Source organism: Glycine max, chromosome 20 (assembly GCF_000004515.6).
Source record: "Glycine max cultivar Williams 82 chromosome 20, Glycine_max_v4.0, whole genome shotgun sequence".
NCBI lineage: Eukaryota > Viridiplantae > Streptophyta > Magnoliopsida > Fabales > Fabaceae > Glycine > Glycine max.
The window spans coordinates 7,209,353-7,281,441 of record NC_038256.2 but is presented as its reverse complement, the minus strand read 5'-3'; the positions used below and the strand labels follow the sequence as shown (position 1 = coordinate 7,281,441).

The window sequence follows — 72,089 nt, the reverse complement described above, 5'->3', positions numbered from 1 at the left end:
GTAGAGTCTTTAGGACTTAGCCTTAGCCATTGTACAAGTACCAGAGGCTTTGGTGGGGTAGAATTATCCCACTTTCGATCCAAAATAGTCATGGGCTGGATTATGGGTTTACCTTCAATTGCTAATGGCATGAGAGAGTTATCAGAGTGTAGTGGTCCAAAATGTGGTTTTAGTAGGGAACAATGCAAAACAGGGTGGATTTTGGATGATTCGGGGAAGGCCAATTTGTAAGCTATTGGTCCTATCTTCTAGGTGATTTTTTAAGGATCATAGTACCTCTTTCCTAATTTATGAAAGACTTGTCCCGAAACTAAAGATTGACGGTAAGGTCTCAACTTCACATAACCAAATCATTGTTGTTGAATGAAACATCATGGTGGTGCGCGTCAGAAACCTTCTTCATTAACTCTTGGGCTCGTTGAAGCTTTCGCTAGAGCAATTTGAAGGCTTCTTGCCTTGAACCCTGCATAAAATCCACCACCTCAACAGAACAGTACCCAAGTAGTTAGTGTGGTATTGAGGGTAGTGGTTTTCCATAAGTCACCTCATACGGGGTTAAATTAGTGGACAAGTGACTAGTGGTATTTTAACACCATTCTGCCAAACTGAGGAACTTTCCCTATTGCGAGGGCTGATTATGCACAAAAACTCACAGGTATTGCTCCAATATGCGATTTAGAACCTCGATTTGTTCGTCACTTTAGGGATGATATGTTGTGCTCATTCACAGCTAAGTGGCATTGATTTTAAAGAGCTCTTGCCAAAAACGGCTCATGAAAACTGGGTCTCTGTCGAAAATCAAGCTTTTTGGAAATCCATGTAGTTTACACACCATGTCGATAAAGAGCTTAGCAACTCTATGAGTTGTGAAATGAGTAAGAAGCATACCAAAATGAGCATCCTTCGAAAAGTGTACACTACAAGAAAAATGACATATACCTACGGAGGTTTTTGCCTACACACATAAATTAGTGTAGGTAAAAGTCAAAAAATACTTATACCTACACTTATTTGTCATAGGTAAAACTAAAAAATTTGTACTTACTATTATTTAGTGTAGGTAAAACTCAAAATAACTTCTACTTACAAATGCTTAGTATTGGTAAAATTTAAAAAAACTTATACCTACGATTACTTGGTGTTGGTAAAATCCTATAAAACTTGTACCTACAGTCCATTGGTGTAGATAAAATTTAAAAAGTTTCTACCTATTTCACCTTTTTGAATGGCAACCCAAACCGATCAATAAAAATAAAAGGAAGTTACATAACATTGATTCATAAAGAGAAGGAAAGATAAGGTAAGAATAAAAATTTTCATTTCATCCTTATCCCCTCGTGTCTAGAAAAAATAAAAAATAAAAAATCTATTGAGGCACTAAGAAGATCCATCCCTCAAATTTTCATAGCCAAGTTCCCAGCCTCATGTTCCATCGCCTTCACTTCACATTCTCAACACACACAGTATATTCCCAATCTTCTTCTTCTTCAACAACACGCATATCCATTCTTTCATTCTCTCTCTCATGGCTTCTTCTTCCATTTCCGCACTAACGCTCACCTTTCTGACGCAGAAGCTTGCCGTTCCGTTCCCCGCACAACGGACGCCCTTGCTCCTCTCGTTCCCATCGTAACCCCCCTAACGCTGCCTCGCCTCTTCCTCCTCCGACGACCGCAGTGCCGGCGCCAAACGCAGCGGCTAGGACTCCATGCTGCACCAGTTCTCCGAGGTCGCCAACCGAGTCGATTCCTACTGGAAGTCCCTCGGGAACGCTGCCGCTGACGATCGCGTCCACGTTGGCGGTGGCGACGAGGATTGGGATTAGGATTGCTGGCGCCGACATTTCGAGGAAATCGACGAGCAAGAGCGCCTCTTTTCGATTTTCAAATTACACGGATTTCAATTTGCGTCTTCTCGCGTGCTTTTACCGAAGTTTTTGTGTAAGTCATTATTCTGAATCGATGTCATTGCGTTTCTTTATTCGTCGAAAAAAGAATTCAATTTATTAGTGTTTCTGAGGAGTTTTCATATGTGGAAACAACGACAACGTTCAAAGCATACAGTTGGAGTATTTCGAAACTATTGCATGTTATACTTATGTTGGAGAAGGAAAGTTACCTAATGATCCTAAAGACCTTCCATCAGCTGAAGAGGTTGATCTCCTATCACCTATATATAATTTCATTGATAATTACCTAAGAGTATATTTCATTATTTCTATCATGTTTGTGATATCAGGCATTATCTGATCCTTACTTCACTGGCTTGGCGAACATGACTGTGAACCATCCACTCAACCCATTTCAAAACTTGAGTTTGAATTTGAGAGAAGGAAATTGACCAAAGATAATGTAAGAGAGTTGATTTATGGCAGCATTCAGAACCTATTTTAAAAAAATTTAAATTGATTATGGTAAAAAGTGATTTTGGCATGCTAAGAAGTAAGTAACTATGTTTAATGTTTAATGTTAATAATGTTTAACTTGGTGATCGAAAGGTAATTTAGGACGTGTTTAAGCTTTAGAAAAAGTTCTTTCATGGAATAGCTTTGCATTTTTCTGTTAAAATCTTTTTTTTAATTGATTCAGGTAGAGCATTTTCTGGGAATTAAGAGGAAAGCTGAACCATCAAGCTCAGATGCCCCAAAAAAGCCTAAATCATAATTCCTTGGTCTACTAATTGTAAGGATTTTAAGCTAATATCCCTGCAAGCTTAGAAGTTTAGCCCAATAGTGTTCATCTATTCTGTTGCCGACTGCAGATAATTTGCAGCAGAATGCGGGAAAATTGGATTTCCTAGGAAGATGTATTTCAGTGGTTATATTTTTTCTGACCATTCAATGCGGTCCAGAATGCGGGATTCCTTTTGTACAATAAGAGTTGTTTTTCAATATATTACATAAAATTTTGAATCTTCATTAACTTGCTACTCCTAGAACTTATTTAGCATGTTCTTCAATATGCATGAGTTTATCGGGTATTTCTGTATTTCATGTTGCAATTTTTTTATAGTGTTTTGACTTAGTGCAATTTATTTTGATTTAAAGAGATAAACGAGTTGGTAACTAAACTGTAAAAGTAGAGATGCAGGATCGTGTTCAGGAGAAATAATCCCTACATCATGACTAGTGTACCATGTGAGATTATAAACAGAATGACAAATGGTAAAACATGGTGACTGGTGAGACATTATTTGTAGATCAACATTTGCGGAGTTATAATAATTGTATTGTTGATGTTTTACTTTGTCAATAATATTGACATTGATTTCTAATTGGCCAAGCTTCTTGGGTAGCAACTTTTTATGGTTAAAATATCTATCGCTTGCATGATATTCTTGATTTATTTTATGTTCACAAAGACAAAAATGGATTGTGCTCTTAGAATGAGTTTATGGATTAATCAATCTCAAAAAAACTAGCTTCTAGGATTGGCTTAGTTTTATAAGGATTATATTAACTTTATTTCTAGTTGAGATCTTAATATACTACCTCCTTTCTTATGTATAAGATTATTTTGCTCAATTGTTTGTCCTTTTTTTTATAAGATTCTTTTCTAAAAGTCTGATGCATTAATTATTTTTATCTTATAATATCCTTAATTAACTGAGAAATTGATTGAGAGAAATGCTTCAACAGCTGAAGAGTTGATTCAGTTACCAAATGGAAAAATCTCTTTTGGTGAGTCCTTGAGCTCTAGTTATAGTTTCTAAATTTTTAGCTTGAGCTTTTTTATTATGTTCATAACCAATTGAATCTGATGATGATTTTGAAACAAAGATTGTAGAAGAAGCAAACTTATCATCCAGATCTTTTTCTAGAAGAGTTAGTGATGATAAAGCTAACAGAAGTGGAAGGAAGGGTATGGTTCTTCCTTTTCAACCTCTATCTCTCACATTTGATGAGATCAAATATTCTTTAGACATGCCACAGGTACTTTACACATTTTTTTAAAAAATGTAATCTTTCTATTTGTATGGTATTGATTATATTTAAAATATATTTGAGTGTTTATTTGATTGTAGGAAATGAAAAAGCAAGGAGTTTTTGAGGAACATCGAGAACTTTTGAAGGGTGTTAGTGGTGTCTTTAGACCAAGAGTACTAACAGCTCTGATGGGTGTAAGTGGTGCCGGTAAGACTACATTAATGGATGTTACTTTTGAAGTTGGCAAGGGAGCAAATATATGCTGGTCCATTAGGCCACCACTATTCTGATCTGATTCTGTACTATGAGGCGAATTTAGTGTAAACAAGATTAACACATATAACATATGATGCTTCTGTAGCATTGGGAATTTAGCATATTCACTATAGTGCATGATTGATGTAGGCTATTCAAGGAGTTCCTAAGATCAAAGAAGGTTATAATCCTGCAACCTGGATGTTGGAAGTTACATCAGCAGGCATAGAAGCATCTCTTAAGGTCAACTTCACCAATGTGTACAGAAACTCAGAACTATACCGGTTAGACTCCTTACTTAATCCAACAAATATTGGTACAGATGTTATTTTGTTTCTTTTTTTTCTTTAGATATTTCAAACCAAAGGCTATTGAGTTCATTTTGTTTACTTTTTTTTCCTTTTCAGTTTTCACTTTTAATTTACAAAACTGCCACCTTGCTGTTTTCAAATATGTATGTTTGTGTGAGTCTGTGCATGCCAAGTTGCCTTTTTGCAATTGGAATTATTGGTGGCGAAAATAGAGAAGAATGAAATGAGTGAATCTTGGGGTGTTGCTCACATTATTTGTTGAACTAATAAATATCTTCTAATAATAAAGAGCGAAGCATTCATTGATATTGGGGAAAATATACTTAAAGAAATCATTCATTTAATTATACATATTTTTTTCAATTTAAATCGGTTTAATTTTTTGCCGAACTAAATTTAAGCTAAATTAAAACTAGTGTCAAACTAAACTATGTTTTATGACTAGACACTTTTAAAATAATTATTTAGAGATGTTGTCAAACCTGTATCCTTCTTTGGAAATTTGGAATTATTTGAATGTTAGGATTTTCAAGTAATTAACATGCATGTATTCGAATCTCATATTTTCTATGTTAACTAATAAATGTTTGAATTGTAAATTAAGATTTAAAAGTAAAACCTCCAATGAGAGCTAAACGTCAAAGTAATAAGCATTTGTCTAAAATATAGTATACAGTTTGAATCAATACGAAAGGTAGAATTCTAAAATATGCGTCATCGTTTTAAAACAACTGAAACTTCGATAGGAGACTAGTGGGTCGGGCTGGCTACAATCCGCTTGTGTTTTTTTTTAGTTGGACGAAAGAAAAACAAAACCAAACATCAGAAATTACAATAAGCTTGTATTGCAATCTTGTTCTGTTTGTTAAAATTGGTGTCTAATTTTTATATTTAATTAGTTTTGTTGCTCTAATGATTTTTTTTTCCAATTAAACTAGTGGAGAGACAAGCACATGTCTGTCCACATTTTTATTTTTTATTATATATTAAAAATTTATATTTACAAAAAGATGTGAAAATGAGGAGGATATGACAGACTAAATAGAAAAATGATAGAACGAAATTAAAATAGTTTATATGAGTTAATAAATAAGTAAATATTTGTAATAATCAATATAAAGAATACTAGCAGGCATAAATTAAGAAAATAAAAATAATTTATTTCGTATTCTAGCCTAATCCATTACAATGTGGACCAATTAAAATACGGATCACTTGTAACAAATCTTAAACAGCATGAGCTGACCCGTTTACCAATTATATTCTCACCTTATGCTTATTATGTAGTTACAATTAAATGATTTTATGTTCTTGTTCTCTTTCCCTAAAAAAAATGTTATTGTTATCTTTATTCCACTCAAATTTTCTAGCAAATATGGTTGCAGGAGCCTACAAGTTGCAGTGCCATTTTATTTGAAAATTGTCAAATAATATAATGCCAAATCAAACACGATTCAATGTATATATGTCTGTCATTCCAATTTTGGGAAGAAAATCCATTGTTACTAATCAATTATATTATCGTGTATGGATACAATGTACAGAACAAAAAAATTGTCGGAGCAAGTGCGGTTTTTTCACTTATATATTTCTTTTATTTTGTTCTATAGATATATATAACTGATGATGGAAAACAACTATTTCATTCTTTTATGATATTTGCTTGCTGAGTAGAGCTAATTACTATTTCTTTCTTTATGTTTGTTTTTTCTCTCTCCTGGTATTTTTTTAGGTACCTTTGTTAGTGTTGTGAAGCATCTATAATTGCTATCTTCAATGTCTCCTATTTTAGTCACATTCTTTTCCATTTCAAATCTGAAATCTTTCTTATTAAAATATTCAAGTTCAGTTTCAATTTGTTTATATAATTAGCAAATACTTTTTTAAAATAAAAAGTTATCAACTTTACATTTTTCATAATCTAAATATTTTAACTTCACTAAAATATTAGGCACTTAAGTCCAACCTATTATGCTCTATTGATGCTGGTCTATTGGCTGATATATATGTTGGCTGGAACCAAAGTAAAAGTAAGTTGTAGAGATTATCAGTGTTACAGTTGATTACAAATCAGGTCCGATTCCTTTTGAGAGGTTTTTGACAACTTGACATGTAATTTTTATCCCGAATGTAAATATCCACAAAACAGAATTTTTATATTTATGTAGAACTATTTTTCATAAAATTCTTGTAAAATGCTAAATGATATTGCATAATAAATGGTAAAAAAAATTTCTGAATTGGCATGTTTAACTATATTGAGTTGCCCAAAGATATATATATTTTACCAAGGCAATTTAGTTTGTTAAAGAAGGGATAATACATGACATTCTGGTTTGAATTTTACAATGTTGAGTCTTTTAATGACTGCTTGTATGAGGCTAAAAGAATTATGTATGACATTGTTTTGAATTAACTATGGCAAACTTAATTCAATATTTTCTCTTGTTTGGTACATTACATCATATGCACTAACATCTTGAATTTTCTTGTTCTGCTGCTTGTGTAGACAACTATTTATTTTGATTATGTCATTCTCCCTAGCAGTTGAGGCACTTCATGCATTCATACAAGATGAATCAGAGCACAAGTAAGTTTGTACACACAATAACTGTTGTCTGTCAGCATGTTATTACTTACAAATTACAATTAAGTATTTTACATATCCAGCAACAAAGAGATAGACAATGATTTTTATAGTAACAATTGAAATTTGTGTCTAATTTTTGTGGATTAGCTGAGTTCCATTTGATGCTTGCAAAGGTGATTGCTATTGGTGTCTTTAGTAATATGGTGTTATCCAATTGGCAAACCTCATGAGTAGTAGAAGCAGCAGTCAAGAGGGAAAGAACCATGGCATATGCCTTCTTTCATCAGGTAGGTTAATCTTAATCATGAGTAGTAGTCACATTACCATGTTTCACTTTGGTTCTAATTAAAATCATATGAATATCTTATGAAAAATAGTGGAGGGCCTGCAATAGCTAAGGCCTAGGTAATTATGAACTACTTGGCAAAGCTAGTTGGAGTTGGAGCTAGAAGGATCGTTGGGTTGCTGCACTGCCCACATTCAATTATGTATGTTCTAAGCTCTCTCTAAGATCTAAACATTTGCCTACAATTGAAGATGATAGATACATATTAAAGACTTTTACCTACAGTTAGGAGATGTAAGTAGAAGTTAATGACTTTTACCTACACAATATACATAGTAGGTAAAAACCTATAGTGACAGACAATTAGCCGTCATTATACACCCCCTCAAAGTTGACGGAAGAAACGTCCGTAGGACAAAGTCTATCATACATTTACCTACGGATTTTTTATTTATAGTGACAGTTTTTGTCTGTAGGTATAGGTCATTTTTCTTGTTGAGATTTTTCATTGAAAGGGTGTCAATTTTTTTGTTAAGATTTAAAATAAATTCAATAATGTAGTTGGATAAAATATTTGAATGGAAAACTTTATTATCTAGAGTGGTTTTACACTTACTTGACTTAATTAGAATTATCTCACGCATATTGATCATTTTAAAAAAATCAACATTATATGTTAAAGTTATATCTGAATGTTGTAATTTGTTACATTTTAAATGTGTTGGGTTAGTTCTTATGAAGAAACTTTTTGTCACCATGATAATAAATTCATCAAATATAAAATCTTATTTATAAAGATCAAGTCCAATCTTAGTATTGGGTTTTTTGGTTGCGTGAGAGAAAATTGAAAAAAATATTTAAATGAAAGTAAAGGAAAAGAAAAATAGAATCCATACTTATTTTTTTCTTGAATGTAATTTAACATATAATGTTGACATAAAGGTAGTGGCTTGTTGGTATAAAGGTAGGCCTGTGATAGAGTCCAGGGCCATGTCTTCCCAAGGACAAGTGGGAGGAGGGATAGGCTGAAGCAAACCCTGTGGTTTATGTGGCATGTACTTCGTGTATTGGCAATCAGAGCAAGATTTGACAAACAATTGAACATCTTTTCTCATGTCTGGCCATGTGAAGCTCTGTTGAAGGCGACTCAATGTTTTGATGAACCCAGTATGATCGCCCAAAGGGGATTTGTGGAATTCCTCGAGCAAAAGGGGAATGAATGAATCCCCTTGTTCAGCCAAATGTGCCCCTTGTGAAGTAGCAACTCATCGTTGAAGGTGAATCCAGAATGATCTAAAGTGTAGTCACAAACAGCCTTGAACAATGTGACATACTTTGGAGTAACCATTAATTCACTTTTGAGGTCATCGAGGAACTGAAAGTGAGGCACAGATAATATCTAGGAGGCCTTTGCGACTTGTTCATTCTGGCGGGACAGAGCGTTAGCCGCTATGTTGCTTTGCTCTGACTTATACTTGATAGTATAGTCGTAGACTAGAAGCTTTGCGAGATAGTAATGTTGTCCTGGCATCTGAATGGACTGAGTCATCAGTTCTCGAAGACTTTTATGATCTGTAAGAATCACGAAAGGGTGGCCAAGAAGGTATTTTTGCCATTATTTTACTGCCGAAGTAATTGCATGCAACTCACGGATATAGGTCAAGGATCGTAACAATTTAGGGCATAATTGTTTGCTGAAATAGGCAATTGGATGTCCCTATTGTGACAAGACAATGCCCATTCCACTGCCGAAAGTGTTAGTTTCGAGGAAGAAGGGGTTGTTGAAATTTGGTAATGCTAGAACTGGAGCACTAGTCATGGAGGCTTTCATGGCATCAAAAGCTACTTAAGCCTCATCGGACAACTGGAATTGGTCCTTGCAAAGAAGACGAGTCAGAGGTGCCTCCAATTATGCGTAGTGGCGAATGAATCGCCTGTAAAATCCTGTGAGACCAAGGAACCTGTGAAGGGATTTGAGAGAAGATGGTTTTGGCCATTCAAGCATTGCTTGTATCTTCCCAGGCTCTGGCTCGACACCCTTAGTCGAGACGATATGTCCCAAGTAATCAATGTGCTACTGTCCAAAGGCATACTTCGACAACTTGACAAAGAATTGTTCATGGCGGAGTGTGCGAAGAACAGACTCCAAATGTAGAAGGTGCTCTTCAAAATTCCGACTGTAAACCAAGATGTCATCAAAGAAGACAAGAACGAACTTAAGGACAAAGGGCCGGAACAAGTCATTCATCGTTGCCTGAAACATTGATGGCGCGTTACATAAACCAAACAGCATAACGCTGTATTCATAGTGGTCGTTATGAGTGCGAAAAGCAGTTTTTGGGATGTCCATTGGCGACATTCTAATTTGGTGAAATCCCTGGGCAAGGTCCAACCTCGAGAACCATTGAGCATTATGCAAATCATCCAGGAGTTCATCAATAGTTGGAAGAGGAAACCTGTCCTTGACTGTGACGGTGTTGAGGGCTTTGTAATCCATGCAAAAACGCCATGTGCCATCTTTCTTTTAAACAAGCAAGACCAGAGAAGAGTATGGATTGCGACTTAGCCTGATGAGATGGCGACGAAGCATATCTTCTACCTGTAGCTCTATTTCGTGTTTTTGGAAATATGGATAGCGGTACAACTTAACATGGACAGGTTGAGAATTGGGTAGAAGATGAATCTAAAGGTTATGTAATTGTGTCGGGGGTAAGGATGTGGGCGGTTGGAAAATTGGCTGGTAAGTGTCTAGGAGCTTTTGGAGGGCCATGGGTAAAGGAATGTCTGGAGAAGAGGAAAGGGAGGGACTCTCGTGAAGTTGAAGGTGGAAGAAGGTTGTGACTTGTTCTGTTTGGAGCAAGTGTCAGATCTGGGCGTGGGTGGCCTCTACTAGGCCGGGTCCCTTTTGGCTGCTAAGACCGACTGGTTCATTTTGCCAACTGAAAAACATAGTAAGGACCGAATAATCTGTAGTGATTGGGCCCAATGTTTTGAGCCATTCTACCCCGAAAATGATATCTGCTCCCCCCAGTGCAATAACATAAAGATCCACAACGAATTGATGGCCTTGGATAATTATGGAAATTGCTTTGCACACCTGATTACAACAAAGCTTAGTGCCATTTCCTACCATTAAGCGTAACTGCTTAGTGGGCTGGGCCGCCAACTGAAGGAAACGGGATACACGATCCTAAATAAAATTGTGCGTACTCCCTCTGTCGACAAGGATGACAACTTCGTGACCCTAGACGGAAACTGTGACTCGCAGGATGGACGAGACGGAATGTCCGGCCATCGCATGTAGGCTCAACTGAGCAGAATGCAAGGCTGAGGGATCCTCTGACTGGAGTTCCGAGAGAACAGGGATTGTGGGGTTAGGTGGAATGGGTTCATCTGGGAAGGGTTTGTCAGGTGCGACGAGAAGAAAGAATTTGGCTCTAAACTTGTGATTGGGCCCGTAGCGATCATCACAGTTGTAACACAAGCCCTTTCCACGGCGGGTGGCCATTTCGGATGCAGTGAGCCTTTTAAAAGTGGTTTGTGGTGGCATGGAAGTAGAGGTGGAGGGGGTGGTACCAAAGTAATAGGAGGGGCGACAAAGGGGAAACTGGGGTGTCGAGGATGAGATGGCCGTTTGGCGTCATTGATTTTGTCTTCTTGTAGCTTTGCGAGTGCCACTACCTGAACTAGGGGCAAGGGTTGTAGCGCCTGGACCTCACGGTGGATGTATGGCATCAGTCCCAATACAAAACAGCTAAGGAGGAACGGAGAAGGCAAACTGAAAATACGATTTGCAAGGTTCTCGAACTCCGAGAGGTAAGAATTGACAAACCTGTGCTAGGTTAACTTGAAAAGGGCCCCTCGTGGATCGTTGTAGAATGATGGAGCAAATCGCATTTCCAGAGCATTGAGAAAATCAGCCCAAGTGGTGAGTTGGTTATTTCGATGCATCCATTGAAACCAACTTAAGGCGGCACCGTCGAGGTAGAAGGAAGCAATTTGTAAGCGTTCATCATCTGGGGTTGCATGATAGTCGAAAAATTGCAATATCTTGAAAATCCAAGACGTCATGTTGGTCCCATCGAAGCGAGGGATGTTGAGCTTCATCCTGAGGGTTGAAGGGGAGAGGGGACAGACAGGGGATCTGGATTCGAGGGTGTGAAGGCGGGAGAGAACATCGTCTAATTTGGAGTGGAGGGAGCTCTGTGTTTGGGTGAGGATAGTGATGGCTTCTTCTAATCGAGCGAGGGGTTACGAACGGGTATTTTCAGCCATGGGTGGAGGCAATTAAAAAGCACCAAAAATGTTAGGGAGCTGAGAAAAAGAAAAGCTTCCTATATTTGAGGCCAGGAAAGGTACCTCCAGAAAATAAGAAAGAAACAGAACAGGATTTTGGTAAATTTTCTGATGTCCATTTCTGCCATTTTCATTCATATATATAGGTGCATACTCGTAGACATATAACAGAAAATGCTAACAGACCCTATCCCTGCTTGACACCTATACCACTAGATATTCCACTAAAAACCAAAAGAAAGGATAAAGTGATTCCACTATAACAAAATGTATTATTTGTGCACTACTGCAATAGCCTAACATATAAGCCTAGTGGACATATTCCTCCAAATCTGTGGGATTCCTGCTAACACATTTGGGCCTCTTTTGCTGCATGCTATCACCTTTCCATCAAAATCAAACAACACAACAATTATTTGACTAGAGAAATAATTTACCATTGCTTTAGTATCTTCAAACTGTTTGGGCGGAAAAACTAAATGTCCAAACACAGGTTAGGGTTGAAGAATTTATTCCAATTCCTTGGGTTTGGAAGGCATTGCCTTTGCAGCAAAAAATAGAATTATCGCATACTGAGATTAAACAAGGGACAAGATGCATTGTAATAGAAGGATAAAGAAGAAAAAAATATAGACACATTTTTCTTTTTTCCTATTCAATTGCTCAAGAAAAAAAAAAGGAATCTCAGAAAGTTACAATCTCTTTTTTATGGTTAGCAAAGAAGCAGTTACATTTTTCTGATACTCTCCAATCAAATCCATAGCTACCATGATGAGCTCTCCCTTTTAGTTCATTGTTTCCTCCTGTTCTTCACCACTACTGAGCTATGTAATCTCATGATGTCTAGTGATCAAACCTATGTGACTGACAATAGTTCTCAAAGATTAGCATATCTCGTACCAAACAATTAGACTTGAGAGCCATAATTCTCTAAGATTAGCATATCTTGTACCAAATGAGTCTTTGAAGCCCCAATCACGTGTCACATATCTAATAAATTCTTGAGCGTAGTTCCAGCTTATACAAGTGCCAATGTTATTGGCTGCAATAGTAACAAAATTGAAGGTATTGAGATAGTGTAGTAGCTAGAATGTCGTCTAGTAAACTATAATAACATATAAGATAAAAAGACAAGCGAAACATTAGAAAGTAAGCTTCAAAATACTCAATAACTTAAAAAGCTTTATTAGAGACTCGAGCGTCACTATTAGAATAGAACGATTGTGACTTGTAGACATACCTAAGGGCCCATAGAAGGAGGTAAATCTGTATTAGAGACTGCTCCCAGTACAAATTCTATGGTATGTATGAGTTGATGTACAAAGACTTCACTGAACTCAAATTCCTCATGACCATGATGACTCCACTTGCAAACTCTCATATGTGCTTTGAAGTGGTGTATTGGATTTAACCCTGTGCCTCTGAAGTAGCATAAATATTTTAGAAGTTAAAACCAGAACAGAGATAAAACTCGCATGTAAACAAAGAAAACTTAAAAAATACAAAACTAAGCATACGACTTCATATTGGTTCTTCAAAATGAAAGGATTTTGGGAATAGCATTCAGGGCACAGAGACAACTGGCAGAAGCAAAAGCACAAGCTGGTAAAAACAGAACAAAGCATGTAAGTTTTATTCGTATAGAAATACACCATTAAGATTTACAAAGATGCCAAGGGAGTGCTAGAAGTTAACCAACCTTCAAATTTTTCTGACCAACAAAGAGTTGGTTCATTCGAGCTACTCCAAGAAGAATTGACATTTTCATTTTTCAAGTTCACTTTGAATACAAAATTTGATGAGAAAATAGGAAGGGCCGAGCTCTGTATAAGAAGAGGTACCCCTCTGTTAAGAATAGAAACACAGAAAACAAGTTAAAATTACATGTAAGTGATAAATTGAGAAAATACACAAGGAATTAAAAGATTAAAACAAGTCACAACTAATGAATTAGCAACTAGAAATTAAAATCAGTATTATTAACACAGCTGGATAAGACATAGCTACTATAATAATGTTACTTCTAAGTGTGGTGCCAAGAAACAAAACTAAGTTGCATTTAAATAATATAAACCTTTCCTAAGGCCACCAAAAAGTAATTCAAGTTATTGAAAGAAAAGCAAGTTGTATGTTTCAACATAATAAAAATGCCACAAAAAAATGCCAATCTTTGCCACTGCAGTACCATGAGAACCTCAAGGTTCACAATTTGTTGCATCATCCAGCACCTAAATTGTGAAAAATGGTCAAACAATAAAACAATACTAGTGGCTAATCCTAATGACTTTAAGTTTTGTGAATATATGAAATCTAGCAGTTGTCCTAATAGTGGATTTTCATTGAAATCCATCATTAGAATTTCTAATCGATAAAAATTGTAAGTCTCGTACTCTTACATTAGATTTTCATATTCAAAATAGCAGAATTTATTAGAAACAAAAAAAAAAAAAACAAAGTAGGAACTATAATATTTTCAATGAAATCTACGCAATCAACTACATATTGGCAACAATCAGTGTGTTACCTTAAGTTAAATTTTGGGAACCTTGAGCTCCTTGAGATTCACTTCTCTCTTTCTGTTCTCACAAAAGCAGTCATAATCATAAAAACAAGATGAATTAATATTCAAACAGAATATTGAAATAGATTTTGAATGACGATGATAATTGATCTTGAAGCAAGCAAAGAAGCAACCCATGGCTTAGGTAAACGATCTGAAGAAGAAGCATCGAAAGAACCTTATCACACACTTCAGCATATCTTGGAATTCAGAAACCCAAAAAATGTTTTTCTTCGTCCGATTCTCTTGTCTTTTTCCCCAATTCAATTTAGGATAAAAAAAAATCAAAAACAATGGTTTTTTTCCTTGAATGCACACTCCCTCCACTTTTTTTCCAAATGTACATTCTGCTTTTATTTTCAAAGTGCACTGGTTTTGTAATGTTAGTTGGACATCCGGTTGGCCACCCCGACTTTGGTCCGTGGCATTTTTTTTTTTAATTTAAAATATTATAAAATATAAATATTATATTATATAAAATTTTGTTTAATTAATTATAAATTACTTATTTATTAAATTAAATTTTATAATTTTTTTTTAGTTTTTTTAAAAAATATATAAAGATAAAGAAAAATAAAAAATTGGATAAAATTAGAGTATAATTTTTTAGTTAAGTTGTATGTAATTTTGTAGTTAAATTTATGTATTGTTGATATTTTTTTGTTATGTTCGTTAATTAAAAAATAAGAAAATTAGTTAGTAGTATTGAAACAAATTAAAAAATACAGTGAAAAATAATTTGTTATGTTCGTTAATTAAAAAATAAGAAAATTAGTTAATAGACATAAAATTTTAAAGTGTAATAACTGAGATGATAGTAAAAAATAATGAAATATATTAAAAAATACAACCAAAAGTTTCATTGTGCAGAATCATTTTCAATCGTTAGATTGTGCTAACACCTTTAGCACGTCCTCGTCATTTTTCAATTCTGTTATTTCATATTCAATTAAATTTTCTGAATACTTAGCATGACCTGGTTGTCGAAAGAACAATCGTCTAACCAATTGTGATTCATGAATTCTAGAAGGGGAACCCCTATAGGTGTAACTTGCTTGATTAAATGCTTGAGTTTGTCCATGCTACATCCCGAAGGAATACCAAATCTTATTGGATTTGTTTCAGTAAATGAGTAACCCAAAAACCCACCTTGACATGGTATGTTCCACTTCCCGTTGTAATATACATAATTGCATTATGAGTAGGAGTGATAGTTGATTGAAGCAGGTTGAGTATAGTATTTGGTGTTCTCTAATGATGGTACATGATAATTTTATAGGGCCAACACATGAGTATTGCTCATTGCACATTAACATTGTGTAAACATCATCATCATTTTTCAGTTGTAGAGATTGAAATAAATATTGTTGACCCGCATCTATGAATGGTTGTCGGTAGTAAATTTCATTCACTAATTGATCGTTGGTTGGTTAGTTGAAGGGTGTTGTGCATTCTACGCTTGAGTGTATCAAAAGAACAGTCATTAGGAACTCGCATTGGTGTTGGAGTGGGACTTTGAAAATAAACACCAATTTGGTTGTGAGTGATTGATCTATTTAGAAAAATGAAGGCTAATCTGGAGTTAGCAATGGTCTAGCGGTTTGTTTCTCCCAAAAATGACATAGTAATAAGATTGAATTTGGTTTATGAAGGTATGTTGTGTGAAATTGTGCGTTTGTATTCAGTGTGTTTTGTGTTATTTATAGTTGTATGAGCATTTTGCCACGTTGATGTGTATTAGATTCCAATGTTTCTTTTTTCCTAGTAACTGATGTAGCAGACGTCCATTATAATTTCAGAGTGAAAAAAGAGATTATGAGTTATCCATTTCATGTCAGTTATGCTAGTGAGACATTTAATTTTTTTAGAGACTAGTACAAATTGCAAAGTGTTGTCAATTTGAATAGTGGTTTTCCCATGTAACTAATGCAGCAGACGTCCATGATGATTTTCATAGTGAAAAAAGATATTATGAGTTGTCCATCTCATGTCAGTTTTGCTGGTGAGACATTTAATTTTTTATAGACTAGAGCAAATTACAGATTGTTGTCAATTTGGACTGTGATTTTTCTCATGTAATTAATGCAGGAGACATCCATGATGATTTTCAGAGTGAAAAAATAGATTATGAGTTGTCAATTTCATGTTACTTTTGTTGGTGAGACATTTAAATTTTAAAGACGTGCAAATTGCAGAGTGTTGTCAATTTGGAGTAGTAATTTGTCCCTTCTAATTAAGTCATTAAATGTCCATGATAATTTTGAGAGTGAAAAAAGAGATTATGAGTTGTCTATTTCATGTCAGTTTTGTCGGTGAGACATTTAATTTTCAGAAACAATGTAGTGTAAATTGCAAAGTGTTGTGAATTTTGACAGTTATGTTACCATATCACCTACTGTAGTAAAAGTGGGTAAACTGAAAATTGTTAATTTAAATTTCAAGAAAAAAATTATTTCAATACATAAAGTGATAACTGAACACGGACATAAGACACTACATGAAAACCTTAAAGCAGAAATAACTAAGACATGAATGATCCGTAGATTACCAATCCCGTTTGAATATTGTTTCGTGGGATGGAGACATGTTACTTCCTTCGGGCCTGGAAGAGGAGTCAGTATCACTATCATAGTTTTTGACCAAACAAGTCTTGTATTCATCTGATAAATCCTCAAGATTGGAGGTTGAGCCATGTTGGTTGGTTGGTGGGTTATTATTGTGATGGATTATGACAAATAACTCCACAAATGGTAGTGATGAGTTGTTGTAAAAAATGTTGAACATTTGTCGAGCATCAATATCATCTCGCAGAATAAAAGATGTGTACATAGAACATTGTCCTACTCAAATATGGGGCACCGAAAGTGGAGATGTTGGATATGTTGTTGTGGTCAATGTTTTTCCTATACCATTCCATGTACGCTGGTGTATGTGTCACTATTCCTTCAACCCATTGCCCAACTAAAACATCATTGCGTTTGTTTTTCCAGATATTAATCCACTCCGCATGGTATTCCATCCCGTCAATGTAATGATTGTCTCGCATGTCAATTTGGTGGAGTCGATCAAGATTCATGCGATCAACAAGGGTATCTTGCTGTAGTCCAAACTGTAGCTTGACCCAGTTTGTTTGATGTCATTCGACAATCGAGAAACAAATAATTACAGTACATGCAGACCAAATCTCCATGTCTCTATATGCACGTTTGGGTAGGTGTTCTTCAAATCCTCTATATGGGACCTAAGAAAACTGAAATATATGCCAACAATGCAACATTAGTAAATGTTAGTATGTACATATTGATTATCTCATTATACGATTTCATGACGAAAACATGGATGATTTTAGTGAGGATGAGGATCAAAAGTTCTTTGATCACATCAATCACCAAAGCGATGACCAAAGTGATGACCAAAGCGATGACGAGGGTGTTGGCAGACCAATGACACCTCCGTCACCTCCATTGCAATATCACCAAACTAGGTGTCCAATAGACTTGAACTTTGATCACCTACCACACTGCATTGATCGACATCATTTTGTTTAACAGCAACATAATATACAACCACCAACCAGTGCACTCGAGGTTGACATGACCTTCGATGAAAAAGCACAATGTAACATCTCATTTTTCGTAGACTAAATTAAAAAGGATTATTAATTATAAATAAAAAGATTTTTATAAAATGATAAGGTTTTTATAATTAAATAAATAAGGAGAACTAACTTTATTAATTAAAATAATGATTTTAGAGAAAATAAAAAGGATATTTTATTTATTCATTTGATATAGAATAAAATAGAGTTGGTTTTTATAAAATAATAAAAATAAATAAATAGAGTAAATAATAAGTTTTAAATACCCTAGGTATAAGTAGAGACGTGTTAGGTCAGTTTTAACACTGACGATGCCTCCTTTTCCCCTCATTTTCGTTTTTCCCCTTCTCCTCCCAAAATCCTCTCTTTTTTCCGTAGACCACCAAACCTGTCTCAGAAAAACGACAATCTCAGACTCATTCACCGTTGGATCATCGTGAAATTTAAGCACCAGCTTCGCAACCCAATTTCAATAATTCTCACCGTTGGGAATTTTAAAATCATGTCAGAACTGAGAGAAATACACTTCGCATCATAACCTTTTATTTTCTCGCAGAAACCCAAAACTGTCTTGGTAAAACTATGATTCCAGATTCGTTAACCGTGGGATTATCGTAAAATTTTAGTATGTGGTTGGTGATTAAATTTCTCATACCTTCACTGTTGGGATTTGCGAGATAATGTTTGTGGAGAGAGAAAAAAGAATCATACGAAGATATTACATATGGAGGCTTCAATCCCTTCTCTGTCTCTCTGACGTTTGGGAACTCTATCGGAGCAATCAGAGGTAAAACTGAAGGAATCTCAGGGAACCACTAGAGATGCCGCTATCGTTTTCGGAACACACGTGAGCCCGTTTAGAGGTGGTAAGGGATGAGTTATTCACAATTGGGATTAGTTAGGACATGTGTAGGGATCCTTAGAGTATCAATTGGAATGAGTTTTGGGTTGTTTCTGCAATTTTTATTTTATCCTTATAATTATAAGTGTGAATTATATATGTTTGATGAACCAGTTGATGTCCCAATGATAAATTACTATGAAATTGGTGTGTCCTTGTGTTGAATGTGAACCCTATAAATTGAACATTTGTCTAATTAGCGTGAATTAATGAAATTAAGTAACTAGAAATTTAGCGTAAGAAGGAGTGAGATATTGATTTTGTATTTTCTCCTTTTCACATTTTGTTTTAGGTTTTTTTTATAGTTTAAAATTAATATTATATTTGAAATTGACCAAAGATTTCTAGTAGACTGTGTGTTGTATTCTTAGATAATATATATGAATTCATGTATACTTATATATACGTGAAAGTGTTCATATAATTATTTAGAATTGGTACATTGAAAGCTTATTTGAAATTCATGACCCAATATGATGTATGTTGCTGGTTTTATATATATAGATTTAGTTATATATTTATTTATATTAATATTTTATGTAAATAATAATGTAGTGTTGTTATAGTGTGATTCCAAAAAATTGTGTACATTGAAAGCTTATTTGAAATTCATGACCCAATATGATGTATGTTGCTGATTTTATATATATAGATTTAGTTATATATTTATTTATATTAATATTTTATGTAAATAATAATGTAGTGTTGTTATAGTGTGATTCCAAAAAAATATTCAAGTGTTGGAGTTTGAGAATATTATGGTTAGATTTGAGGTACATGTGTATTAAGATATGTGTATTGAGTTGTGAGCTGTGAATTATACAATAACTCGACTAGTGTTGATACGCAGTGTTAAAGAAAAAGTGTAGGTTTCCTATTGAGAAACCAGTGTTAAATTGTAGCGCAATGTGTTAAACATGTTTGAAACACGAGTGTGAGGTCGTGAGTATTGTATAATTTATGAGCAGTGCTTATAAATGAAATATGTGATGAGTTGTGGAATAACATGTTGCCTTGAGATTATAGTACTGTTATTGAGATTAAGTACAAGTGTAAAGTTGAACATGTGTTAATTTGTGAGATACGTGTAGACATGTGATGGTGGATTGTGACACTATGAGATGTGAAATTGTGAATGAGTTTTGGCTGTGAATAAGTGTGTAGTTAACACTTGATGTGACATTACTTGTGTTGTAAGTTGTGAATTGTACAATAACCCGACCAATGTTATCTTGAGAAAAGTGTTGATGCACAGTGTTAAAGAGAAAATGTAGGTTTCCTATTCAGGAACCAATGTTAAATTGTAACGCAATTGTGTTAAACGTGTTTAAAACATGAGTGTGAGGTCGTGGGTATTGTATAATTCATGAGCAGTGTCTGCTTGTAAAAATGATTTTAGGGGTTGGACCTGAATTAGGAGGGAGAGACCCTGACGGACTCTTCGGAGTGTAGACCTTGGGGGTCACCTGGTTTGAGTACTCCTTTAAACTTATGTCGATCCCACATGGTTGGAGCATTCTTGCAAAACAGCGTTACCCTAACTAGTATCCCTATGATTTTACTTAGTGGGAGTAACCTGACATAGTCATTTTGTGGTGTGTCTTGTTATGTACTCCTAAGCGCCCTAGGGTGGTTTTTCACTGACATGGTACCCCATTGCATGTAGGCTTGAGTCTTAGCATAACTATTGCATACGCTTGCTAATTGTTTATTATGAAATTAATGTGTTATTATGTCTTGAATCGGAGCATGTGATTTTTGTGTAATGTGATTGATGATTGAAAAGTGCAATTGATGATTGAAAAGTGAATTTTGAATGACAAAGTGGTGGAATTACGTGAGTTATGTTTAAGTAAGTTTTATTTTATTTATATGATATGTATGTCTAGTTGTCTTGCTTCTCTATTAGTTAGGAATGTGATAACTCACTCTCAGTGTATTATTTGTGTTTGGATCTTGTGATGATCTCGAACCTTGTGTTCGTGGGAGCAAATGAATAGGTGGATGACTATGAAGAACCTGATGCTAGAGGACACGGGAATACAATGCTCTGATAGGATAGGATGTGACATTAGGGTATAGGTTCTATGTTGATTGTATGAAGTTTTAGGCGGCCTTGTTTTGAGCCGAAGTGAATTTATTATTTATTTGAACAAGTTTTATTATGATGTTAAAAAGGTGAATGTGAGCCTTTTACCCTTTTGAAAGGCTTGTATTTTAAAAAAAATGTTTTAAATTTTTTTAATTAAGTTGGTTTCCTTTTATTATTAATATGTGTGTGTGTGTGTGTAGGGATTTCTTGCACAAAGTTGTTGGTTAACTCTTCTTCTTTCTGTGCAAAAACATGCAGTGACCGTGTGTGTAAGCTTTTAATGCTCCCCGTTAAATCATTGGAAAAAGTTTCTACTGACAAGCGCCGAATCATCCCACTCGACATCGACTCATCTTCTTTCTGAAATGCTTGCAAAAACTTAAATCCTTGGATTTTCTAAGGATCATATCGCGTAGCAAGTCATGATCACGACAACCCTTAGCTTTGCCATCTATGGTAAATGAAGAGACTTGCACTAAACTTCTGCTAATCAACTCGGATAAATATTGTTGTGCAGTGTCCTCTAAAGTTTTTCCTTCTTCCTCTTTTACAAATCCTTCAGCTATCCATTGCCAAATTAATCTGAGTTAACTTCATCGTCTTCGGGATACACAACAAAATACAATAAGCATGATTTTAGATAACATGGCAAATCATCATAACTGAAACATAAAATCTTTGTTATGCCAATTAAATTGGGATTTTTGTTCACCTCTGAACTTAGGCTTCGCCTAATTTTTTCCCATTCAAATGGAGTATTTTCTTTGCCAGATAAAAAGACTATCAATAGCCACAATTGCCAATGGTAAACCCTTACATTTTTCAACAAAGTCAGAAGAAATTTTCTTAAGATCTTCTGGACAATGTCCATTATTGTGGTATCGGAATGCTTCTTGCAAAAGAGTTGCATAGATTCTTCTTGAGTTAAAGGTTTCAGCTTATGCACCTTATCCGAAGAAGATTTCATACAAGAGTCTACAACACTCCATCCTAGTTGTGTTCACCAATGACATCTTCTATTCGGAAAGATGCTTCCCTCAACTCCTTCACCCATTTTTTGATTCCCTTGTTTGCGTTGTCTCCTTCTTCTGCAGCCATTCTATCTGCCTTCTCCAGGGAGCCTTGAATGTATTCTAGTTCATTTTGTATGTCTTCAAATTCTTTGGGGATGTTCCAAAGCAGTTTTGCTTCGTCGCTTAGTAGTGGAAGCAATTTGTCTCGTGCAAAGGACACTGCCATTTCCGCCATTCCAATCTAGCTAGCTATGATTTCTCTTGATCTGTAGTGTATTGTGGTATGATGATTTTTTTATCTGATAAATTTGTGCTCTGAGACTTATTTATTGACCCAAGTTCCCTATGTCTACAGTTAGAGGAAGACTAATGTTGAGTTTTGCTAAGTCTTTGTTAAATATTTTTCTCAGCAAGTGGAGTATTTTTCCTAGTTCATTTTAGTTTTTTTTGTCATCATATAGAAAATTGTGAATACAATTTGGATATTCTCTAAATTGAGATTAAACAATTTTAGTGCAATCTGTCAATGTCAATGTTAGTTGTACCGATAGAAGTTATCAATTTTTAATTACCGTGATGATGGTAAAAATAAGCAGACCCAGCTGGTGGGAGAATGTGAAGTTCACAATTTTTTTTTAATATACCTCAGTTTATTTAATTTAATAGAGCAAGCTGTTAATCTCCTGAACACAGTTTTGCCCTTTTGCTAATTTATAAATGTAGTTAAACAATATTAGCTAGATTAAAGGAGTGGTTTGCTTGTCAAAATTGTACCGTAGATATAATTTTATTTTGATCGTTTTTTTTTTACCAACTCTTTCTTTTCCATCCTATCTATATATATATAGAAGGGATAAATTCACACACCAAGTGTCAAATTTAATAAGTGTATAATTTTAATAATTTTTCCATTGGCATAAAAAAAACCACAGGCTAGTGGCATCCTCCAGTATCAATGTGGTTCTTTCCTTCAAACTAGCTCAAAAAATGGGTTTCCGTTTAACTATAACTAGACTTTGAATTTGTGTGTTGTAAGGGTTTTTTTAAATTATATATATATATATATATATATATTTATTTATTTATATCAATAAAAATAATAATTTTTAAGTATTTTGCAGTATGTTATACTTAATTATATTATTAATGAGAAAATTGATTAATTATATTTTTAATTAAGTTAATTTTATCTTAAAAATTAAGTATGTTAAATTTATTGTAATTTTTTATTCATTCGAGTAATAATGGTGATACAACATCTTTTGAAAAATAAATGCATATAAATCAAATTATTCATTTTAAAGATTTTTAGTGGTGAAACAAATAGATAAATATTAAAATTAAAAAATAATGTTAAATATTATATTAGAAATGAACACATATTCTCTTTAAACTGATTAAGCCTATTGAATCTTATTATAATTTATTTTTTCTTCAAGTAATAATATTAATGCAATATCAATATGAAACATAAAAGTTAAATAATATATATATATATATATATATATATATATATATATATATATATATAATGTACAATATTTATTTAAATTTGAGTGTATATTATGATAAAAAAATTAAATATTTTTCAAATTTTTTGAAATAGTATGAACTATATTAAATAGATATGGTCATTAATTATTTTTAAAACTATAACTTTACTTATATATAACGGTTTCTTATTAATCTTGTTTAATATGATTCAATAGTATTTTACTATATGTAACTATTAAATCTTATTGGTATTCATTGTGTAACTTTAAGGTGGTATTAAAATAATCTAAAATATATTTTTTTTATTGTTAAACAAAAAGTTATCTTAGAAAACATAATTTAAAATTAAAAAATATTATTAACTTTATCATACGATAAATTTTGTAACATATATTTTTACATATAACTATTTTTATATAAAAGTGAAGCCAATAATATGTATTATTTAACTATTACATTTATAATTTTTTTAAAATTAATTTATAAAATAAAATTTAAAATAAAAATAATGTAAAAATTATTATATTTATATTAACTATTAGTCTTCTATCATTAATTTACATTTATCTAATTGGTTCTAATTTAAATAATTAAAATTGAATATAACTTAATAATTTTATTTTTAAATTTATACATATATATATAATTTTTATATTTTTTTATTTTCATATTATATTATATTATAACTTTAATTTAAAGTCATGAGTTTAATTTATTATTTTCCATAAATATATTTTAAAGTAACTAATTATAAAAATAAATAAATTTGAAAAATTTTACATATAAATTAGTGTACACTTTTACATTTATTTATTTAATCATTTTTCCTTCATTTAAATTCAATATGTAAAATTAAATATTATAAATAATTTAAATTTTTATTAATGTGAGAAATTATTAATTTTATTAAAATATATCAATGGCTATTGATCAATACTATTTTATATTGATATAGTGACATAAAATGTAGAATGTTTTACTTCCTCCAAATTACTAATTTTGCCTACGTGACAGCATGATATTGAAAAACTCTATACTCTCCTTCTTCCAAATAATATAAGAGTATCACTTGTATTTGATTTCTTGTGAGAAATGCAGCATCAAATTAGAAATGTAATTTAGAGGATTAAGGAGAGGAGAGAACAAATACTGCATTTGACAACTTACCTATATTTAAATGGACACGGGATGGGGTGAATTTATAGATCTTTTAGTAGGAGAGAAATACAATAGAAGATAGAATTCATTATATACCGACACAAACAAATAAGATGTGGTAGCATATAGCTTTGCACCTCAAGATTTATACATTATAAATAAATAGATAAATAGATGTTCATTTCTCTCTGCAATTAATTAGAACCTCGCGTAGTCATTATTAGAAGTTTGTTTGCTCAAAAAGAAAAGAAAAACTAGATTGTTCTCATGAATTCCACATCATAAGTTGCATATCAGCCCCCAGTGCTTCACAGTCCAGTAGAGCTAATACTGGTATTTTGCTAGGACTTTAGAGAAGCATCAATTTATTTGGGACAGGATTGAAAGAATCCTATGTTTTTATATATACACAAGTTGCTTCCCCTGCCATCAAATTTCATATTCATTTGACGTATATGGTTTAGTTTATACGTACCTTTAGATTCTTATTTATTCACTGAAAGATTTATCCATAAGCCATGTATTGAGATTAAAAAAAATTGATGATTTATATATCTATTTATAATACATTGCCACATCAATACTATATTATTTGTCACATCAGCCTCTTTTCTCAAGACAAATTGAACCTTCTTTTACCTCACCTCTGTATCTCTCTCATTTTTATCATATTGCCTTATACCACAGTGTAATAGAATGATCCTGCTTAACCTTTCAAAAAAAAGAATGACCGATCCTACTTATAGCAAAATTAACCAACTTTCAGCTTTTGCTAAATCTCAATGAAAATCTAGTTGTTATATATGGAACTTAGGTGCAGTAAGTCTTTTGGAGATATTGACAAAAGTTGATAATACTTGTTACTGACTTACTGCTACCCTGTTGTATTTCAATGTTTGTTCTTGAGCTGAACATGGAACACACAACACACATTTGTTTCTAGATTCGTCTGTCTATTTGGCTCATTTTAGTTCCTGCACTCAGCATCAGTATTTCTCTTTAGTTACTTCAGTGCTCCTTTCCATTCTAAGGTTCATCAAATCTTCCATTTTCCTAAACAAGAAACAGCATCACATTGATTATCTGTTGTTTCTTGGGCAGTAAGAGAAGATACTGCCAATTTTAGTGAAAATATTCAAACAAAGAGAATATCTAAGAAAATCTAAATTTTAATTCAATATTAATCTTTCGCCCTTTTGATTACATATGATTTCTCGATCTATATATATGAGAATAAATTACCTAGAATCTAAATAAAAAGAAACAAAAAAAGATAACATACTCCTAATATTAATATCACTAATTAATATATTCTTAATTAATGTTATAATATTATAAATATGTTGAAGTCTTGAAGATATGATATTTAATTACAAAGGAAATAAAAATAATATCCTAATTTTCCTAATAAAATCTTATTTAATTTTGAAAAGATATTTTTTAATGATTTTTTTCATTTTAAACTCTTATTCTATGTATGATATTATTAATTGAAAGTGTGGTGGTGCTGTGGGGTGAGAGTGTTGAGTTGGAGTATGGAGATTAAAAAATATTCATCTTGTGTTTGCTTGCAAGCCCAACAAAGATGAGTTACTCTTTTAACTGGGTTATTTCGTATTAATATTATAGTAAGCAAAAAAAATATTATTTATTTATTTAGTTATAACCATATATGCTTTTAGTTGTTTATAGTTTTAGACAAAGATTAGTTAATGCTTTCGGCATGAGTTACTTAATATCAATATCATAATGAGAAAAAATATATATGTTATTTATTTAGTTTTAAACATGTATGATTTTAGTTGCCTCTTTTTTTCGTATGGATTTGTATGATAGATATAGTTCATTATTCTATTAGAATAGATAAGTTAAGAAGAATAGGATTTTTTTTTTTAAGGAAATAAAATCGGAAGTTATGAACATTGATAACTACTAAGATTAATGAAAATCAAAAGTTAAGGGATATAAAGTATATCAAAAGATATGTGTTTGAAAGGTAGAATGATAACTAGCTAAGCTAAAATGTTGATGCGTCAAAATTATGTTGGTTAAATTGTAATTTCATTTTTTTAATTCTTGATGTGTAATTTTGGTCCCCGGTCTTTTTTATGATTTTAGCTCTCAGAAAATTGTCAATGTGCATATGATTTAGCATGGATTATAAAAATAATAAAAAAATGGCCTCCATGTGGGTTAGCAGAATGGGTTTAATTTTTTATGGGTACAGCTAACATTTGACAAACTGAACTAAAATTGTTTAATCTAATTTACAGAACTACAGATAAGTTAAATCATAATATTCACAACTGGCTCTATTATGTCAAAAAATAAAACAAAGAAAATATTTGAAAAAGACGAATGAAAGCTCAAAAGTCTTCCTTTCACTTTTGACGTAAGATTACTTTGGATGAATAAGTAAGTCTCAACACAAAATTCTCATATCACAATACACGGACTGAAATTAAAGCTAGCTAGACTGCAATGGCGGCTAAAATCAAATTGCACGAGACAAATTGCTTCCACTAGAAGTATAATTAAAACTTCTGTTTTTTTTTTTTTCTTCTGTTTCAAAAGTGAGTTAAAATATCTTTAAAATTAATTTAAAAATTATTTTAATCCCATTTTTTCGAACATGTTTTCTTTTTAAGGTTAAGTTTTAAAACATGAAACTAAAAACTTACGACCACCTCAAATGAGACTTTAAATAGTTGTCAATGACAAAGCGTAGGTGTTTTTTGTCCTAATATAGTTAAATCACGAGATTAACTACTTGCGCTATAACGACTAAAAAAGAATAATGTTTATTACATATAAAGTCAACTTAAGGTACCCCTACCAGCTGGTGCTAGCTATTTTGTTTACTACTTGCAAGGATTATTAAAAAAAAAAAATGGCCTCCATGTGGATTAGCAGAATGGGTTTAATTTTTATAGGTGCAACTAAGATCATTTGACAAACAACTAATAAAATTGTTTAATCTCATTTACAGATAAGCTAAATCATAATATTTGGCAACTGGCTCTATTATATCAAAAACTGAAAATTTAACAGACATGAAAGCTCAAAAGTCTTCCTCTCACGTTTGACGTAAGAAAACTTTTGATCAATAAGTAAGTATCAACTCAAAATTCTAATATCACAATACCCGGACAGAAATTAAAGCTAGCTAGACTGATCGATCAAATGACCGATAAAATCAAATTGCACGAGACAAATTGCTTCCACTAAAAGTATAAAACTTTTTTTTCTTTTCAAAAGTGAGTTAAAATATCTTTAAAATTCATTTAAAAATCATTTCAACCCCATTTTATTTAAACTTCTTCTCTTTTTAAGATTAAGTTTTAAAATAAAAAACGAAAAAATAGGACCACTTTAAACGAGACTTTAATCAGTTTCGGCTAGCTAAAATTCGAAAGGTAGAATGGAGAAACATAAATAAGAGATTAAACACCACATATATATATATATATATATATATATATATATATATCACATTTTTAAAGGTTTATCATTTTATTTAAATAGTTTAAACTTAATAATTGTTAATCTCATGTATGTTTTGTTTAATGGGACAAGATAAATTTATATTATGTCCAACTTAGTAAACTTACACTTTTGATTATTATTTTTTTATTTTTTTCAAGATAACCAATAAATGATATATATTATCTTACAGATCAAGTATTTCAAATAGCATTGTATTAGATAATTCAAACAATTGTAAAAATGTACTTTATTAATTAATTTAATTATATTTCAAATTGCATTGATGCATTAACATAAAGTAATTTAATAAAATATAATATAGTTTTTAAATTTTACGAAATGTTGCATATTTAAAAAATGTTTGAAATAACTTATGATATTTTTAAATTTTCTTTTTAATTTTATTAATAAAATCCATAGAAATATTTATAAAAATAATTACACATATTTCAAAAAATTTCAAAGCCATGCTTACTATAAAAACCTTTTCAAAAAAGCTTTCTATAAAAAAACTCACATTTGATGAGATTTTGTTCAATAAATACTTGACTAGATTATTTACCTAATTACACATTCTAAATTTTACTTTGTGAGAAATTTAATATATATTTAAAATTAAAACTTGTTAAAATTATACATTTATTAAGTATGTTAGGTAAAATATTTTAGTTAGTTTCTAATTTATTTTACTAACTGAAAAATTTATTTGACTATTTAATAAATGACTGTTTTTTAGTAGTTTGTAGTGATTTTTGACACGTTAGTTTCTACCTTCTTATATTTATTTTTTTTCCTTAAATATTCATTAGATTTTCTTTTAATTCTTTTTTATTTAAGAAAAAAATTTATTATTTTTATCTTTTATGTAATTTTACATATTTTATCTATTTCAACACATAAATTTATCAAATACTTACAATTTAATAATATAAATTTCTAACTTTCAACTAAATTTTAACTTTTAATTAATTTTATCAAACATGTCATTTTCAGACGCAAAAATTATGTCTTGTACAAAGAGGGGGAAAGTGAAAGAGTTGGTAAAAAAATAAAAATAAAAAGTTATCAAACTAAAGCAAACCATGCACTCCTTCCAACTAATATAGTTTAGCTGCATTTATAAATTAGCAAAAGGACAAAGCTTAGAATGTGAACCTTCTCTATTAAGATTACAGTGATGTATCTTAAATAAATGTGAACTTGACGTGCATGCTTAGATCCACTTTGGAGATTGGCAACTCAAACTAACATTTGCTTTAATTTTTATTGGAGCAAATATCATTAACGTATAGAACTAAAATTGTTTAATCTCAACTCATTAGCAGAATCAATATTCACAACTTGCTCAAATTGCTAACGAAATATTCAAGAAAGACTTGGGAATGCTATAAATAAGTCTAAGAACACAATTCTCATATCACAAAATCCTCCTCTCACAATACACTTCAGACAGAAATTAAAGCTAGCTACACTCAAATGGCGGAAATGGCAGTGTCTCTGCTATCACTAATAAGAGATGAAGCAAATCTGCTTTGGAGCATCTCCAAAGAATTTGCGGACATACAAAAAGAGTTAGATTACATTCAAAGCTCTCTTGAGAAGGCAGATAGAATGGCTTCAGAAGAAGGAGACAACACAACCAAGGGAGTCAAAGCATGGGTGAAGGAGTTGAGAGAAGCATCTTTCCGCATAGAAGATGTCATTGACGAATACATGATCTTTGTTGAACAACAGCCTCATGATGATGCTTTTGGTTGTGTAAATTTCCTCTTCGAGTGCAATATCACTCACTTCATTGAATCTTTGAAGCGGCGTCATCAAATAGCATCAGAGATTCAGCAGATTAAGTCATTTGTTCAAGGAATCAAGCAAAAAGGTATTGATTATGACTACCTAATCAAACCTTCTCTTGAGAAAGGATCAAGCAGCTACAGAGGGAGCCAAAGTGTCCAATGGCATGACCCTCGAAAGCATTCACGTTACCTTGAAGAAGCTGAAGTTGTTGGCCTTGAAGGCCAAAGAGATAAATTGATTGGTTGGTTAGTGGAGGGACCATCAGAGCGCACTGTCATCTCTGTTGTAGGAATGGGCGGGTTAGGAAAAACTACTCTTGCCGGCAGAGTTTTCAACAATCAGAAGGTGACTGCTCACTTTGAATGTTGTGCATGGATCACGGTGTCTAAAACCTACACTGAGGAAGGAGTGTTGGGGAAATTGTTGAAGAAATTGTACGAAGAAGACAAACAAGAGAAAGCTCCTCAAGGAATTGATGAAATGGATCGAGATTCATTGATTCATAAAGTGAGAAAGTATTTGCAACCAAAGAGGTACTTTGTTATTTTTGATGATGTGTGGAGTATAGAACTGTGGGGTCAGATTCAAAATGCCATGCTTGATAATAAAAAAGGAAGTAGAGTGTTTATCACAACTAGGATGGATGGTGTTGTAGACTCTTGTATGATATCTCCTTTTGATATGGTGCATAAGCTGAAACCTTTAACTAAAGAAGAATCTATGGAACTCTTTTGCAAGAAGGCATTTCCATGTCACAATAATGAAATTGTCCAGAAGATTTCAAGAAAATTTCTTCTGACTTTGTTGAAAAATGTAAGGGTTTACCATTGGCAATTGTGGCTATTGGTAGTCTTTTATCAGGCAAAACACAGACCCCATTTGAATGGGAAAAAATTAGGCGAAGCCTGAGTTCAGAGATGGACAAAAATCCCCATTTAATTGGCATAACAAAGATTTTAGGCTTCAGTTATGATGATCTGTCATATCATCTAAAACCATGCTTACTGTATTTTGGAGCATATCCCGAAGACTATGAAGTTAATTCAAAAAGATTAATTTGGCAGTGGGTAGCTGAAGGATTTGTAAGAGAGGAAGAAGGAAAAACTTTAGAGGACACTGCACAACAATATTTTTCAGAGTTGATTGGCAGAGGTTTAGTGCAAGTCTCTTCATTTACCATAGATGGCAAAGCTAAGAGTTGTCGTGTTCATGACTTACTACACGATATGCTTCTTAAAAAATCCAAGGATTTAAGTTTCTGCCAGCATATCATTAAAGAAGATGAGTCGATGTCAAGTGGGATGATTCGGCGCTTGTCAATAGAAACTATTTCCAATGATTTACTGGGGAGCAATGAAAGCTTACACACCCGGTCACTGCTTGTTTTTGCAGAAGAATTATGTACCACCAACTTTTTGGAAATAATCCCTACAAAATATAGGCTATTGAAGGTACTTGATTTTAAAGATATTCTACTGTATTCTGTTTCTGTTCCTGAAAATTTGGGAAATCTAGCACACTTGAAGTATTTAAACCTGAGAAGTTCAAAGATGCCAACTCAACTTCCAGAATTCATCTGTAAGCTCCACAACCTGGAGACCTTGGACATAAGGGATACAGATGTCGAGGAAATTCCAAAGGAGATTTGCAAGCTAAGAAAGCTACGACATCTTTTGGGTGATTATATAACATTGTTTCAATTGAATGGTCTCGGAGGCATGGCATCCCTACAAACGTTGCGTCATGTCAAGCTAACTATGACTAATGATGATGGCGACAACGACAACGACAATGACAACGACAACGACAACAATGACCGGGAGGTGGAGGGTGATTATATAACATTGTTTCAATTGAATGGTCTCGGAGGCATGGCATCCCTACAAACGTTGCGTCGTGTCAAGCTAACTATGACTAATGATGATGGCGACAACGACAACAATGACAAGGAGGTGGAGGGGATAATGCTTATTAAGGAGGATGTTGAAGTAGAATTAATCAGAGAACTGGGAAAGCTGAAGCAGTTAAGGAACTTAAGCTTGACTAGTGTCAAGGAAGAACAGGGAAGCGCTCTATGTTCCTCACTGAATGAGATGACAAACTTGGAGAAACTACGCATTGAAACAACTGCAGGTGGAGTCATTGATTTACCTATTATTTCACCTCTGCCGATGCTTCAGAAGCTTCGCCTGGATGGGAAGTTAAAAAAGTTTCCAGAGTGGGTTCCACAACTCCAAAGTCTTGTAAAATTATCTTTGAGATCCTCCCAGTTAACCATTGATCCATTGAAATCACTACAAAATATGCCACATTTGTTATTCCTCGAAATGTTGGATGCTTATGAAGGTGAAAGTTTGTATTTTGAAAATGGAGGATTTCATCAATTAAAGGAACTATCTCTCGGATTCTTCCCTAACTTGAAATCCATCATTATAGATAAAGGAGCACTGTATTCTTTGGAAAAGCTCAAAATTTGGAAAATAATGGAAATCAAGACAGTACCTCCTGGCATTCAACACTTGGAAAAACTTCAAGTTCTCGTTATAGACCATATGTCCGATGAATTGATCAATGAGTGCATTACTCCCAATGAAGGACCACAGCACCCAATCATCCAGCATGTACCCCTTGTAAAAGTTACTGTCGGAGACTACGAACAAGGAATAAAAACTCACATTATTCATCACTCAAGACATTAGAATTCATAAAAAGGTATGCATTTTCTTTCTAACATCTGTACAATGGATTCGAATTACATGTATTTATGTGTCTCCTATTCGTTTCTTAATTCACAACACTTTCTCTTAATTATTAGTTTGTTTCTACCAATGTATGTTTCTTAATTAATAAATTAAATCTTAAAAGTATAAGTAAATGAAATACTTGGTTTGATTTCCTATAAAAGGATATTTTTATTAGTACTGTTTAGTCATCAGGATATGTAATTTTTATTTAATTCCTAAAATAATTTATTTACTTTTAAGTTCTTTTATCTGCTGTTGTATGCTTTTTTTATTTTTTTTATTTTTGTTCTATATCACCCAATAGAAATTAAGGATAAAATTGTCTAACTTGCAACAAGAAATTTTATGTTAATGTTCTGTTCCCTCAAGAGCTATTAGTTGCACTTTTTTCACTCTCAAAAATCTCACCATTGTAATGTTTTGATAAGGGTAGGAATTGGGATTCCAGTGCTTTGAAATTTAGATTCTCCATGTTGTGCTTTCAATAATGTGGTTGTATCTTTTTGTTTCAGGACTGGCTCTTTAATCCATGGATAAAAAGAATACGCGGAATTGTCAATGTTTAACAAAGTCGTTTGCTCATCTATTTTGATGATGGTTTGTGATGTGTAATAATGTGTCTTTCAAAGTTATATGATTGTGCGTCTTTCAATATGTAAAAAAAAAAAAGTGTGTTTCAATAATTGTGAGATATTATTTTCTGTTTGACTTATGTCATTTTATTTAGGAATAAGGAAAAAAATTAAAAACTTCATGTAATTTCTTTGTTTTGTAAAGTTTCCTTCCTTTATTTTATTTTGAATTGTTTTTTGCAAAAATTTTCACTACCTACTCTTTCTAATTGGGGACATTTGTTAGTAAAATACCTTTTAAAGATGTTTATTACATCATGAGGGAAGAAGGGTAACAGAATATTAGAGCCACATGAAGTTATTAAGTAGTGATTGTCTGGTTGATAATTAATTGAGATAGTGGGAGTCAAGAATCAATCGGAAAGGGAAGAGATTGCACCTGTTCATAAGACAGTAAATTATAATTAAAAGGGGAGAGGGACTTGTCTAAATTATAGTTGAGATTGTCTGATTTGGATTGGAAATTACAGTAGTAGGAGAGTCCAGGTCTCTCAAACGGGAACTTATTTAGTCCACGACAACTATGGTCGATCCGGGACAATTTCTTCCTCACATGTAATTGAGTGTCATTAATTTTTTTTTTTATATAAATTAAAATTTTCGATTATGATGGTTGGAACCACAGACACATTGTGATCGGAATCACGGAATAATTTTTCCTCTCAAACACCTGTGACAGATACTTATTTTTTTTATCACTACCATCTCTAAGACTCTAACTCAGTTATACATCAATTTAGTATTGAGCTAGTGTCTAAGGTTTGTCATCAATGTAATTTTCAGTTTTTTCTATATATCGTGAACAGTTGTATCGATATTATGCATTATCAAACATTATATGTTGGGTAAAATTAGCTTATAAGCTTACTAGCTTAATTATAAGTTATAAGTTAATTAGGAGTTTAAAAGTTGAAAGCTACTTAAAAATTTATAAGCTAACAAATTAGGTCATTTAATTATAGAAAAATATAAAATAATTCAGCAAATATTTATAAAGTTGATTTGATTCAAAAACAAAATTAACTATAAAAAATAGTGTAGTGATGATAATTGACGAATTGATTGTCGTATACAAGTAAGAACATAAGATTAAATACGATGATTTTTTTAGACACTGAATGAAAAGATAAGAAGATTTTTAAATTAAATAAAAGAGTAAAATGAAATTTCAACTAAAATAATAAGAATTTTTCATAAGGTATTTGAAGTAACTTATTTTTCTTATACCAACTGCACGGCATGCACTTCATTTTACCAACTAGCAGAACAACCAGTTAAAATAAAACAGATATTTTTAATGTAGTACATGAGATTTATTTTGTGAAGGAAATCCTCAAAATTCTTTTGTAATTTATTGAAAACAGTTTAGGTCGAAATGTCTTCACTAATAATTAAAATTTACTACCTTATTTTTTACTTTCATTTTTTTATAGCTTCTTGACTACCAATACAATATGGGCATCCTCATGATTGAGAAGCAAGAATGAAGTTCAAAGTTTGATCAACTGAGGCAAGAACTAGCTGAAACTGAGGAGATTCTAAAATGAGAACAGTCAGCACATTTAATTGTATTATTTGAAGTTGAGAAGTGAGAGGAAAATTTGAGGAAAAAGTATTGGAAGAGTTGTTCATAGGTTGGGAATTAACTTATTTCCTCTCTTTCTTTTCACGTTCCCTTTTTCCTTGAGCTTCATTTGAAGTATATAGGCATTACTTTTCCATAAAAACCATTTTCTTAAACCAAGTAGGTCTTAAATTTGTCTTCTTCATACTAAATGATACATGTTCTCTTTCCTTATATAGCACTTCATGTTGTTCAATACTTTACCAAGTTATTTCAATTTCAATTTTATGACAAGAATTGTAGGACATTTATAAATAGTGTTCTCGTTGTTAGGATTGTTGCTTGAGATGTTTGTTTAGATGATCCTTGATTTTATGCTGATGTTGTGGAAATCATTCAATTGCATCTTGAGAGAGCTCTGCACAGTTTGACCAAATGATAAAGCAAATAAAGTTTAATTACACTTTAGACCCACTAAAAAAAATTGTTATTAGTGTTTATAAAATAAAAAAAGCATCGTACATTTTAAAAAATATTGTTTGCAAAAAGGTTCAATATATTTAAAGTAAAAAATTTATTTTAAAATTTGTTTTAACTCTTACTTATCGTTGAGTCGGTCCTAGCTCTACATGCAATGCAAGAAGAGAATGCCCAAGTCCAGTCTTCCTCCATTGCAAAGCTAGCTGAAGCAAATGCATTGGAACTAAGCTTGATGCGAAAGCCTAAGTTTGTTGAGATAAAAAGAAACGGAGCAAAGCTAGATATGAAATGGTGAGAGGTGGAGGTTCGTAAAAGCTTTCTTCATGATTGATTTCATTGAAATTTATATATATATATATATATATATATATATATATATATATATATATATATATATATATATATATATATATATATATATATATTCTATTGTTATATGTCAGTCCGATCCTATTCTATTTTTACACTTTTAAAAAAAAAAATGCACCTTCAACCTCTTCAGTTTGAAGTAGCATATTGTTGATGATAATGGTGCTTCAACTGACTCTGAATTGTATGGAGGAAAATGCACAATCCATTGATAGTGTATATGTGATTAGTAGCCTAGTCTAGCTCATATATGATTTAACTATTGGCCATTAGCATTATTTAAGAGAAAGGCTTGATGTCTCAAAACTTGTTGTCTCAAAACGTGTTTGGAGGAGGAAATTTAAAATTTTAAGAAATTTAAAATGTTTTGATTTTAATTTCTTTCATTTTCTAAATGCTTTATTTGAATATTTAATAAATATTATCTAATTTTGGAATATTTAATTAATTTTTAAAAAAATATTTGATAATTTAAAAATACAAATATTGATAATTTTTATCAACTTATTTTTTATTCAATCCAACTACTAATATTTTTAGGCCAACATCAATTAGTTTTTATTTTGCTAAAATATGTCAAGAATATTTTTTAGCCGGCATTAGTTGAGACTATTTTTCAACTGACATTAGTCGACACTATTTTTTGGTTGACTTGTTAAGGTTTTTCAAAAGACATCGATCGGTGATGTTTTTGACCGACATTGACCGAAAAATGTTCCTTACTAGTCAATGTCAACCAAAAAATTATCTTGACCTAATTGACGTTGATTAAAAAATAGTTCTGGCCAATGTTGGCCAAAAAAACTCTACCCTGTGTCGGCTAAAAAAATCATAGTTGACATCAACCAAAAAACCTAACAACATTCGCAATAAAACCCTAGCCAACTTTGGCTAAATAATAGTTTTGACCGATGTTAGCAAAATAACCCTAATTGATGTCAATCAAAAAAATCCTAATTGGTGTAGACTAAAACAGGCACGGGTTGATGTTGGGCAAAAAGATCTAACCGGTGTAGGCCAAAAAATCTTAGCTTATATCAATCAAAAAAACCCTAACCAACGTCGGCTAAAAAATAACATTGGTTAACCAAAAATGGTGTCACATGGTTGGCGGCCAAAATGAAGAGGCTTGCAATAATGATTTTTTAGTGTTGTGCTTCTCAACTTTACAATTATTACCATGAATCAACCAATAGTTATAAATAATGCATTTACAAAAAATAAGGATATTTCAATAAAATTATTTTAACAATTATCGTTATTCATCGTCGTCATCATCATTGGGTCAACGATCAAATCAGTGGATTATTAGTTGACCCACATGACCCAATTTTTATTTAAAAAATTAAAAATACATCACAAATTAATATAATTTTATAATTTCAGAAGAGCATTCTATAATTTCAAATCTATCAATCAATGTTGATCCATGAGATTCTAAACAAATAAAATAAGTATATATTAATTTTAAAAATTTAATTATAACAATATATATTTATTATATTGTATCAGGTGCATAATTCTAGCACATTGATTCAACAAACTCTCCTCTAATGACGTGCAAGATATGATCCTAACATACTCAAAATTTATAATCTTTCATGCTAGATTTTATATATAAATATAAATTGCATAATTCTTGGCAGCTAAAATGATCGGTCTAGTGGTTAATTGAAGCCTTTAGATCGTAAGGTTAGTACTTTTGCAAAATACGAGACAAATAAGAAATAAGAGATTCATCACTTTTGACATTTTTTATAAGAAATAAGAGATTCATCACTTTTGACATTTTTTACTGCTAAAATTCAATTTTCCATTTCAAATTTTAAGGTACAATTTTCTGACAATTTGAAATTGCTAGAATCAAATCAATAAAAAAAAAAAAGCATTCTTTAAAACAGTTAATGAGTTCTTGATTATTTTTCCTAACTTAATTATGACAATTTTTAGCAGCTAGAAATGTATTTTAAAATATAAGATAGAAAAATCAGATTTTAGCTGTAAAAAACATTTTGTAGATTTTAAAGACTAAAAAAAAACCTTTGAGGATTAAAAAAAATACTCAATTTTAAAGGAATAAAAACCTATTTAACCCTTATTATTATTTACACAATTTGAACTAGACCTATCCATATACGATTGATAAAAAAAAGACCTATATGCTTTCATATTTACTCGGGCAAGCTTAGGAGAATTTCACTTTCCATTTCCTTTTTTTCTCATTGGACTAGCACTTTATTAAAGAAAGAGTATATGATTTTTATTTCTCCATCTTGTGATCATCATCAATCACGAAAGAGTGGACCTGAGTCATTTCATGGTTGTACCATTTGCTGTAATAAGGATTGGTGCAACCTATCCTTTTGGACTTGGGGCAATGGTGAAGATATTGAGATTCAAATCCTCCAAGCTTTTCTAGGGGATGGATGCAGTGGAGGAACTATTTGAAGGGGTCCATGCATAAATGAGTAATCCTATGATCAGAATGATGGCCCCTGCAACAAAGCCTGCTGGAAGAGAAGAGGCAACACCGATGTATGGCAATGGCAGCGTGAACACATAGATTGCTATTGGGACTGTCACAAGCCAAATTCAATCAGTTGGATTTAGCTCAGATTTTCAGTTAGCAAGAATTTATAATAGATTGTAAAATTGCAAAAAATGAAAAAAAAAAAAAAAAAAACACTTGCATATTTCAGCAAATCCCCCGCCACCCCCCTTCAAACTTTCATTCAATAGCAAGGTGTCAAGATTTTCTGCACCATTTTTAAGAAGAAAAAAATCTATAAAACAGAAAAACAAGAAAAATGGCTATCAACTCACGCACCATTAGCTTAACTTTCAGCCTCATTCATGCCAATATAGTGAAATCTTTGATAAGTCTATCACGGGAAACTTATTTGAGCTATAAAAAAAAATTATGACTTCCATAAGCTCTTTTTAGCTTACTCGGTATTCCAGTAAGTTTTATGGTCAAATTTATAGCATTAAGTCCTCATGTGATAAAAACTTACTGAAATGACACTTAGCTATGTTGTTTGCCCAAATGCACTCTAGCTAAAATTTGTGATTAACTCTGGTAATGATAGCACTGAACAGTGCAACTAAAACCTAAAATTATACCATTAATTAAACATGGGATTTTAAATAACACAGATAATACAGCAAAGATTAGATATTCTAACTTCTGAGATGAATTAGGTTAGTTTTACTAGGCCAGTCAGACTACACCTTGTGTGAAATGGTAGACAAAAGAGCTGATAAAAATGATAGCCCTGAACCAACCTATTATTATTTTTTACAAACTAGATCTATTCTTACTGTCGGGGATGAAGAAAAATGTAACTATGAGAATAGTTTCAATATTAAGTTTGCATGCACAATAGTGAACTGAGTTTAGAAGCCACCTAAACAGGCTAAAGTTTCTGTTTTAGCACATGTTTACTGACAAGTAGAGGAGTGGTTAATAGAGCTAGGCTTTGGGTAGCTATTAACCATTGCATTAATTAACCATTCCTTCTGACTTTAGTCAATATTTCTAAAATTGAAAATATGTTTCCTAATTGTAATGGGTTACAGTTGTTCATTTTCCTCCACCGAGACATTATGAATACTTTCCTCATTAACGTATATACTCTGAAAGAAACAAATTAAATACCTGAAAATGTGGAGGCTAGACAAGAGACAACGGCCGAAGAGATCTTGAGGAGATGAAGCAATGAGATATTGAAGCCCATGTTGACAATAATAAACAACAAGGGCAGCAGGGGAGCTCCATCACATCCTGCAAACCAAATCCAATGCAAAATTACTTTCTGCAAATTTTTTATTACAAGAATTGCTATTAAAAATTAAAAAAATAAAAATGGATTTAAAACCAACCTGCCCAAGAGCAGTTTACAATGTCTATAAATTAGATGAATAGAATTAACACTTTATTTAATTAGCTACCTGTTGTCAGCATTCAAGTTTTGATATGATGAAACCCTATCCTATATGCCAAATCTTTTCTTGTTCTATGTTTGTAATCAGAATTGGAATTAACCGAACCAGTTCACATAAATAACATTCCAAAGCTGCCAGACTTTCTATAAATTAGGTTGAAAAGTAGTGGAACATTTGTAAAGAAAAAATTGAAACAAAAAGAAACATGGAATAAAGAATTTGAAATATTGTCTTTATGTAGATGTTCCAAGAACAACAGAAGCATTTTCCCACTAGGTGGATTTTGCTACATGGATCAAATGATGCCATTATATTCTATCAAAAGCCAAATCTCTGAAAAAGTCATTCAGATATAATTCTTTTAATTGTTTCAATTAGTTTTTTTTTTTGTCTCCCTCTACCTTTAATTAATGGACTATTCTCCATCTGATCAACTCATCTTATTTGGGCTTCTATCTGCCTTCTTCTAACATGGCCATACGATCTTAGGTGCAATCCAACCATCTTTCCTAAACATGTGCTACTCCTACTTTCCTTGTAATACAATACTTGAAGACTGAGGTGAGTTGAGAAATTTCTCACTTTCTCTCTTAGCTTTATTGATTTCAAAATAACAGATATATACAAGATACAAGAGAGAGAAGGACAATTGACAGTAACAGTACACTGCTACCTTCTGAATAAAGCTAACCAACTAAGCTACCAAACATAGAGAAATACTAAAATATTCAACACTCCCCCTCAAGCTGGAGCATATAAATCATATGCACCAAGCTTGGAACATATAGTCTGAATTTTGAGTCCTCTTAAGGACTTAGTCAAAATATTTGTTGGCTGATCATTAGAACTAATGAACTCAGTGACAATTTCTTTGGACAGAAGCTTCTCTCGAATGAAATGACAATCAATCTCTATGTGCTTAGTCCTTTCATGAAAGACTGGGTTTGAGGCAATATGAAGAGCAGCCTGATTATCACAATACAACTTCATTTGCAACTCTTCACAAAACCTCAATTCTTGCAGAAATTGTTTAATCCACATGAGTTCACAAGTAACCATAGCCATAGATCAATATTCAGCTTCAGCACTAGACCGAGTGACAACAGTTTGCTTCTTGCTTTTCCAAGAGATAAGATTTCCTCTAATGAAGACACAATAACCTGATGTAGACCTCCTATCCATGGGACAACTAGCCCAATCAGCATCACAATATTCCAATAGTTGCGTATTACCCTTGTCTTCATACAACAATCCTTGTTCAGGAGCTCTCTTAACATATCTCAGAATATGCATGACAGCATTCCAATGGTCCAAATGAGGATTCTGCATAAATTGGCTAACCACTCCCACAGCAAAGGAGATATCAGGTCTAGTAATGATGAGGTAAATGAGTTTTCCCACAAGCCTCCTATATCTCTCGGGGTCAGGATAAACTTCACTTTTATCTGCCATGAGCTTCAGATTTAGATCCATAGGACTTTCAACAAGTCTACAATTCTGCATACCTGTTTCTTCTAAAATATCAAGAGCATACTTCCTTTGAGAGATCACAACACCATCTCCTCATTGAGCCACTTCAATACCAAGGAAATACTTCAAATATCCCAGATGTTTGGTCTGGAAATGACTAAATAAGTGCTCTTTTAGCTGGACAATCTTAGTAGTATCATTCCCTGTAATCACTATATCATCAACATAGATCATTAGATAAACACATTTTCCAGGAGATGTATGACAGTAAAAAACAGAGTGATCAGCTTCACTTCGTTTCAGTCCAAAAAGTTGAACAACATAACTAAATTTATCAAACCAAGCTCGAGGAGATTGCTTCAACCCATAGAGAGATCGGTGAAGCTTACACACAATGTCATACTCCCCCTGAGCAACAAACTCAGGAGGTTGCTCCATATAAATATCCTTCTCAAGATCACCGTGGAGGAAGGCATTTTTAATATCAAGTTGATGGAGGGGCCAGTGACGGATGGCAGCCATAGCAAGAAACAGACGAACAGTGGTGATTTTGGCTACAGGAGAGAAAGTATCACAGTAATCAAGGCCATATATCTGTGTGTAGCCTTTAGCTACCAAGCAAGCCTTAAGCCGATCAACCTTACCATTGGGCCCAACTTTAACAGTATAGACCCATCTACAACCCACAGTTGTCTTGCTAGGAGGAAGAGGAACGAGCTCCCAAGTACCCATTATTTTCAAGAGTCTGCATTTCATCAATCATAGTCTGTCGCCAGCTAGGATGATCAAGTGTCTCATGGACAGTGGAAGGAATAGTAAGGGAAGACAATGAGAAAACAAAGGAATCATATGAAGGAGACAAACGGTGGTAACTTAAGAAATTATAAATAGGATGAGGATTACGAGTAAAGCGAGTACCTTTCCTGATGGTAATGGGCCAATGTGAGTCAGAATGATGAGAAGAAGTGGAAGGAGAGGAAGGATCCATGAGTTGAGGACTGGTTGAGGAAGGACGAGGAGAAGCTTCAGGTACTGGAGATCCAATCTGCCTTGTCCTGTGTTGATCTGTAATAAGAGGTGGAGAGACAACTTCAGGTGGGACAACACTGACATTTTGGTCTGAGTTACCTAGAGGACAAGGAGAAGGAATAGGAAGAACTTCCTGGAGAGAAGAAGTATGGTCTACGGAGGGTGAGAAGGGTGTGTCTTCAAAGAAGGTTACATCTGCAGACATGTGGTATCGTTTTGTGTTTGGAGAGTAACACTTGTAACCTTTTTGAAGATGAGAATAACCCAAGAAGACACATTTGACTGACCTAGCAAAAAGTTTGTCTAAACCAAGAGACAAATCATGGACAAAATAGGTACAACCAAACACTTTAGGAGAAACATGAAATAGTAGATCATGAGAGAAGACAATTGAGTGAGAGATTTGGTTTTCAAGAGAAGAAAAGGGCATCTTATTAATTAGGAAACAAGCAGTAAGCACTACATCTCCCCAATGATGTGTAGGAACATTAGAATTTAGCATTAGGGAACGTGCAGTTTCAAGACGATGATGATTCTTCCTTTCTGTTATACCATCTTGTTGTGGTGTGTGAGGACATGTGGACTGATGTAGAATACCTTTGGAAGACAAAAAAGAAGAAAGATCATGGGAGAAATACTCTTTAGCATTATCACTTATAAAAATCTTAATTGTTTTTCCAAATTGATTCTCAATCTCATTGTAGAATGACATGAATATAGGCAAAAGTTCAGATCTGTCTTTCATTAAATAAACCCAAGTACATCTGGAGAATTCATCAATGAAAGTTACAAAATATCGAAAACCAAAAGATGTAACACGACTTGGTCCCCAAATATCAGAATGAATGGTAGAGAAAGCCGAGTTACATCTTTGTACAGTTTGAGGAAATGATGACCTGACATGTTTTCCTAGTTGACAAGACTCACACTCTAAGACTCGAAGATTCTTAAGACTAGGAACCATCATCTTCAATTTTGGTAAACTTGGGTAACCCAGACGATCATGTAAAAGTTTGGGTTTTGAGATTGCAAAACAAGACCCAGGTGGACTGGATTCCAAGTAGTAAAGTCCTCGTGATTCATGTTCTTCTCCAATCAGTCGCCCCGTCCCATGTTCCTGAATAATAAAAAAATTAGCAGTAAAGGTTACTGAACAATTTAATGAACGAGTTAACTGACTTAATGAGATTAGATTATAGGGACACTGAGGAATGAATAATACAGAATTTAATTTCAAAGAGGGAGACAATGAAACTTGACCACTTCCTTGAGACGCAACCTTGGAGCCATTAGCTACAGTAACAAGGTGAGAAATTTTTGGAAAGGAAAAGGATGAAAAAAAGGACTTATTACCAGAAATATGATCAGAGGCACCTGAGTCGAGTATCCAAGGACTAGGACCTTCAATGGATTGAGAGATACATGTTGTTGAAAAACATGGTACAGATGAGGATTGAGCTTGGTTGCTGGGTTTCACAGATTTAAGTTTCAAATACTCCTGATACTCCTCATTAGAGAATCTAGACTCTGCTTTCTCTGATCTAGAAACCTGTGCAACCTTGTCAGGAAAGCCATGCAACGAATAGCAATTCTCTTGGGTGTGACCCATCCTCTTGCAGTAGGTGCAATGAGGACATCCACCCCTTCCACTGCAACCTCCTCTACTGTTGTGACCGCCTCCTCTACCACGAGATGCAATCATGGCTGACGTCTCCACACCATCAACAGGATTTTCATCCTTCGATACATGAGGCACGCGGAGAAGTCTAGTGATGAGGGAATCCATTGATGGAACCTGGTCCCCAGCAAGTACTTGATCACGCACATGATCAAAGTCTGGATGTAAACTTCTCAAGATGAGGACCATATAGAACTTGCCCAATTTTCTGTTCACTTCTTCCAATGAATCAGCCACAAGGAACTTTCTCAGCTCTTCCACGACAGCCTGAGCCTTACCCACATGAGCGATCATGTCATGGCTGGTTTGCTTGAGGGTTGTAACCTTCATGGTTGCATCAAATAAGCTTTGGATATCATTGGCAAAAATTCCCTGGGCCTTCTTCCAAAAAGAACGACACGTTTTAAATGATCTAAGAATCTCCAAAATATTTGGCTCAACTGATTGCCATAACACAGTGCAGAGTTGATAGTCAAGCTTCTCCCATTCAGGTCTTTTGTCGTTTGGAACGGAATCAGAAGCTTTCTCCGAGTGGTCATGGTGCCCTTGACCAAGAAACCATAGTTCCACGGAAGCAGACCACGATGGGTATTTTTCTAGTTTAGTTTAGCAGTCATGATGGTTGGGGTCCCAGAGAAGGAAAAAACAGGTCCAGAGGAAGCCATTTCAGGTCCCAAACAAAAAAACCCTAACGCAAAAGAGGGAGAACACATAAGGGCTGACAAAAAAGCTTATCGGAAGCGAGAGGTAAGGCCTGAAACTAGCTCAAGGGCTGACGACGAAGCTGCCGGGACCAGACAAGTCAGCTTCTGACGGCGAGACGGCGGCGAGTGGGCTTCACGCGCCAGAAATCGCGCGAGATAAGGGCAGCGCGTGGAAGCTCCATTGGCAGCGCGACTACCAGGGGTGGGTCGCACTTTTCGAGGCGAACCTAACCCTGGTCTCGCCAGAAAAAATGGCCGGAGATGACAGCGGCCGACGGCGGCAGACGGCGGACAAAACCCGCTCTAATGCCAACTTGAAGACTGAGGTGAGTTGAGAAATTTCTCACTTTCTCTCTTAGCTTTATTGATTTCAAAATAACACATATATACAAGATACAAGAGAGAGAGAGAGAGAGAGAGAAGGACAATTGACAGTAACAATACACTGCTGCCTTCTGAATAAAGCTAACCAACTAAGCTACCAAACATAGAGAAATACTAAAATATTCAACTACAATCATTCCTGATCTTATTCTTGTATGTCTACCCATCCATTGCAACATCCTCATCTTCGCAACACTCATCTTTTGTTATTGTTAGCATTTTACAGCCCAACATTTTGTACAATAAAGAATTGTTGATCTAACGTCTGTGCAATAAAATTTTCCTTCGAAGATTGAGCAACACATTTTGATCACAAATTACACTTGAACCACTCCTCCATGTTACTTTGTAAGATGGATCCAAAATACCTAAGTGTGCAACTTGTGGTATGGTATAATCTCCAACCCTCCATTTTCAACGCCAACCCAATGTCAGCATGCTGAACTTACATTCCAAGTACTGTCTTACATCTACTTAAATAGAAACCATGTAAGTTCATAGATTCTCACCACAACTCTAATTTACCATTTATTCTCTCACCTTTCTCCCAAAAGGACTATGACATCCGCAAAATGCATTCATGCTACCGCAACTTTTGGTTTTGCCCAGTGTATTCCATCTTTAGAATTTCACATTTAATAACATCCGCAAAAAATATTTTAATGAAAAACTGACTTTTTTGCTCTGTAAGATTTCTATTTTTATTTTATTTTCGTATTTTGGGTTTGCTCATGAAACAGTATATGGTTCTCATTTTACATGTAAATTAATGTTGCCTTGTGACTTGAGATAGATCTAGGTCATAAATATCATTGATGAATTTGACTCTAAGCTATAACAGATTTGATAACCAAAAGACTACTTTTGGATATTGCCTTCTGTAAGAAATGACAATATGGAAAAGAAAATAAAGCTGCTTACCTCTTGACAGAGTCCCAACATTCAGAAAGCAGGCAGCACCGTCTTTAAGATAGTTTGGTAGTTGACCAAAGGGGACGCCCCATAATTTTGATAAGAAGGGGAGGAGAAGGCATATGAATAATGCCTGCAGTAAGCATACCGTCATGCATTTAGGCATCCATTTTATTTATATTGTTATTCAAAATATGCAAATTTCATGACAATTGCACTGTACCTGGAATGCAGATCCAAAGGAATTGACAACAAACATATCCAAAGAACCTCCCTGTTTCAGAAAACATTGAATATTGATTAGTATATTACCATACTAGAAAGTGAAAACTACAATAATGAGCAAAAACCATACAGAAAAGGATGCTTTTCACTTTAGAACCTTGAATGATAAAAAAAACATTTATTGTTTAACTTGGCAATATATATTAGTCTATCAAACATGAGTACAGAGGGTGACTTCTGACTTGTATGAAGCTTTAAAAAATGTAGCCAATAATTTGCAGTCATTTTTGTGAAGGTTCTACACAGTCTACTACAATTTAGTGACATCATTTTTTTTCTATATTGAAGTTAGAGGCAGATGTATTATGTTACCAAGTGCACCAGAAATTACTTCATTAGTCTCAAATGTCCCTATGAGCTTCCATTTCCAAAGTCATAATTTACATAATATGAAATAAATTAAAAGAATTCATCACTGTACACACCTTCAGTTTTCGAGTTGCGTCCAAAAAGATTACTTCCTACAAAGTATTAAAAGGACATGAGTCACAATAGAGAAATAATTTAAAATCTCGGAATATTCAACAATATTTAAAATAAACAACCACCTTCAGAACAGTATCAGCTGCTTGGAATAAAAATGAAACTATCATTAAAAGACTCCAAAATATACCAGCTTCCTTTAATGAATGCCCAGCACCAGATCCACTACATTAAGTAAACAAGGTGTGAAATCAGAAAACCTCAGCATAAACACAAAGTTTACATAGTTTGTACATGCCATACCTACATTACAAAATTGCAACATATACTTGTGATGTTATAAGCTGTTATGTCAATGTTCTAATTTCAAAAGAACAAAATTTATTCAAAAATTTTACACTAAGCATACGCGGGAAATTCTATAACTATAAATTACAATACTAAATAAAACTTATTTTCAGACTTTGTTTTAAAAACCATATGAGTGAATGAACTTATGGAATCACTTAAGGATTTAACACTTATACCAAAAGTTTGACTTTTCTGTTCAGCATGGAATCTGTCAATAAAATTTGAAATCATTAAGTAATCAAGGCACATGAGAGGCTGAATTAACATGTAATGCTGAGCAGTCATATAAGTGATGAAAATGTGAATTAATTTCACCAAACAAAAGCATAAGCAACTAATACTTGTGTCAAAATGTTTATGGCCATTCGGATTTATTTGTCGATTCCCGGTCTATATCATTGTAGACCATGTTCTTTTGCCTACAGGTATACGGTTCAAGAGTGCAGTGTTCATGTTAACACTCAAAAATCAAAATAGGAGCCAACATAACCTAGCATCTACAAAAATTAACATAGGCTGACCTTGCTACAGTAAGAATTACACCAATTGCCACAAGAAAGCATCCAACTAGTTGATTGACTTTATATCGCCTCCCAAGAAAAATATATGAGAGGAGAATTTGCCACACAAGAAAAGCCTGCAAGAGAATTAGGTTAAGTTGACTATCCGCCTTTAATTTGCTTTTTACCATAAATCAATGCAAGTTGCAAATAGATGAGCTAATAGATGTATAGTAAATAAGGTATATACAACAAATTTTAATTTTAACCAATTTTGACAGGTTAGATCAGGATGGTTATATTTTGTTACCATATTTTTAAGGCAATTATTTTACACTTGAGACATCTGACCAGCCATCAAGCAGGACACAGATTCAAGGGAATGAATGGGTCATGCTTCTCTAGACTAGGTACTTGATGGTCAATTTTTAATAAGTAATACTTGCATTTACCTTTTGGATTCCTTTTCGATCATATCTAAAGTCTGAATAATTTTGAAATTTATATATGCACTACAATGTAAATGCAGAAGTAACAGAATTTAACAAATGGCAAAAGAGCACTGACTGCTGATGGTTTTTACCTGAGACAAAATTGGAATTGATGCTCCGGATAGCATTGCTGATACAACAGAGGGAACAAACAATTAAACAAAATTCAGACATGAACATTTTTATAAACTAACCAAAATTGTACAACCAAACGATATTATTATCTTCCTATCTCCAACAATATTTACAAGATATGGAAGAGGTAGCATTAAAAGATCCATCACAAATTAGAGTAGAAGGTGAAAACATAAAATGTGGATAAAAATGAAGACAAGAATCATCAATATATATCCCATCTAATATTAACAAATATGCTCAATTCATCCAGAAAAGATAATATTGGTAAAACTAAACCCCATAAAGCATTTGCATTTTAAACAAAACTGCTGATAGTAAAGATATATATAATGTATTTTAAGCTATGTATTGTCAGTACTGTGAAAACTTCTGTTGTTAAGATCATAATATTTAATATATTCTACTAACTGGAGTTGTAGGATACATATGAAATTTGATGGAATTGACAGAAGGAAGATTGATTAAAAAACGATCAGAAAATGTAGCACAGGAGCATTTTGATTATAATTTGAAGCCAGAAGTACTTGACATGAAACAAATAAAAAAAAAAATAGGACAAACATTACCTCCTGCTGCCATTCCTGTGGCAGCACCCAGAGCCTCCAAGAGACCAACAACTAAAAATGGAGTTTTTGGCACTGATAACATCTCATCAGTGACAATGCCCGCACGGTACCGTATATACAGAATAGAGAAGTATACAATAACGTATCTGAAAGAAAGAAAATATCACTATAGTTATATTAACTCTTTTAAACATTACAACCTCCTAAAGGGAGAGGAAAAAAGTTTTGCAGCCAGAATGCGTTTTATGCCATTAATCAGAGTAAAAAATTAAGGCAACTTCTTCAGTTCTTCTCAAACATATAGGATTGCTTGGTTTCAGGTTATTGCAAAATAAATTAAATGAAAAAAAGGTTTGCAGAAATATAAATATTAGGATGAAATCATTTTAAATCCTGGTATCTCCAAACTTTTTTTTGTTTTAGGCGGAAGAAATGAAAAAAAAAAGACATAACAGCAAAACAAAATCAAACTTTAGGGACATGTATTTATTTAAACATGACATATCACACTTGGTTCCAAAAAAAAAAACATGACATGTTACACGCTAATGTGACATGGCTAGATCTAGATGTCACATTAGTAGTGGCCGGGATCATTATTAAAAAATTTGAAATTTATAAAAATAAAAATAACTAAAAAAATTTAATGATATTACAGTATCTAAAAATATATTTATGCTTACAATCATCTTGATTACTACACTAACACCCTTTCAATATCCCAAAAAGAATGATATCCTAAAGTTGTTGCTCATTACACTTCTATCAAACAACAGAATTACTCCGAATTAACACTTCTATCAAACAAAAGAAATAACAGAATTACTCCGAATTATTACCCGAGCAATTACACGGTCAAATTCCCTTTTCTAGCAAATATTCGGCACTAGAAACTAAAACTGACTCCTCAAAATTAAGAAGATGCACCCCCAAAATAGAAGAGAAAGAGAGAAGTGGTGACTGGTGAGCAATAAACATCGTCAGATAATGTTTGGACCCACACGAAAAGGTTCGGGGAGGGCCCATCAAATTGATATTTGCGAAACAATACATAAACCACAATCCCATAATAATAATTAGAAAAAACTCATAACATAGTGTTTTTTCACATTTTTTTATTTTAAAAGAACAATTAACACTACTCCAAAATCAGTAGCAGATAGGTCAAAACATATGTACATTAAAATTTAGTATCTCCTTATATAATATAAGAATTTATAATTTATATTTACAATCTATATAAATTTACCCATTTTGGTTTGTACATTTCTTTCCTATTTTACCTTTTATTTGTACACTTAACTGATTTTACTTTTCCTATTTTCTATTCAATTTTTGCTCCCACTCTTCTTCCCATTAGACGTTACTAGTGAATGCGGTTCCATTTTCTATTCAACATTTTCTCTCTTTCTCAATTTTCTATTTTCACTTATGATATTACCCAAAAAAATAAAAATGCAGTGTCTTTCCACTAATAATAATAATAATAATAGACTTAAATATTTTAAATTCTTATAATTTAGAATTCTTTTGTCTTTTTCCTTCAATTTTTTTATATTTGATATTTTCAAATTATATTTATTTTATTTTTCATCTTTAAAACACATTAGATATGAATAAAAAATAAAATAAATATAATTTATAAGAATTTAAAAAAGATTAAATTATAAAAAAGAAAAAGATATTTAAACCATATAATAATTCTCATAAAAAAAAATAATAATGATAAATAATCTATTACACCAGTAAACAAGATTGAAGGAGTTGTTTCACAAAGTCTGAGAGTTACATTAAATAAACATCAAATATATATTATTTAAGAAAAAAAAAAACACGTCAAATAGATACTAGCATTCAACACAATCATCAAAAAATAAAGATATTCAACACCGCACGCGTAATTAATTAAACTAAGAATTAAGCACCGGATTCATCAATTCAACAAAACAAAGAAAGAGGCAGAAACATCGAACAAAATAAATGAAGTACCCGAAAGTCGCGAGCTGAGCAAGGAAGAACGGATAGTTCTTCAGCGGAACCAACGCGAGCTTGTACAGAACTCTGTTTCCGGCGCCCATCACCACCGTCACCGCGGCGGCGAGCACCACCTCCGCCGACCGATTCCCGCTTTCCCGACCACTCTCCGCCGCGAGTCTCCCCACCGCGCACGGACGAGGCGCCGCCACCGCCGCCTTCTTCTCGCCCGATCTCTTCCACGCGCCGCCGCACTTCACTGGCGGAGGCAGTCGCAGCGTTATTGTCGGCCACTTAGGCGAGCAGCCGTAGTGGACCTCGCCAATCGCGGCGGTCCTTGGAGCGCAACGGAGGCGGAGTTGGCCGGTGCCGGCGACTGGGATGCGCCGGCAGAGTGACGTCATGGTTGCGTCACGCAATTTGAGAATTGGAAGCGTAGAGAGAGAGAGAGGAGAGAGAATGGGAGTGAGATTGGGAGTCGCACAACTCACATGAGTCACGTTGGTGCGAAGGTGAAAAGCGAAACAGAGAGAAGCAATGGAAACCGAAACGTCGTGTGTGTGTGTGTGTGACGCAATGTGGTTAGTTGTTTAAAACCAAGGTTGGTGGTGGTGGTGTGTTGTAGGATTCTTGGAAATGAAAGTTGGAATAAAATAAAATAACATTTAATAATTTTACATTTTCTTACAACAGTTTTTTTTTGTTAATCTTCTAAATTTTTTTTAGTAGAGTAAAGTTTTAGATGAGGGATGTCCTGTTAGTCCAAAGTTACATTTAGGTAGGATTTACAAGATGGACTTAGTTAAATGTACTAACCGAGTTAATTTGTAATTAGGTCAAGTTGGGTTCAATAGACGAAGTTTGAAAAGAAATAAGTCTTTTTCAGTCTATCTCATATAATGTGACGGTTCAAATGAATTCAGGTTGGGCTGACCTAATTAGTAATATGTAAAAATATTAAATAAAATATAATTTTAAATTTAATTTATATTTTTTAAAAGTTAAATTGTAAATTTGGTTCTCTTATTTGTCTTAAATTCAATTTTGGTCCTCTTATAATTTAATTTATGAATTTAGTCCCTCAGTTTTTTGTAATATTATTATTTCAATTTTCAAACCCAAAATTGGACGTTGATTGTTAATTGTTTGCCTTGACCGTCACGTGTCACGTTTTTATTGGACATTGACTATCACGTGTCGCGCTTTTACTGGACGTTGATCACTATGTGTCACGATTTTATTGGAGGTTGACATTAATTAGGTGCACGAAATTAACGTCCGATAAACGTGCAACACGTGATGGTCAAACGTCCAATAGATGCGTGACACATGGCGGTCAACGTTAATAAGTAACAGTCAATGTTAAACTTTTGGAGTTGGGAAATGAAATAACATGATTGCAAAAAACTAGATGACTAAATTCGTAAATTAAACTATAGGGAGACTAAAATCAAATTTTGAGATAAATAGGAAAACCAAATTTGCAATTTAGCCTTTTTTAAAAGACAAAACGTATTCATTAACACATAAAATAAGTGTCCACGAGAAGTAACAACTCCAAAGCAATATTATTAATTTGAGGATTCATTAAACATAATTTAAATGACTTTGTCAATATTGTTAGGCAAAATAAATGCATAATAAATAATTTTTTGCCTTTGGAATTTTTTATTATGTTTTTATACATATAATCAATTTTTTAACTTTTTTATTAATTTCTAAATTTGTCCGAATAAGCCGAGTGGCCCAGTAGCCTGACATAGGACTAGGTTGGGACTAAGAAATTCCAACCCGAAAGAATGTGGGTTGGGCCTAAGTCGGCCCATTTTTAATTCTTTCCCGATAGTAAAGAGTGTTATGTGGCCCGACCATTTTGCCAACTCTATGATTAAGTTTGCAACTTGTCACATGTGAGACTTTGTCTTGTTCCACTTGATCAATCCTTGGAGTTGATCAATTTGATGAGTATTGAATGAATTTTGTATTTGTTTTAAAAATATGAATTTCATGTATTTAAAATATTAAATAGAGATTAATAGTTATTTATTATTAGTGTAAAATAATTATATTGTCAATCAATTAAAAATCACAGTTGAATTGACTTTTAAGGTAATTATTTTAAATTTAATAAACTTAGCATATATGATAGTTTGTAATTAAATAATGTTGTAAATAATTGTGCATTGTTACTGCATTGTCTATTTTTATTTTATATTTTCTTTATACAATAATAAAATTTGTTATAAAAATTACTTAAAATATATAAGTAAAAAGAAAAAAAACATTAAAAAATTATTAATTCTAGATGCAACCAAATTTAACTTTTCTTTGTATATTAAAAGAAAGATATTAAAAAGTGATCAAAAGTTAGTATTGAGAAATAAAAAGTATTTTTTATTTAAAAGTTTTCTTAGTGTATCCCATGGTGATTTGTAATACTTTTTAATTGTTAATAAAAAAATTATTATTAATTCTTTAATTAGTGTTTTTAGCAAAATCCTAACCGGTGTAATTTTATTTCTACAATATCTTATCTTAATACTTATAAATCCAATTATTTCTCCAATCATTTTTTCTCGCTCATACTAAGGGTTAAATTGTAATTTTCAATGCAAAGTCTATTTGTGTAACTCTAGATAATCCATAATCAACTCCTGGAATAAATGACATTTGTTGCGTACCTTTGATGGCTTCGATGATTTCTAGCAAGGTTTCATGATAGGTAAAAGGAAAGGCAAAAAACAAGAAAGAAAATGGAAATCAATGACTACAACGAATTTGGTGGCATCTCTTCTTTGTAGTCTTCGCCGGAGAATCACAAAAGTTGCAGCATGAGGGTTTCAACGACATTTGAGATGGCAATATTAGCTTATTCTTTTTTGGATTTGTTTTGATTGTAGTTTTCTTTTTTTCATTTATGTAATTGATTGATTTCAATCCTTTAATGGACTCAAAATTGTGTTCAGACTATCTATTAATTTCTACAATCTCAATATTTCTTTTTGTGTGGTCTTAACATTCACCCATTATATAATTCTATTTCTTAGGGATGGTGCAATCAGAAAGGATGTACAAAGAATGGTACATGAGAAAGGAAATGTAACCTATGAAATACGACTCTCTAGGTATAATCTTTTGTCATTCATTTTTTGAACTTTTCTTTTGGTTTTACACTTTTGACACAACAGAATTAAATTCAATTGTGTGTTCTTGAATGGTAATGTCATTTTATAAGACTTGTATGACAATAGTTTCTGAAAAAAAATTTATGCATGACTAGATAATTGAATCCAATCAAAACATTGGAATTTCAATAAGTACATGATTAATGTTGCACCTAACTTGGAGACAGTCTTGAATTTGCTTAAAAACTACTTAGGTTGGCCATGGACAATGTTTTGAAGGATTGTGTACATGTTGTGATATCCTGAAAGACCAATTCAATTTGTTGCATAGTTAGAATGGAATGGAAATAATGGATTACACACCCTCTTTTTCTAGTGAGTTTAAAAACTATGGAACTTAGGTTGTTACAATAAAGTGATTAATTTGAATTTCAATAACCAAATGGTTGTAAAATTTTGTTTTTATATTGATTCCAACAAATTTCAATTATCAAATGGATTATATGCTTGCCTCATTTTCTAGCTCAGTACTGTCAGCCTCTGCTCTGTTTAGCTTTGATGCCTATTCCAAGAAAATTTGTCTAGCAATAAAGATTATATGTTTGCCTCATTTTCTAGTTTAGTTTTGTTAGTTATCTTATTTTGCTTGGTTTGATTCATTTTCTGCTTATTGAAATTGGGTATTGAAAAGCTACTAAGAGGGATTGATCAAATTGTTTTCTTTTCTAGAATAAAAGAAAAACAAAATAAGATGGGAGTATATTAATGGAAGCAAAAGGAACATTACCATATCATGGAAGACATATCTTGATTTTATGTGCTAGGTGTTTCCTTTTGAGTACTTATTGTGCTTTGACATGTGATTCTTTTGATTAGATGGTCATATGAAAATGTTTGGAGTGTATTTGGTGTTTTTCACAAAAACAGAATAAACCTAGACTTAATGAAGTTCAATCCATACTTATCAATATCTTTTGGGGACTATTTATTTGTGTAGCCACATTCTTCAAGTCCTTGAATATTTACTTATATTTTTGTGTTTTGCATGGAGAGTAGGGTAAGCAATTTGTATGACAGGTACTAAAGAATTCCAAGGATTGTTTTTCTTTGGTTCCTTATGTTTTCTCATAGATATGGAAGTGTTTTCAATAGCATTGTCGATGGGAGGTTCACTGTCTTTGTGATTGGGAGAGAATTATGAATTGGTGAAGAATGTCTTTATATATTAGCTTGAAAAGAAAGATTGAGAAATGCAATGGCAGATCATGAGAATAAAATTGTACAAATTAGGATGGCCTTGAGTGAACAAAACTGTACAAATTGCTACTTTTTTAACCATGATTAATAATTTAATATGTTATTTCACATGAATGTCATAACTAGATAAGAAGAATATGATCCTCATTTTTTCTATCTTTGATTTGTAGACTTAAATCTTTGTTCCATTGGACAAGTACCAGGCTAGAACGCGTCTAAACATTACTTAAAGCTACATTGATAAACTCTCTTCAGCTTCATGCTAAAGAATTTTTAATGTGCTTATGGATCTGCATCAATATTATGTTTAAAAACTTTTAAAAGATAGCAAATTGATGCAAGTACCATACCTTGCAGTTATTAAATTGTAGACTTATTAACTTTTTCATGTTGTCACATTTTTTTTATGGAGACTTCTACACTTCGGTGTTAATTTTGGTAGGTGCCAAGTTTTCTTTATATTTAAACACTCCATTACTTTTTGTTTTCAAATCAAAAGCTTTTTATTGTGTAATAGAATAAGAAATTAACAAAAGAGTGATTGAAGCAAGGTCAGGTATCACATGTAAATTTTTCATTATTGTATGCATACTTATAGCTCCGTCTCTTCTATTATATGTCTATTTGTCTGCTAAATTTTTCATTCCCTGTCCTTTTCTTCATGAGTATGGTAGGTGATCTACTAACCCTTAAGTTTAAAATAATTCATACGTAATTTCAAAGTAATGAATATTAGCATAGTCATCTTTTTATACCATTTTTTTGTGACTGTCTTCTTTATTGATAATATTTTTTTCCTACTTTTCTTGCTTAGCTAATGATAGAATATTCTTTGACCAATCATTATTCATTCAAGCATAAATCAATGGACTTTAAGAAGTCAAGGCAAAAGTTGCAGTTTTGCATGTTAGCTCTCAAGCAAGCCATAGAAGGGAAAAGTAACATCCTACCATATGTTGGATATCAATTGCAAAAGATCAACTATGATGTCTTGATGGTATCAGAAGTTGGGTTAAAATGCGGGATGCAACAAGTGAGGTTATTGTTGTTGCTACAAAATTTTGCCATCATATGAGTTTTAAAAATTGATCCCTATAACTGTGAAAATCCTACTATATATTTAGTTGCTTTTCATTTTTTAATCTTCTTGGTACATATTTATTTTTTTATATAGGAAATATTTATTTGCTTAACTGGAAGAAATCTAATATACAATTATTGGTTCATACCTTATGTATTTCTAATCAATGGATTATCTTGCATAAATCATAAATGTGCTCGTAGTTGCAACTTTTATCAGGGGTGAAATCCAACACATTACTATTGGGCTGAGCTCCAAAAGGTCCAATGATGAATCAATATTGAATATAACCACTCTAGTGTTAGCAAGGGGTTTCATGTTGTCCATCTTTAAAAATCAAGTCATGGTTGTTTGTTTTCTAAACCTTTCTATTGTTTTTTTTATAGGTAGGTTGGAGCTCTAACACAATAATCAAAGTTCCTTTTCATTTTTACACGTTTTTTAGTAAACCAAAAAAAAGTAGGAGAAAGAGAGACTAGAAAATGGAGATTTTCTCATCTTATATGTTAAGGCAGGAAATGCATGAAGGTATAAATGCTTTGGGTTTATCACTAAGGGATTGGACTTTTAAAATAGTCAAATAGTTGTTTTTGTTTAACATACATTTAAAATGGAATTTGAAGAGTGGAATTGTACATATGTCAATAAAATAGTTAGGAACCTTATTTTGCCTTTTTTTCTTAATTTCATCTTAGTTTAATTTGTGTTTTTTGTGTCAAATTTCAAAATTTGTTTTTTGAAAGATGGTTATAATATGTTTGTTGGTGTGTTGTATAATATTGCTTTCTTTCTGTTTTGATTGGACTCATAATTTTTTATATATGAGCATGGAGATAATATTGTCAAAGAGAAAATGGACAACAAAACATTTGAAAGAATGAAGTTACAATGACTTTCCTAAACAGTTTTGCATTAAACAATTTCCACCAAAAAATATAAATGGATGAATTATTGAACATAGTCTCAAATTGAAATGAAAGAACAACTACATTGTTGGCTCAAAAGGAAGGTACTTTTGATTAAAGCATAAAATGATATAGTCAAATGACTGTACTATTTCTTGAGGGATAAAATGTTTACGAAAGCCAAAGTTGATATGGTTTTTGCATGAAGATTGCAAAATGAAATTTAATGTCAAGAAAATTGACATTCAAAGATTCTTTGCATTACAATTTTGGAAACAATCTCTATAACATTGGCTTTGACTATCAATAAATGCATCCTAGGGTGAATTTAACTTCAATACCTAGATAAATAAATAAAAGATAAAAATGAGTCATGAAAGCAAAATTATATGTCCTTAGATATGGAAAAAGAAATAATTAAGTAGACACATAATTTTAATAGCCATTTGAATCATTTTGATAGGTTATCGTTTCAAATAGTATCTCCCAAACAAAAGATAAAATTAATGAATCATTGCAATCATGTTTCTAATTTTAGGGTCTTGAATATCAATAAAAATGCTACAATAGTCCTTAGATATGGAAAAAGTAATTTACAATATATTTTGGGATCATTTTAATTGGTTATATTATAATTATGTGTTTTGGAAAGACATTAGGATTTTCTGTAATACTAGTACCTTATAGTCTCTTTGCAATAAAGCAAGGTAAAAGGACAAAATAATAAATTACACTAAATAACTATTTTTGGGACATAAATACAATAAATAATACTAACATGCAAATAAATAAACAAAAGTGTAATAAGGATAACAATAATCTGTTGGAAATATAAAACTTTACAATTAATTTTATTCTTTGATCTACTTAATATTTAAATTGTGTGCTTTTAGTTACTCCACCATTTTGTAATAAGGAGTAATTACCACAAATATGAATTTGATGAAAGTAAGAAATGGAAATTTTCTCTTTTTTTTGGTGAACTCCTCCTTTATTTATATTAAACGAAGCCAAGGGTCCAAAAAAAATGAAATTACTAAGAAATTAAAAGCAAAGTAGACATTCCCATACAATAAGCAGTGAGTGACTCCCTAATAGCTTTAGGAGGCTACTCAAACAACACACGAGGTGACTTCAAATCAGGAGCAAGATTCGCCAATGCATTTGTGCAAGAATTTTCCTCAAGATAAATGTGAGACAACTTAATCATCCACCCAATATTCATAAACCTCTATCTCCTTTAACCAAATGTGATTTGAATTCTATCTTATTGCTAAAAAAAGAGAAATACAAGCAATAGACTCTTTTGAACACATTCTCTTCTATTGGATGAAAATGATTGGAAATCACACATTTTAGCAAGTTTCACTTCTAATTCCATAAATTTCAACCAATAATTGAATGTGTCGAAATGTGTTGCTAAAACTCCCCAACAACAAAACGTTGGTTATATTGTGTTTGTGGTAATTAATTTATATTAGTTAATGTTAGTGATATCTCTATAACACTCTTTGTGATTTATTGGAGATAACCAATTTTGGTGGGTTCTAAAGCAAAATTAGGAGAAAAACCATTAAATGATATGTGAAACCCACCAAAATTGGTGATTTCGAATAAATTTCAACTAATCACATAGAAAGTATAGAAAATGGTGTTAGAAAGAGTGTCATTAGCCTTTCAGTTAAATAAATTTGACAATAAATAAATAGTTAGATTTTTATGGAGCATTTATATGCGCAGTTGCTCACGTTTGATGCTCATATATCATGCTTGAAACAACATCAACATAATTATAACCCTAACTCTAAAAATCTTAATTTTCCTTAAAGAAAATCATTTATTTTTTGTACCAATACAAGGGTTATATATCTATTAACTTGGTGACAGTTATGCATGTTGGAATCATTGAGGTAGTCAAAGCACAATACAACAACACTCCCATACATATCGGTTGCAATTCCTAAGAGCCTAACATATGACAAGTATTTGACTGACACACAATCAAAGCTTCTTCTTGGCAAAATATAGTGCATTCAAGAATATGGAAAAGGTAGACTCAAGTTGTGAATGCCATCTCACCTGCTGCTACACGCTGATGTACAAGTGTTGTAACCAATCAAACTAAAGATGTGTGCCACTTTCAGTAGCAAAGTACCCCTTCTTTTGGTCGACTCCAACCAATGGTTCCATCACAACCATGGCCTCATATTGTGAAAGAGGCAAGTGAGATCAAGGCTTCCCAATAATAGGAATATGTAGGAGACATGACATAACATCTAGTGTAATGGTCATCTACCTTACATGAAAGAGGCACTTGAGATCAAGGCTTCCCAATAATAGGAATATGTAGGAGACATGACATAACATCTAGTGTAATGGTCATCTACCTTACATGAAGGTAAAATAAGTTGGTGTCCTTATGCCACCCGCACCACTCAAGAAATGCAAATAGTATGACTTTTATTTACCATGTTATACTGTGCATGTGCGAGAAAAGCCAACCTTGAGCCTGCCACATACCTAGGGATGGCAAAATAGACTCGAATCCTATGAGTATCTACAAGCAGGATGGACAATTACCCACTTATTGGGACTGGGAATGGGGATAAATATTTACTTGTAATTTTTTGCGAGAAGGGGTGCAAGTACAGTGTTATAGTACCCACCCCGCCTTGCCTCACACATATTTGCCATACATAATAAATATTAATATAATTAAGATTTTGTTTAAGTAAATAATTTATGCCTAAAAAAGTAAATAATTTATATTATGCATACTAGTTGAAAAAGAAACACTTTATGCCTCTATCTTTATTTTTAAAAAATAAAAAGAAAAAATAGTTAAAGAAAATAGTGATAACAATTTTTTTAGGGGAAGTGACATCAATTATATCTTGAAAGTTTATGAAGAAAATAAAAGCAATTATATATATGAAAGGATAATTTAGGAATAAAAAACGTCTACACCAAATGGGATAATTGCCTTTATTAATAGTTATAGATATTCTTATATAAAAAAGTTATATTTTCCTAATTTTATAACTAATAGTAACAGTCTAACAAAGACTAATGAATCTTAATTCAACATAACTTATGTTAAATTTGTTTCACATTCTATTTAAGAATATTGAACTATTATTTATTTTTATGAATAAATTTATGGATTTGTTAACATATTCTTTTAAGATTTATTGACTTTGAATTGAACTATTATTTACTTATCTTTGTAATATGGAATGATTATGTTTGAACGAATCAGTCTGACTCGTTGGGATCGACTCACCTTATAAACGGGTCAACCCAACATGACTTATCTCTTAGTGAGTCCTAAAAAGTTAATCTAGATTGGTCCACCACATATTGTAGGTTAAATGTATAGACCCACCTAAATTTAAAAAATCATTTTTAAATTAAATTGAACAAAAAATTATTTTTTTAAGAAAAATAAAATCTAATAAAATAGAAAACTAAATTTATAGTTGCATTTTGATCATTACTTATCATTATTTTCATAATTCCAATTTCAAAGAAATTAATTTTTTAAGTAAAAAACCATTACAAGTTCAAGAAGCCAATAATTCCATGATACAATAATTTTATGATGACACATGCAAGACAATTATTACAAGTCCAACAAGATAACAAATAATTCTATGACAAATATTTTAAGATCACAAAACAAAAATAATTTTTTTAGGTGAGTTAGGTGATTCAATTTGCTGCAAGTGGGTCGAGTTTATTTATCTAGCCGATATCATCTTTAGTTTTTATTGACCCAACCTGGATTGAACATGCGGTGAGTCCAGTTCGTGGGTTCGACCCGGATGGGTCAAGCAAATTTCTGTGTATACTGAAACGACGTCGTTTACTTGATTTGGGCAAAAACTCAGTAAACAAAACAAGAGAACTCTCGTTCATCTCCTTCATCTGACCTTCACCATTTCATTTGAAAGGAAACCCCGACTCCCTCAGTCACTCGACGGCAGCCACCCTCACCACCGGCGCCACCATCTGAAACCGTCACAGTTGTTGAGAATGGTAATTGGTCTTCTCTGTTTATGTGGTTCTTTACCCTTGTCAGTTCACAGTGGCTAGAATATTAGTGCCTTACATTCTTATTCTGTGTTGGATTTTGGTAGTTTTTCTGCTTTGAAATGTGCTGTTTTTTAGTATTGTTAGTATCTTCCCAAGCAATGCCTTTGCTTGTCACTATACACAGTTACTGACACACTGTGATTTTGCCTCTGAAATGTGTTGCTAAATTTCAGAGCACCTCTTTAAATCTTGTAGTTTATAAATATGCATCAAAGCTCTATGTGATTGCTTAATTTCTTAAATGTGTATGCTGAATTTACTGTAGTTTTGTCTCTGAAATATGTATGATAAATTTCAGAGCACCTCCTAAAATCTTGTAATTTCTATATATGCAGCAAAGCTCAATGTGTATGCTTGATTTCTGCAATTTGTATGCTGAATTTACTGTGATTTCAATCAACAAGCTTTTTGAGATTTTTTAAGGTATGGTTTAATTTTTAATGATTTTTTTAAGTACAAAAAGTTTATAGGTTGTGATTTTTTTTAGAATTATTTAATGTAGACCGGGTCATGTGGGTCAACTATTGACTCATTGGGTCGACTCCTAATCCAATATCCTGTCTGAGTCTATGACTGGTCAAAGTTTGATAACATTGGGTTAGATACCCAGATCCAGTATTTCAATTGCCATCCCTTTACAAAATTTTCAGCTTTTGCAGGGTCATTGTGAAAGGCCACCTCCACCTGAATTCATTTTGCAAAGCAAACATTCTTGTCCAATATTTCTCAAGTATTTCCCTTTCTCTCTCTATAAGTTTACACTTATGTCTCTTCCATCCCTTTTTTTGTTTTAAATTTATGTGGTTCGAGATTGTTTTTTATACAATTATTTTATGTAAGTGGTTGTAGCTTACATACCAGGAATTGGAGAAGCCATTTTTGCCCGTTAAAGTTTATTTATTCTTTTTTCCATCTTGAGTGTGTGCATGTGTGTTTGTTTGGTATCTGGTTTGCTATTTTGGAGGGAGTATTGCAGGTAATTGTATTGATTTTGCTTGTGGGGTTGACTATTTCTCCCCTTTTTTGTAGTTTCCCTTAGTATTTGGAAAAGCTTATCCTTTTGGCAACTGGGCATCTTTGAGTTTTGCAGAATGTGGAGGTAGTGTCGTGAAATGTATCGGGCATCAAAGGGTAATTAGGATTTAGGAGTATAGAAAGTTACACCACTGTTCAACTTTTGATTTTGTATTTATCAGCAATATTGTTCAACTTTTAATCTTCGATATAGCAGCCTTCTCAATATCCTCCCTACCATGATATCATTTTTGATGTTGGCCACTCTGCTGTTGTTTGTGCTTGGTAACTATAGTCTCTGATAATTGATAGTAAGTAAAATAACATACTAATAGATTTTTAGTTAAATACTGTCTGTATTTAAGTTTCAATGGAAATTATATGAATTAAATGTTAATTTTTATCTGATTTCGTTACCTTATATTATTAAAAGATTTAGATTTGCAAGTGTGTTTGTGTGTGACTGAAGAAGTTCCTTTACCGCTTCCTCTGATGCTTCATGCTTGCAATTTGAATTTAAAAGACTTCCATTTGAATTCTTCCTCTGATCTTTGCTTTCCTTGAGAAAACATACATAATAATGAAAGTTATGGCAATGTTTTCCTTCAACTGTCTTTCTTTTGTAAATTGGATTTTGTAGCTTCTGCAATTTAGAATATTATCACTATGACAATGTCTTTCAACTGTGCTTGCAGTTTCTTTGGAGATTGGACCTCATCATAATAATGCTAATTGCAAAATCAATTGATAGTGGCTTTTAAACAGGAAAATTTCATTTAGTGTTCATCTACAATGGCCAGATGGGATGCAATCCTATCTCTTCCAGTACAAAATCCTCCCACATTGGAAATTTCTTTAGCTGAGCTAGTGTGGTCAAAAGTGGAAGGTTGGCATGATAAATTAGATAGAGTAGCTCTAATCCCATATGCTAGAGTTGATGATTTTGTGAGGGGCGAATCAAATAACAAAGAATGTCCTACAATATTTCATGTTGAAGCAAGGCGTTGACGGTCTCCATCAACACCTTTCAAGCAAAAGGTTGATGGCATACTAGAATATATTTTGTAAGTCGTAACTGTCTTTATTCAGTATCACTTATTTGTTGTTCTTGTTTGTTGCATTCCATGTAGATTTTAATACCATCTCAATGTAGGTATTGGTGTTCCTTTGGTCCTGATGACCATAGAAAAGGTGGCATCGTCCGACCAAGTCATACTACATATGTTCCAAAGAAGAAAAATGCAGGTAGACCAAATACTAAGAGAGGTTGTACTTGTCACTTTATTGTGAAATGCCTCATCGTCAAACCTTCAGTTTCCCTGATCATATATAATGATGATAAGCATGTGGATAAAAAGGGTTTGTCATGCCATGGTACACAGGACAAAAGGCTGCTGGAACACGTGCTATGTTTGCCCCATATATCTCAGAAGATCTCGGACTACGGGTTTTATCTCTTCTATATGTTGGAGTCTCTGTGGAAACTATTATGCAGCGACTCAATGAATCAGTTGAGAGACAAGGTGGTCCATGTAACCATGATGACCTTCTGACTCACCGTTATGTTCAACGACAAGAGAGGGCGATCCGCCATTCTACATATGAGCTAGATGATGATGATGCTGTTAGTATCAGCATGTGGGTTGAAAGCCACCAAAATCAGGTATTCTTCTATGAAGATTTCTCTGATTCAGATCCATATACTCTTGGCATTCAAACTGAGTGGCAATTGCTCCAAATGATTAGATTTGGAAACTGTGGTCTGCTTGCCTCAGATTCAAGATTTGGTACAAATAAATTACAGGTCTTTTCCTTTCTTTTTCCCTCAATTTGAAATAACCAAAGCATATTTGTTATGATTCAATTTCAAAGAAACTAAAAGCAAGCTCATTGGTAATGTCATTCAGTACCCCATTCATAGTCTTCTAGTGTTCTACTCAGACAAGAAGGCCATTCCAGTGGCTTGGATAATAGCACCAAAGTTTTCAAGTTTGGATGCACATCGATGGATGAGGGCTCTTTACAATAGAGTTCACGCCAAAGATCCTACGTCGAAGTTGGCTTGCTTCATAGTAGATGATCCATCGTATGATGTTCTAGCAATCAGGTTGGTTCAGTCTATCAGTTATTATTTAAGTTAGTATGCTTTTTAATGCTGACTAAAATACAGAAATGCGTTGCAAACTTTGACTTTTCTTTCAATATTGCAATGCGAAAAATCAGATAATTTTATTAATAATTGGTGCCTGCTTATGAAATATGAAGCATTTTGAATTTAAGTCTGAAAAGATGGATACAATGAGGTGAATGCTTTAAATATAGATGCTTCTTGTTTCAGACTTCAGATGATCTAGTGATATCTTCCTGTGTTCTGCTTTTTATCCAACCCAAAATTAATCTTTTCAATTTTATTTTATTTTTATTTTTTTGGTTCTGTGGCTTATTATTGTAAAAATTTAACTTGGGTGTTTGTTTGGGGACCAATTAAATTTGGGAAATGATTGATCTCTTAGAAAGAGTCTTTGATCCTGGTCATGAGCTTATTGGGTGCTTGCGTGGTTTGTGTCTATGAGGATGGCTATTGCTGATGACTTGTTTGAATGTTAATATAGAAATCTATTTGGCATTTTGAAATCTGAAGTATGAAACCTTGTTGTGCTTTGCTGTATTGGTTCTAGGAATTTATTTTATCACGACTTCTTGACTAACAAGTATGCATACAACAACAACAACAACGCCTTATCCCACTAGGTGGGGTCGGCTACATGGATCAACTTCCGCCATAATGTTCTATCAAGTACCATACTTCTATCCAAACCATTAATTTCGAGATCCTTTTTGATAACCTCTCTTATAGTCTTTTTGGGTCTTCCTCTGCCTCGAATTGTTTGTCTTCTCTCCATCTGGTCTACTCTCCTCACTACAGAGTCTACCGGTCTTCTCTCTACATGCCCAAACCACCTAAGTCTATTTTCCACCATCTTCTCTACAATAGGCGCTACTCCAACCATCTCTCTAATAGCTTCGTTTCTAATTTTATCCTGTCGAGTCTTACCACACATCCACCGCAACATCCTCATCTCCGCTACACCTACTTTATTCTCATGTTGGCTCTTGACCGCCCAACATTCTGTTCCGTACAAAATCGCCGGTCTTACCGCAGTCCGATAAAACTTTCCCTTTAGCTTGATCGGTACCTTTGCATCACATAACACCCCCGATGTTTTTCTCCATTTCATCCATCCTGCTTGAATGCGATGATTCACATCCCCGTCAATTTCCCCATCATCCTGTATTACAGACCCAAGATATTTAAACCGTGTGACTTGAGGGATAATATGGTCTCCTATTTTCACCTCTGAGTTAGAAACCCTCCTTCTTTTGTTGAACTTACATTCCATATACTCCGATTTGCTTCTGCTTAGGCGAAAGCCATGTGTTTCTAGAGCTCGTCTCCAAGTTTCCAACCTCTCATTCAGCTCCTCCCTCGACTCTCCAAGGAGGACTATGTCATCTGCAAAAAGCATGCATCTCGGCGCTATCTCTTGGATTTGTTCCGTGAGGACATCCAAAATTAAGGTAACTAACAAGTATGCATATTCTATATAATTACCAGGGATGTGTTTCAGTGTACAGTGATGATAAATTTCTGGTGGATTCGTCATTATGGCATAAAAAACTAGTAAAGTGTTTGGAAACTGATATGCAAATAAAGATATCCAGACGGCTGGGATGGATAGTGGATAATATTTGTTGCCATCTAGGGAACATGTCACTCTTTGGAGAATTCATGGAAGACTTTGTTGATGAATCCAAATTTATAGACTATTTCAAGGCTATCTGGCATCCAAGAATAGGTTAGTGATATCTAGATGGTGGAATGTGATTTATTTTCTTATGAAATTGAGAAATAATAGTATGCCCACGAACTATTATAACTGTGCTTATTCTTATTACCCTTTTGCCTAGAAAGGAAGAGAAGATCAGGATTTACTTTGATATTTTGTGCTCCAACAAGTAAATGCTGAATTTTTTATTTTGAAATTATTTATACACTAATTATATTTTAATTGTAAATAAAAATTTAGGATTGCTTTTCATGAACTTAAATTGATATGATCATTTCTAAGGTTATGAAGTTATTAATGATTAAAATATTAATAATAATATATTATTTTTTAAAAATATTAATTTTGAGAGAGTTTAGTAACCTGCCAACGCATTTATAATATAGCATATTAAATAAAGTGATTAACTTTATTAGCTTTTGGAGTTATAAAATTTTAGTTCTAAAAAGACACTCACAGAGGGAAATTATATTTTTAATGAAGATAGTAATGATTTTTCAAAATAATCTAGATTCATTCATATGGTAAATATTTTGTTACCATAACAATACAGTTGGCCAACTTGATTGATGCCAATATATTGTCTTGACGAATAGTTTCAATCATCATTTATAATTTATAATAGTTTTGGTTAGGCTATATGGTTTTAAAAGTTAGTTTAACCATATTCTGAAAACTACGTAATTTTACTGGTAGAAGAGATATGTATGATAACGCGGGGTTCAAAGTTTCTGATCTGAAATATTTGCAAGGTCTTTGAAAGGTGTTGCTCTTATTGGATGGGCAAAACCACGGCATATTATGTGCTTATTATTGACTGTGTATGACTGTTGCTGTTGTTTTGTTCAACTTATAACATTTGCAGGATATTATTTGCTGAATATTTTTCTGTTAAATTAATGTCTATCAGGTTAAGGATGTGATATTATATTGGATTTAGGGGATGTGTTTATATTTATAATATGAAATTGTTATTGCAAGTTATTTATATTTATTATGAAATTGTTATTGCAAGTTATAGACATTGAAATTATTTTGTCCCTTTGATGCAGGAGCATGGATCAATGCACTTCAAACTCTTCCACTTGTTAGCCAAGAATCTTGTGCAGCAATGGAATTTTACCACAACCAACTGAAGATCAGGTTGTTGAATGAGAAAAACATCAGTGTTTATCAGCACGTCAATTGATTGGTTGACAAGTTGGGTAAGTCCATTCTTATTTCTGGCTTGATGAGTACTCAGAAAAAGATGATTTTGCACGATACTGGAAAAATGAATGGATGAGTGGTTTGACATCATGGCACAAAGCACTGAAGATTCCAGATACTGATGTCTTAATGGAAGATGGATGTGCTAAGGTCACTGATCAAGATGATCGAGATAAAGCTTTTGTTGTCTGGAATACTGGTTCAATGTTGAGCATTTGTAATTGTAGTTGGGCACAAGATGGCAACCTTTGTGAGCATATCCTGAAAGTTCTAAGTATCTGCCGAAAGAGGGGGTCCATTTTACCATCTGTTGCTTTATTTCAGTATCACCAGGCACTAAATAACATGCTGCATTGCCCTCCTTTGGATTCTTTAATTTGTGATCACGCCATGTCATTGGCAGTTTCAGTTCAGAAGCAGTTAAATACTCTACTTGATAAAGAAAGTGTCCAGACTGTTGTGGATTCTTACGGGAAATGGATCGTTATTGATATTCCACTGGAAAACTTCAGGGTAGGCTCAGCTAACAGGGATCAGGACACGGTTAGTAAGAAGCGTGTCATCAATGGTGTTTTATCTGAGGACAGTGATGGCTGTGAGGACAGAAATGATTCAAGTGATGCCCTTGGATGTGCAAATGCAATGACTGATATCGCTGATCAAGTTGTGGACCGCGGCATTGCAAGAAATGGCAAACCGTTGAGTGCTGGAGAAGACAGTTTGCCTGCTGACATGGATGTTGATCCATCATCAACTTGTGTTAACCCTCCTAGGTTGCACCGTGTTGATGATATTGTTTCAAGCGATGCATTCCCAGAGAACAAAGAGAGGGGCTTAGCTACCACAAGATACGAGATTTCAACTTCTGAAAATGGTGCTTTGTCTAATGATAAGATTAAAGAAACTATTTTAGATGAAGGCGGCAGAGATTGTGCTGTGGATGTGGATCCCCCAACTTTAGATACCCTTTCATCAACATCAGAGGATGTGAAGCATTGTGAAACAGAAACACATCAAAATGGTGTCAATGAGGTTCCCAGAGTCATTTCTTGCACTAAAGATGCTGATAGCCACTTGAGCCCCCCATCAACAGTTAAACCTGCTAAGCCACTTGCACTTGATATGGGTAAAAATTCAGGTACCATGAAGGAGGATGTGAATTCGGGATCAAATACCTAAAATTCAATCATGATTCACATGACAATTAGAGATATAGATCCCAATAAAGATAGGGTTTAATTTTGATAATCTATGTAAAGATATTTCATTGTTAATCAATTAGAAAATTATTAATTATTACGAAAGTAAAAAAATTTCAATTATATGTCAATCCTTAATTGAATGACCAATTTCAAAAAATTACTCTTTTTTAAACAAAATAAAAGTCCGGGGAAGGGCTAAGGAGATAAGAGGATGGACATCTGATAAGCATAAGCATAAGTTACACATCATCAAGGTGTACACCCGCAAACAGCGAGCAAGAGAAGCAATAACCATGGACCACCAGCAGCAAGGCGCACAACACCCAAGGGGTGCAAACTACCCAACAGTTATGATCCACCCAAGGGTGTAAACCACCCAATAGTTACGATTCACCCAAAGGGTGCAAGGTCAGAAGATGTGAATCAAGGGGACATGACCCTTGGGAACAGTCACAACCAACCATTATGATCCGCCTAAGGGGTGCAAGGTCAGGAGATGCGAATCAAGGGGGCATGACCCTTGGGAACAGTCACAATCATTCAGAATAGTTGTGTCCATTAGATGTAGTATAAATAGAAGTAAACCAGAATCAAAAAGGCACTCTGGAATTAGGAAGAATCTGAATTGTGGAGAGACAGACTCTCGAAAACCTGTGTAATAAAATATCTCAAATTATCTATACCAATTTCTATTTCATCTTTTCAAATCTGTTATATTTTTATTTGTTCTTATCAAGTTGGTATCAGAGCACCGATTCGGTGCTTGTTTCCAACAATAGTGACAACTTGATCTAATTCTGAAAGTCCAGACACAATGGAGAGAATTTTGGAGATGCTAATGGCGGATCAACAAAATTGAGATGTAGAACGACAACAACTTGAAACATGTTTTGCGCGCCTAGAAGCCATGATGGAAAATTTATCCAAGCATTCAAATGATGACACACCCAAAGGTTCCGTCAATAAAGAAGAGACACCCAAAGGTTCCGTCAATAAAGAAGAGACACCCAAAAGCCACACCAACGAAGGAAAAACAGAACGATGAAGAAAATTGGAAATCCCCATATATGATGGGGAATCTGATGCTTATAGTTGGATAAATAAATTGAAACATTTTTTTTTCAAATGAGATATATTGGAAGAAGAGAAAATTCAAGCAGTTTTGGTGGCGCTAGATGGAAAGGCGCTATCTTGGTTCCAATGGTGGGAGACTTGCAATTCTGATTTTGGATGGGGCGATTTCAAGGTTGTCATTCTTGAAAGATTCCAAACTTCAGCCACTCTCAACCCTTTTGTCGCCCTCCTTGCACTTAAACAAGAAGAAACGATGGAAGAGTGCGTTAAACAATTCGAAAGGTTTGTAGGAGTGTTGTACAATGTTGGTGAAGCAATGACATTATGGCCTACGCCTAAGAATGTCACCAGCTTAAGGGGATTCTTAGGCCTTACTGGCTATTATGGGAGGTTTGTTCATAATCATGGAAAAATAGCAAGGTCATTGACCAACCTGTTGAAGAAAAATGCCTTCCAATGGAGTCTAGAGGCGCAAACTGCCTTCGAACAACTTAAGCAAGCCATGACCAGTTTGCCTACATTAGCAGTACCTGACTTTTCAAAGCCTTTTGTGGTTGAAACTGATGCTTGTAGAACTAGATTAGGAGCGGTTCTAATGCAAGAAGGAAGACCCCTAGCCTTTTGGAGCACTACCCTATCCGAAAGAAATCAAAGGAAATCGGTGTATGATCACGAATTGATGGCAGTCGTGAAAGCGGTCCAAAAATGGCGACACTACTTGCTGGGAAATCATTTTATTATCAAAATTGACCAAAAAAGTTTGAAATTTTTGACTGAACAGAGGATGCTCGGTGAGGAATAATACAAATGTATTTCCAAATTGGCAAGATATGATTTTGAAATACAGTACAAGTCAGGGAAGGAAAATTCTGCCGTCGATGCCCTTTCCTGGAGAAGTTCCTATTGTGCCATGACTGTCTTACAAATTCACGATTTCGAGGAATGGACAGAAGAGATCAAACAAGATGACAAGTTACAGAAAATCATGCAAGACCTGATTATTGATCCCACATCTCATATGGGCTATACTTTGAGGGATCAAAAGTTATTTTACAAGGAGAAATTGATGTTATCCAAATCTTCCTCTCGGATTCCAATCATTTTAAAAGAATTTCATTCATCATTGATAGGAGGACATTCAGGTATCTTCAGAACTTACAAAAGAATAGCAAGTCTAGTGTATTGGGAAGGGATGAAAACCGATATCAAGAATTTCATTGTTACTTGCGAAGTCTGTCAAAGAAACAAAAGCAACAACTTGTCTCCAGCAGGATTGCTACAACCATTACCCATTCCTACTCAAGTATGGACAAATATTTCTATGGATTTTATTGGAGGACTGCCCAAATCCAAGGGGAAGGATACAATCCTGGTGGTGGTTGATTGATTCACTAAATATGCTCACTTCATACCATTAGGACATCCCTTCACCACTACTGAAGTAGCTGTAGTTTTTCTACAGGAAATTGTAAGATTGCATGGATTTATATCTTCCATTGTTTCAAATTGTGACCATTTATTTTTAAGTAACTTCTAGAAATCCCTTTTTAAAGCAATAGGTACATAGCTTAAGTTCAGTTCAACATATCATTCCCAAACTGACGGACAAACAGAAGTTGTCAACCGATGCTTGGAAGTTTATTTACGGTGCTTAACTAGAACAAAGCCTAAGAAATGGGTCTCTTGTCTTCCATGGGCAGAATTCTGGTTTAACACCAATTATAACGCTTCAAGCAAGATGTCTCTTTTCAAAGCTTTGTATGGTCATGATCCCCCTCACATTTTCAAGGGATCCCCCATTCCTTCCTGCCTTGAAGAAGTCAATAAACTAACAATTGCTCGGAATGAATTATTGGCTACTCTAGGAGAAAATTTGTTGAAGTCTCAAGATATCAAGCAAGCAAATGCCAACAAATGTCGCTAGGACATAGAATATGCAGTCTGTGATTGGGTGTTCTTGAAGATGCAACCTTACAGGAGAAGATCCTTGGCTAAAAGGATTAATGAAAAACTCTCCCCTCGGTTTTATGGTCCTTTCTAGGTGTTAAACAAGGTGGGTGTTGTTGCTTAAGTTTGATTTTCCATCTCACAGTAAAATTCATCCGGTCTTTCATGTCTCTCTCCTAAAGAAAGCCATTGGTGACTCGTTCCAGTCCCAACCTTTACCACCTATGTTATCTGAGGATCAGGAATTACAAGCTTATCCAGATTCTGTTTTAGATATTCGTGAATTACAACCTGGAAACGTGGAAGTTTTAATTAAGTATCAAAATCTCCCTTCTCGTGAAAATAGTTGAGAATCTGTGGCTAAATTACAAGAGGTTGTTCCGACTTATCATCTTGAGGACAAGGTGAGTCTTTTAGGCAGGGGTATTGATAAGCATAAGCATAAGCCACACATCACCAAGGTGTACACCTGCAAACAACAAGCAAGAGAAGCAGTAATCATGGACCACCAGCAGCATGGCACACAACACCCAAGGGGTGCAAACCACCCAATAGTTACAACCCACCCAAAGGATGTAAACCACCCAATAGTTATGATTCACCCAAAGGGTGCAAAGTCAGAAGATGTGAATCAAGGAAACATGATCCTTGGGAACAGTCGCAACCAACTGAAAGATGTGAATCAAGGGGACATGACCCTTGGAAATAGTCACAACCAACCATTATGATCCGTCCAAGGGGTGCAAGGTCAGGAGATGCGAATCAAGGGGGCATGATCCTTGGGAACAGTCACAACAATTTAGAATAGTTGTGTCCATTAGATGTAGTATAAATAAAAGTAAACCAGAATGGAAAAGATACTCTAGAATTAGGAAGAATCTGAATTATGGAGAGATAGACTCTTGAAAACCTGTGTAATAAAATATCTCAAATT

The 72,089-nt window shown here is 33.4% G+C and overlaps 2 protein-coding genes, 1 long non-coding RNA gene and 1 pseudogene across 8 annotated transcripts; 2 read left to right on the top strand and 2 right to left on the bottom strand.

Moving 5' to 3' along the window:
• Positions 1 to 12,176: 12,176 nt before the first annotated feature.
• LOC102661289 (uncharacterized) lies at positions 12,177 to 14,566 on the bottom strand. 4 transcript variants are annotated; one of them, XR_420168.3, is made up of 6 exons: positions 14,358 to 14,566; positions 14,188 to 14,239; positions 13,363 to 13,508; positions 13,181 to 13,265; positions 12,904 to 13,084; positions 12,177 to 12,705 (listed from the first exon to the last, which is right to left on the bottom strand). It is a non-coding gene; the product is annotated as an uncharacterized lncRNA (long non-coding RNA). The 4 variants fall into 4 exon arrangements; XR_005890156.1 differs by having other exon boundaries at positions 13,172 to 13,265; positions 14,188 to 14,566; XR_420165.3 differs by having other exon boundaries at positions 12,178 to 12,705; positions 14,188 to 14,566.
• A 14,737-nt stretch (positions 14,567 to 29,303) lies between these two features.
• Positions 29,304 to 33,253, top strand: LOC100780825 (disease resistance protein RPM1). 3 transcript variants are annotated; one of them, XM_041013600.1, is made up of 3 exons: positions 29,304 to 30,292; positions 30,824 to 32,471; positions 33,016 to 33,253. In XM_041013600.1, exon 2 carries the CDS (start codon positions 30,986 to 30,988, stop codon positions 32,456 to 32,458), a length of 1,473 nt encoding a protein of 490 aa, XP_040869534.1. In that variant the 5' UTR covers positions 29,304 to 30,292; positions 30,824 to 30,985; the 3' UTR covers positions 32,459 to 32,471; positions 33,016 to 33,253. The 3 variants fall into 3 exon arrangements, with proteins under 3 accessions (XP_040869534.1, XP_014627855.1, XP_025983127.2); XM_026127342.2 differs by having other exon boundaries at positions 29,306 to 30,292; XM_014772369.3 differs by having other exon boundaries at positions 29,305 to 32,471.
• Positions 33,254 to 37,754: 4,501 nt separating this feature from the next.
• Positions 37,755 to 51,252, bottom strand: LOC100780283 (protein CLT1, chloroplastic). The gene is made up of 10 exons (XM_003556737.5): positions 50,414 to 51,252; positions 48,425 to 48,570; positions 47,813 to 47,850; positions 47,251 to 47,366; positions 46,504 to 46,603; positions 46,381 to 46,416; positions 45,894 to 45,944; positions 45,680 to 45,803; positions 39,207 to 39,332; positions 37,755 to 38,124 (listed from the first exon to the last, which is right to left on the bottom strand). Exons 1-10 carry the CDS (start codon positions 50,800 to 50,802, stop codon positions 37,964 to 37,966), a joined length of 1,287 nt encoding a protein of 428 aa, XP_003556785.1. The 5' UTR covers positions 50,803 to 51,252; the 3' UTR covers positions 37,755 to 37,963.
• Positions 51,253 to 62,421: 11,169 nt separating this feature from the next.
• LOC100779747 (uncharacterized) lies at positions 62,422 to 68,162 on the top strand (annotated as a pseudogene).
• The last annotated feature ends 3,927 nt before the right edge of the window (positions 68,163 to 72,089 follow it).

What these genes read in the sequence shown, in the direction of transcription:
- LOC100780825 (XM_014772369.3), top strand. Translation starts at nt 30,677, where the DNA reads ATGGACAAAAATCCCCATTTAATTGGCATAACAAAGATTTTAGGCTTC.
- LOC100780283 (XM_003556737.5), bottom strand. Translation starts at nt 50,802, where the DNA reads ATGACGTCACTCTGCCGGCGCATCCCAGTCGCCGGCACCGGCCAACTC. An exon ending in CAGCTGATACTGTTCTGAAG is followed by an intron (nt 46,417 to 46,503) that starts GTGGTTGTTTAT and finishes AATACTTTGTAG; the next exon opens with GAAGTAATCTTTTTGGACGC. An exon ending in CCTTTGGATCTGCATTCCAG is followed by an intron (nt 45,804 to 45,893) that starts GTACAGTGCAAT and finishes TGCTTACTGCAG; the next exon opens with GCATTATTCATATGCCTTCT.